The sequence below is a fragment of the Antedon mediterranea genome, chromosome 9 (assembly GCF_964355755.1).
Source record: "Antedon mediterranea chromosome 9, ecAntMedi1.1, whole genome shotgun sequence".
Lineage (NCBI taxonomy): Eukaryota > Metazoa > Echinodermata > Crinoidea > Comatulida > Antedonidae > Antedon > Antedon mediterranea.
The window spans coordinates 5530569-5586914 of record NC_092678.1 but is presented as its reverse complement, the minus strand read 5'-3'; the positions used below and the strand labels follow the sequence as shown (position 1 = coordinate 5586914).

Here is a 56346-nt window from a genome sequence, read left to right as displayed (position 1 = left end):
ACGTCTCAACAAGAATGACCCGTGACATCGGGTCAAATAAAAAATGTGACTGCTGCATGGAGCCTAGTCGAACTTGTCCAAGTACACGCGCGGGGCACATCGAATCCGAGCCAGATTGTTTCCAAAAAAAAAAAAAAAATGTTCAACCAATCAAACCAACTCAGGTGGTGGTGGATCGAAAGTACAGGTAAAAAGAATCCATTCTTTCTTTTCGTTAATTTTAGATAGGTATAATTGAACTGTGGGCATGTGTATAGTATTTTTCTAATTTAAACAAATGAGAAAAAACCGCTTTGAACGCCATTGATATTGTATGTGAACTATACATCAGTTTTTACGAAGATATATTGTCCGCCTGAAAACACATTTAAAAAAATGTTGTTGAATATGCCATTATTTTATTGTCACATAGTTATTAAATTTGACCAAAAGTTGGATCAAAAAAAAAATTATTTACCTGTAATTTAAGGCAAAATAATAGTCAAATTGGCAACAAGTTCATGTTTTGGGGGAGACAGTACATCTTTAAACAACCTTACGCAAAATTCCAGCCCAAGCCCAATATCAATACTGGTAAACAAGGTAATCTCTCATGCACAAAGTGGGCTACTATAAGTGTATATACCAACTATGGATTAGTAATGATAACAAAAAACTGGTTTCATAAAACCCCAGATTTTCACTTAGGTCGTGTTTCCGCAAACGATAACAAAATTATCGGTTAATTTTTTAACCAATCTGATAATTAATAAAATTTTTAAAAAATAAATAAATGCGCATGATCACACATTATCAAACAACCAAGTGTCCCATCACAACGCAAGTCAAAGGTTAAACATTATCGCATTTATCCAATAAGTTTTATCCGATTTGAATAAGATAATTATCGATAAATTTTCTCGAGTGGAATAGGTCAAACACCTTTCCGGAGGCAGTTTATCGGTTAATTTTTATCGGTTAATGTTTGGCTGCGGAAACACGGCCTATAACACACTATATTTTTTTGATCAAAAATATTGATAAATTGAAGATATCGGATGACATGGATGCGGAGAGTAAAGGTATTTGCTTTAAAATGTCAACGTTTGTAGAGACTTCTATTTAGAAATATTTTCGTGACAAAAAATCAACAATGGTCTTCCTGACTTCTCTGTCGGTTAAACTGTAACAAAGTGGGTTTAAGACGCACACCATGACGGTTATCCATCTTGCGCTAAAGGTCACTTCAACAGGAAATGGACATTCTGTTCCATTTGTATATAAACAAATAACATTAGCAATTGTTAAGGTGGTGTGTGGAATCAGCAGGATTACATAACAAGTTAAAATCTTCTTAAGAATTTTAGAAGTTTTTGGCGCAGATCTTGGACCACTTTTATTGGAGTCTGTACTATAAATAGCTCCGTTAACAAATGATTTATCTTCAGTTGCTTTGGGTTTAGGTGTAACCGGAATATCATTACTGTTCACTTTAGCTTGGCCTTTTGTTATATTCCCCACGTCCTCCTGAAGGTGTATGTGTACGACATCATGTCCTTGATTCTCACTAATTGTTAGGCTGGAACCTGGTGTACTTCCAGGCAAAGAACTACCTTTGTTTGCGTTATTACCTGTTGGCCGCGTACGCCTGAAGCACTTAGCCATCTTCGCGTACCAGTTCATAGTTGAGACATCCTCTGCAATAACACCTGCGAAGCTTGATACTTTCTGCTCTCGTCTGCGAACAGTTACATTAATTCTTAAATAAAGTGCAATAATAAATATTGAAGGAATTAAGACATAAGCACAAACAGTAAGCAATTGTACGAACGGTTCCCATTTAAAAGTATCCAGCGTGCAAGTTTCAGTATCTACTCTAATATCATCTAGCAAGACATATACCAGAATCAAACTAATTCCAAAAATCCATGAAGCGATTATAACTTTTCGTGAACGAGATTTAGTATTTTTCACAACACTTTTTAACGGATAACATATTCCTCTGTATCTCTCATAACAAATGATTAAAACAGTTAGTTTAGACATTTGAAATCCGATGGTTGAAATAACCTTCATGGCGTAGCAAAGCAGCCCGCGTTCCACATAAAATCCTCGCACAATATACACCAACCCAAATGGTATACCGATACTAGAGAGAATTAGGTCTGAACAAGCGAGGCTCAGAAAATAAGCATTCGCAAATGTTCTTAGATTTGGATTTATTATGAAGCATACAATAATTAATGTATTCATAAGGACACCAGATATCATAAGAATTGACAGAACAGACGACATAAAGTAAATGTACCCAGTTCCTACTTCGTCTTCTGTAGAGTTATCCATCACACAAAGAATAGACAAATGTAAGCTTTAATAATCACGCAGCAACAACAATTCAATATACTATCTTTTGTATCAATAAATAAATACATGGCAAACAACTAACAAATAACAGTGATTTTATCGTTTTCACTGGCGTATAATACTTTTAACAGTCTCTTGTAAGAGCAATCATTCTTGTTCTAAATAAATCACAAACTATGCTACGGTACATCAGGTTGCAGATAGACTGAATGTGTCACACGAACTGCTCTCACATGCACAAGAAGTAATCCTAAGTGGAAATACTGCAAGTTTGATCAATGTAATGAACTCTCGCAAAATGCAACAAACGATCATCAAACAATTCTCAAACTAGAAACGTAGGTGGTGTACGTCTCCGAGAGAAATACAACACAGGGAATTCCTGTAAACTTTACTTCATTAAACATTGCTATCAACTAACAAGTCAGCAAGTCATGATGCTTGCCATATAGAATATTTTGCCATAATCATTCTTTTAAAAAAAGTATGATAAATCAGCTACAACTGCAGCTAATCATTAACTAACGTTTTTATTAAATGTTGTGAGTAGCAAAGGCATTTTAGTCAACAATCAATTAACTCTCGGATTTGAGTAATATTCCTTTATAGAAATCACAAAGACAGGCCTCAACTGGGCGTAATTAAATGTTATTGTCATGGTTACAAATCATTGCCAATTATTCCATTCAATCAAATTATGATATCAAAAGCTAGTTCTAAATGTATAGGCAACAAATTAAAAATTGCATGCAACGTATATTCATTCTTCGAATCTATAGATTGATTATACCGCAGAATATAAACATGAGGTCACATATGTTTCTGCTAAATTGTATGTAAAAGACCTTTACTGTATTGCTGTGCAAATTTTTCAGTAAAAAATCCAATCGATCAACAATCATCGTAGCTAGCTTTCGAAATAGCGACGCGACAGTGTGCGACGCGCAAGTCGGAAACAGTCCCACGTTTTTCCTATTATGTTAAGGCATAGGCCTAAAGGGCGTGAATCTATACATGAATATTCATGTCATGTGACGGAAAACCCCGGAAATAGTTTTCACGCGGTAATTGAAAATGATCTCTTGTCACGTTGCTAGGGTAGCTGTTGCAAAAACTCACCAACCGTGTAGCCTAGCCGCACCCTACTAGTATTAAAAATTGAGTGTAAATGAAATTGATTAAGAATTTGACATTAAAATGATGCCTTAACCTAATTGAAAAAAAAAATAAAGCATTTCATCCGCCAACGTTAACAACAAAAGGCAACGCCAAATCGGCCAAATCACATTGTCTGTTCAACGGCAGTCGGCGGAGGTTTTCTTGAACGTATCCGCATACTCGAACCGGCGGGCGCGTTTTATTAGCATATTATTAGGTCATTTTAAAAATCAAACTTTATCCAATATGTGTCGATATCAAATAGTGCGTCCACCGCACATGTAACATAATGATAAAATTACATTAGGGTTGGTGAGCATGATCCCAAAATAGGAAGAATACGTGATGATTTTTCTTGATTTTTTTTTTCAAAAACTCAAGTAAACAGTTTAATTATTTTTATTATTTCTCTGCTCTCATCTCGCACAAGAATAACTTTAACGAAATAAGCTATCAATAAGGTTTTTTGGCACGAGATGCAATTGATCAAAGATGTTTTAATATTCGACAATTGTGCCGAAAATTAACCCAATCTTCTGAAGTAACGTTGTGACATTCAAATTCACCTTCCATACCACCACCACTGGGTCCTTTTCATACAAAACAAAGTAGCCTATTCTTTATCGTATTAAACCAAAATTATCTTTGCTGTGTCTGAATTAAACTATTATTGTAATAGTGGTAAAAAAAAGTTTCGGTTTCACTTAAGTTAGATATCTTGACTTAAGCAAAAATAATGATAAAATGGCAAATGTAAGGCTTGGTTCATTGATTTAAAGTTGTGGCAACATGATTACACAGAAAGATAATACTTGACTTTAAAATTACTGTACAACGTTTGTAAAGAATTGTTAGAAATATTTTCGTGACAAAAAATCAACGATAGTCTTTTTGATTTCTCTGTCGGTCAAACCGTAACAAAGTGGGTTTAAGATGCACACCATCATGGAAATCCACCTTGCGCTAAAGGTAACTTCAACCCGAAATGGACATTCTGTTTTATTTGTATATAAACAAATAATATTGATAATTGCTAAGGTGGTGTGTGGAATCAGTAGGATTAGATAACAAGTTAAAATCTTCTTAAGAATTTTAGAAGTTTTTGGCGCAGAGCTTGGACCACTTTTATTGGAGTCTGTACTATAAATAGCTCCGTTAACAAATGATTTATCTTCAGTTGCTTTGGGTTTAGGTGTAACTGGAATATCATTACTGTTCATTTTAGCTTGGCCTTTTGTTATATTCTTCACGTCCTCTTGAAGATGTATGTGAACGGCATCATGTTCTTTATTCTCACTAATTGTTAGGCTGGAACCTGGTGTACTTCCAGGCAAAGAACTACCTTTGTTTGCGTTATTACCTGTTGGCCGCGTACGCCTGAAGCACTTAGCCATCTTCGCGTACCAGTTCATAGTTGAGACATCCTCTGAAATGACACCTGCGAAGCTTGATCCTTTCTGCTCTCGTCTGCGAACAGTTACATTAATTCTTAAATAAAGTGCAATAATAAATATTGAAGGAATTAGGATATAAGCACAAACGGTAAGTAATTGCGTACGCGCGTTCCAACTAAAAATATCAAGTGCACAGCTTTTAGTCTCCATTCTAATGTCGTCTATAAAGATATACAACACTATAAAAACGACTCCAAAAATCCACGAGGCGGTTATAACTTTTCGTGAACGAGATTTAGTATTTTGTACAATGCTTTTTAACGGATAACATATTCCTCTGTGTCTCTCATAACAAATGATCAAAACAGTTAGTTTAGACATTTGAAATCCGAGGGATGTAATGAATTTAAACGTGTAGCATAGCAAACCGCGTTCCACATAAAATCGACGCACGATATATAACAACCCAAATGGTATACCGATACTGGAGAGAATAAGGTCTGAACAGGCGAGGCTCAGAAAATAAGCATTTGAAAAGGTTCTTAGATTCGGATTTAATATGAAGCATACAATAATTAAAGTATTCATAAGGACACCTGATATCATAAGAATGGACAGAACAGACGACATAAAGTAAATGTACACTATTCCTACTTCTTCTTCTGTAGAGTTATCCATTACAAAGTGAAATAATTCTGGACAAAATTCAAGCTATAATGATCTGTTAGCAAACATATACAGTATAATCCTTATACCAATATAAAGAAGTACGTATATATGAATCAATATATAACTAATACGGCCAATTCTCTTCTTAAATATCAATCTGTACAATAGGTTTAACATCAACCTGAACTTGAAGATACAACGCTTGTCTAAGAATTCCACCGTCAGCACAACACGCAGCAACCAAACGCCATCCGAAAACGAAGCTTGCAAGATTTCCGATGAAACTTCACAAAATGACCAGCAATTAGAGAAACTAGAAATGTAGGTCTAAGTCACTAAAAGATGTGATTTAAACAAATCCGAACTGTACTTATTTTCCGAAAGAAAGTAACTATTGTGACTGGTGGGAAAAAGTTAGAGCGAAGCAAACTTTCTTTAAAAATATACCACTCGGAAATTGTGATCAACTAAAAAAGTCAATGACTAATTGACATTTTGCGGTGATCCTTCTTGTGATTTTAAGATTAAATCAAGATGAACCAGCTTTTAAATGCGAAGAATATCCAATGCGTGGTAGTTATTACTTATACCAACAACAATAGGTTAATTCTTAGTAATATTCACGTTACACGATAAGAGTAGGCCTACAATATGGGCGTAATGATGTGATTGACATGATTGTGAAGCCTTGACAACTAACTAATTACGATATTGAAAACTAGTCCAAATGGAAACCATTTATAGCAATTAGGCCTATGGGTATTTTATTCAAGATCGGTTCTTCAAATTATTTCTAATGAGACTACTACTTAATAAAAAGTAGAATCTCTGAGACTGAAACTTCTATTCAGGAGACATTTTTCTCGTGAGACTTAAGGGCCTTTCACACCTGCTCCGGCACGGTTCCGGTCCGGCGACGGCAAATCCAATCGAACGTCAATGTTTCGTTTTTACGCGGCTACGCGCATATCGATTGGTGCTTGGCCGCGTGGAGCGTCGTGAAAACGAAACATTGGCGTTCGATTCGCCGGACGGGAACCGTGCCGGAACAGGTGTGAAAGGCCCTTTACGAAGGACATGGTTTACCGTACCCCAGCTAACCTTATTAAGAGGACACTTTGTTGGCCAGTTAGAAACAAAGAAAGATAATCATACAGGTGAGTTTTGAGAGACAAATTTAAACTGTCTCCACGTTAAGAATTGGTGAATATCATAAGGTACCAATAATGAGTTACAATTAAGGGCATGAGAAGTGGAATTTGCTTTTGAAACTTTTTGATAGATGGACGGACAGCATTAATATTAACTGGTTTCACACTTCTCATCATGCATAGGACATGAAATACCGTATTTCATGGTACATGTTTATCATGATTTCAGACGACGACCCGATGCCATATAAATTCCAATTCATATTTAAATCGTTATTTAAAGGAGGAAAATAAAAACAAAAGACACGGTAAATATGAGAAAAGAATGAATTCAAATTTGACTAGAACTGAAGTCACCTGCTTCTTTTAGACACCTTATCATTAAACCACTGCGACAGTTTTAGTTCAAATTGTGACATCAATTTATCTTGAAATAAATGCAACGTACTTTACATTGTTAAATAAAAACTACGATAACAATATTCATTAATAAAACCAATCAATATGCCCGAAAGCAGTAATATTATATGTACAATTACAATAATGAGCACTTTGTATCTTCAAGGTTTCCATTTTATTGTGCAACCTAATTAGTTTTATTTGCTGCACTATTAAAGATTGGAAGTTATTGAAATTTGATATAGATCATCTGTTATGAAATAAAAAAAAAGTATAGTACTCAGATAAATCATTATTACTTACTTTTTTTTTTTGAGTCATTTTTATGAAATTTAATGACTTTGTACTTAGTACATTTGCAACATGAAATCAAGTTGATGAGTTGTTTTCCCCAACTCTAAGTAATTTGTACTTAGTACATTAAATTGAGAACTTTCTGGTGAGAGATGTCAAACTTCAAGACGAGAGATAAAACTTTATGATGAGAGGTTAACTTCATAAAGAGAGGTTAACTAATTTCTGTTGCGAAGTCAACTATCCAGATGAGAGGTTAACTTCCCTGTGAGAATTCCAACTTCATGATGAAGGTTTCTTTCTGGTGAGAAGTCAATCTTCATGATGAAAGGTTACTTTCTTTTGAGAAGTCAAACTTCATAAGAAGATGTTACTTCAAACTTCATAAGATGATGTTACTTCAAACTTGATGATGCGAGGTTAACTTTTTGGTGAGAAGACTTCATGATGAGGGGTTAACTTTCTGGTGAGAAGCCAAACTTTATAAAGGAGAGGTTACCTTCTGGTGAGAGGTAAAACTTTATAATGAGAGGTTAACTTTCTGGTGAGAAGTCAGACTTCATGAAAAGAGGTTAACTAATTCATGTTGAGAAGTCAAGTATCTAGATGAGAGATTAACTTCTTGCAACTTCCTACTAATAACTATATTGACTTAAGCAACAATATTTACAACGAGCCAGCCTGATCTATAAATAGATGACAAAAAGGTTAATGTACAGTATACAAAAAATGTGAATACTTTACACAACATTTTAAAACAATGTTTAGAAACATTTTCGTGATAACAAATTATTGATTGTCCTCTTGACTTCTCTGTCGGTCAGACCATAACAAAGTGGGTTTAAGATGCACACCATCATGGTCATCAACCTTGCGCTAAAGGTAACTTCAACCCGAAACGGACATTCGGTTTCATTTGTATATATACAAATAACATTGATAATTATTAAAGCCGTATGTGGAATCAGCAGTACCAGATAACAAGTTAAAATCTTCTTAAGAATTTTCGAAGTTTTAGGCGCAGAGCTTGGACCATTTTTATTTGAGTCTGTACTGTAAATAGCTCCATTAACCAATGAGTTATCGTGAGTCATAGGCAGCTCACTGGTAACCGAAATATCATTACTTGTTATTTTCGCTTGACCTCTAGTTAGGCCAATGTTTTGTGTTATTACATCTTCCTGGAGGCATATGTGAATGGCATCAGGTCTATGGTTGTCACCAATTTTCTGATGTGAATTCTGAGAAAAATTTGCATCTGGGCCAGCACCCTTGTTTGCTGGGCTACTTGTTGGCCGCGTACGCCTGAAGCACTTAGCCATCTTCGAGTACCAGTTCATAGTTGAGGCATCCTCTGAAATAACCTCTGCGAAGCATGATCCTTTCTGCTCTCGTCTGCGAACAGTTACATTAATTCTTAAATAAAGTGCAATAATAAATATTGAAGGAATTACGACATAAGCACAAACGGTACATAATTGCATAAGCGGATCCCAGCTAAAATTGCTCAATGGGCATGTTTCAGTATCGATTGTATAAATGTTCTCTAAAACAGCATATCCTAGAATAAAACCGAATCCTAAAATCCACGAGGCGATTATTATTTTTCGTGACCGAGTTTTGGTATTTTGTACAAAGCTTTTTAACGGATAACATATTGCTCTATATCTCTCGTAACAAATTATTATAACAGTTACTTTTGACATTTGAAAGCCACCGGATATAACAAATTTCATGGAGTAGCAAAACAGACCCCGTTCCACATGAAATCGACGCAGGGTATACATCAACCCAAATGGTATACCAATGCTGGAGAGAATAAGGTCTGAGCAGGCGAGGCTCAGAAAATAAACATTCGCAAATGTTCTTAGATTCGGATTTACTATGAAGCATAAAATAATTAATGTATTCATAAGGACACCAGATATCATAAGAATGGACAGAACAAACGACATAACATATATGTATACTATTCCTACTTCGTCTTCTGTAGAGTTTCCCATCACGATGATTTATGACTCCATGCAAGAACAGAAGTCCGAATTATCGCTTAGCAAAAAAAAATCATCTTAACTTGTTATGAAAACTGGTTTGTTAAATAAAGCTTCAAATATTACTGCTGAACTTTGACAGCAAAAAGATTAATATATGCCAGACAAGGAGAACAGACTCCCGTTATCAATATTCTATAGTTGCGCTTTACCATGCAAACGGACGAAATGTTCCTTAGCACCAGAGACTTCAATTACTAATATCTTCCAACAATCACTTGTAAGTATTCATTCCATTCATGTTTTAAATTGCATAAAAAGTACGATACTTGGTTAAATAAAACGGCATATTTTCTTCAAATTGCAGTTGCACTGAGTGTCAAAGAAATTCAGTTTCAGCAAAACCCGCATCAACTAGAAGAACTTGCAAGTTTCAATGAAACCAATTTCTCGCAAAATTAAACGATTGACGGCATACAATTAGGCCTACCAACATGTAGGCCTACGTCATAAAAAGATGTAATTTAACCAAATTAGATCAGTGCTATATTTTAATCCTATATGCCGCTTAGATGAATAAAACAAACAAAAAATCTGCAAAATGTATAAAATGAACCAAACTTTCATGAAATTTTTCTCTCTGAAATTGCGATTAACTACAAAGTGATTGTAATTCATGTCATAAAAGAACATTTTGCTATAATCATTGTCCTAAAAATCAATGTGTGTTAAACCAACAGCTACTCGGACAATAATCAATAATTGTTGTCTCAGATACATAAACGTTTTGAAATGAGTTTAGTCACGACAGAGTAGTCAATAAATTTAGTACCATTAACAATTGTTAATATTACGCAATACAATGGAAGTAGGTCTAAACAAAGGTGAGATGTGATTTACATGATTGTGAGGTCTTTGAAATTATTAGACATCATCTAATTACAATTACTAATTACCATTTGTATTATATAATTCACAGGTATTATATTCAAATTGCATCGATTTATACAGTAAAGAAAAGGTCAGACATTCTCTGCTAAATTGCTATCTAATAATAAGCAGTAGATTGTCGGTACTGGTATAAATGTGCCTAGCATCATAGGCAAATTCCATGATACAGTATCTGATGTGTTGCACATGTGACGCCTGTACCATAGACCCTAGCCTAATATTTCATGATACATGCTGTATTATGGACAATTGTCATATGCGGGTTAAAAGTATTTAATACACCTAGTATTGTATCTAACTGACTGTTAATAGTCAGTTAGATATTATTTAGTGACAGATGTAGAATGTGAATTAATGCGCATACGTCAATTCAATTCAATTCAATAGACATTTATTTACAAAATCTGAATACATACAGTAGGAAAACAAGAAACAGGATTGTACAGATTTATAAAAGTATATCGGAAAATGAAGGCAAAAGCCCTGAAAGATATTTGTAACATCTTGTGTTTAATCTTATTTTTTAACACAAATAAAAAAGAAAAGAAATGCATTGAAGAAAATCATAATAAATTTCATAATCTAAACTATGAATAACAGAAAAAAAAAAATCTGTTGGTACTGCAGATCGAGACATGACCGATTAATAAATATTTAATAAGTAGAAAAGGTGTATTTTTAATTTTGAGAGAAGTATCTTAAGGGAAGCAGATTTTAAAATGGAGGGTGGTAGGTTGTTTCATAGGGTGGGTCCAGAGTATCGAATGTTATGTTGGAAAGAATTTGTTCTATGGGAGGGTATAGATAATTTATTTTTAGTACGTGTGTGATGGGAATGAAAGAAGGAATTGGAAGTAAATAGATAACAAAGATGGTGAGGAAGGATGTTGTTTAGCAGAGTAGACAAAAATGGTTTGTTGAATTAAATTGATATCATTAAGTTTGATGAGATTAAGATTTAAAAATAAATGAGAGAAATGAGAGGAATGGGAAAGCGGAGGCGCGCCAGATATAATTCTGATAGCCTTCTTTTGGAGGGTATGCAATTTATTAAGGTTTGTGGGGTATGTGTTGCACCAAACAATATTACAATAACCCAAATAGGGAAGAATCATAGAGCAATACAGAATGCGTAGGATATTAGAGGGTAAATATGAAGACAAACGAAAAATAATACCAAGGCTTTTGGAAATTTTGTTTTCAGTTACACTAATGTGTGTTTTCCACGTCAGGCCAGAGTCAAGATGGACACCTAAGAATTTTGCTGATTGAACAGAGGGGATGTTTATATTTTCAATGGTAATATTTTATAGAGATGGGTCAACATTTTTTAACTTCTGGGGAGTCCCAAACAGGATGAAGTTACATTTTTTATGGTTTATAGAAAGTTTATTAGCAGCAAAGTATTGGGACAACATCTCTAGGTGGGAGTTGGTAGTATTAAACAGAGTTTGAATTTCAGGGTGAGAATAAGTGACAGTTGTGTCGTCAGCGTATAGGTAAAAATCAGTCTTTCAGAAAAGGAATTTTTTCAATTAGATTTACAGCCCAACCTTCCATAATTGGGCAAACTTGCTATCTAATGATAGTAGCATTAGAAATGTGTATAAACGTCCTCTAGAATAGAAATAACGGACATAAATAAAACACAAGAAAAGAATGAAAATTCGATCTGAAAGAGCACAAAAACCTGGACTCAACTGGAGTTTATATATGATATGTACCATAACCGCTTTCCTGACAAGGTTGATTGGACAGTTTAAATATTCACAAAGTTATTGTGTTGTTGCATAATTAGTTTATTTGCTGCACTATTATTAGATATTGTTCCTTGAAGTCAACAGCCATGAAATATAATAATAAATTTAGTATTCTGATAATTAATACTTACGTAACAATTGATTTTTGCATCCAGAAAATCAATTTGATAAACGTTTTTTTTTCAAAATGTTAGTACTGTAGTACTGAAAACTTGGTACAATGAATTAAGAAAAAATCAGTTCTTGAACAGGACTATAAGCATCTACCGTACATTAATGATGAGGTCCAACTTCATAAGAGATTAACTTGCGAGGTCAAAGTTCAAGATGAGAGGTCAAATTACTTGAGAGGTCTAGCTTCAAGTCCAGAAGTTAATTTTTTGATGAGAGGTCAAATTACCTGACAGGTAAAGCTTCAAGGCCAGAGGTTAACTTTCTGATGAGAGGTCAAACATTGAGAGGAAAGGTTAACTTTCTGATGACAGTTCAATTTCATGATGGTCATTCTTCCCGATAGATGTCAAGCGTTATAAGAAGCGTCAAGTTTATAATTAGCATTGTAACTCTGATAATAATATTGTTCAATATTCAATAGTTTTTCCTTATAAATATAAAAGCATGAATCAATAATTTAAAGTCGTTAAAACATTATATACAATAAATTCAATCAATATTAGGGTGACTCTTATCTTCATTTTCAACTTGGACCGTCTCCTCTTCTGGTTTGTAGCGTTCATAAGCAGCAAGGCGCAGCATACAGTCTATGGTTGGCTTATAGAAATATTCCGTTTCCTGAGTACTCGTAAAATTCTTAAATAGACACGTTGATGGCAATTTCGGAATTTCATGCCTAGTTATACAACCAGCTTGCTGCAACATCTATAAAAAAAATTTTGTAATCAATAATGAAAAAAAAATTACCCTAAGCAGGACTTGAACCTCGGACTCAGCCATTGAAAGGTGAATGCAGACCCATTACACCACATTCATATTTTCTAGTTTGTAATGCAATCAATCATAATCATACACAGTATTAAGGCACAAAAAAAAATCAAAAAAATTGGGAAGGGGAGGGGTTTATGCACTCTCAGGTGTCCTCTAGTGTAACAGTATTATTTGGGAAATCATACACACTGTTTCCTTTTTTTTAAGGTAGTAAGACAATTGTAGTTACTGGAAGTACAATAGAGTATATCAACAGGAGAGGTTTGAAAGAGATTTTAATTTTTAGTTTCAAAGAGAGTTAATCTTATTATTTATTTAATTGTCTTAATGCATGGTTTTAGTCAAATTTCCATTTATGACGTAATCAAAATTGTATTAAGATTAATGTTCCAAATTTTTAATAATAATCTTTCATGGTTAAATCATGGAGCTATTTATAGCTCCATGTTTAAATCTTTTCATACTACATACTCGGAAAAAATAATTTTAAAAAACATTTTTGATGAATATTAGCCATTTTAATGTCACATAATAGTTATTCACCTGAAAAATTTAAAGAAAAAAAAATTCTAGGAGTAAATTAAGGTTGAAGTAGTGCTTTTTCAAGGCACTACCCTGGGCTTCAGGGCTAACCTCTGACCCATCTGAACGTCTTTAATCAATCTTTCGTACATATGGCTACATTTGATTAATAAATGATCAGTACCTGCAGGATTTCTCTACACTCCACAGGTGATAACACTAGATGCAATTGGTCAAAGATGTGCTTTTCTGGTATTCCTGGCTTTGAGATGACAATTAACCCAATCTTCTGAAGCAACCTTGTCAACTCTACATTTTCGACTTCTCCTCCCATACTATACCACTGCCGAGGAATAAACTGTATCTCACTATCCCTAAACAAACATTTTAAATCAGTCTTGTGAAAGATTGCAAAAAAAGATTACAGTGGTTTGACTATGTGGATAGAAAGGAAGACACAGCCATTGAAGGAGCCCATGTCAAGGAGATCCTGCCACAAGATATTCATTTTCTTGGGATTTTGCCTTTGTTCATTATTTTTTTTTTAATAATCTGACTTTATCTTTTGGACGAAAATAAATGTCTTTTGAATTGAATTGAGGACTGATGAGAAAATAACAGAGAAACACATGGAATTCAAAGATGTAAAATGGTTAGACTAAAGAAAGTTAAAATTGCATGAAATGTATTCAAGCCTACTATGGGTTGGAAATGCGATTCTGTAAGTTTAAACATTTGTAACCAGAAAAAAAAAATGAAAAAAAAAATGCATTATAGAATGTCAATGCTTATACATTGATAATGTTTGGATTCCGATGATCACTAAGATCTGTCATAACTTGGTACAGTATTGTATTTAGAGACCTTGTCAAAATTATCCTACTGCAGCTACTGCAGAAAACAATGTTTTGTTTTCCTCTTTAACCTGTTTATGCAATTATCTAAGTAAGGTTTTTGCCGGGTAATCATACACACTGTTATATTGCAGTGACTGCCTCAAAAACTTCTACATCGAAACTAAACTAAAAGCATACGTTATTGCATTAAACATATAGTTACTGCAGTAAACTGCAGTAGAATAATTTTGACATGAACACTTAGTTCATTATCTTGATCTTTAGTGTGTTTGTAATTTTTTTTTAAAGTTAGAAACTTACTTAGTTAAACACAAATCTGGATAAATTATTTTACTTTCTGCTTCATTTTTTCTTTTCCTCGTTTGTCTAGTGGACATCTTTGGTACGGGTTGTAATTCTGAATTATTGTCAATTGCTTTTGAAGAAGTGTTTTCAGATAAATTCATTAAAACAGTGTTACTGGCACATTTCTGGCCTATCGTGTCCTCTAAATTATGTTCAGAAGGTTCAATGATTGTAGATGAATTATCCTGTAATGATTGGTTTTGATTGGTTAATTTTGAATTATCCATCAATAATTGTTTTTGATTGGTTAATTTTGAAATGCCACATGCCTGTTCACACACATCATTAGTGTCTTGTACAGAGGTTTCCACAACTGAAGAGATAGAATCACTGATAACTACCTCTTCTCGGTCATCAGTAAAATTTGAACTGCCACATAATGTTTGGTCAAACACATCATTAGTGTTTTGTACAGAGGTTTCCACAACTGAAGAAACAGCATCACTGATAACTACTTCTTCCCTATCATTTATAAAGGCAAACTCCTTTTGAAATTCATTTTGAATATTTGTCTCCATGGTCTCTGCACTTGCATCTGCAGATACATCAATTTTCTGTGGCACTTCTATTTCTTTTGTGACATGCTCTTTGCTAATACCTCCCTCTTTTTGAACATTTGTTGATGTAGCAATCTCCACAGCCTCAACTTTTTCATCAGCACAAACAACCTCACTGTCTTTTACTATTTCTGGTTCTGCAAGTTGGTCTTCTTTGCTGCCCGTTACCTTTGTTATACTTTGTTCTAGTTTTGTACGAGGCTTATATTGAAAACCAATTTCAGAGGGTTTAGCAGATGTTATGCTCCAAAGATCACAATAATTCACAGCAACATAGCGGTGGACATCTAAACCAACTCTGAAAATCTATAGAAAAAATATTTTAGCAAAACATTAAAATAACTGTATGCATTAAATTGAACAACTACTCTATAATTGCAGTAGCATCATTTTGACATGGCAGGGATCTCCCTTAAAGTTTTTTTAACTAGAAAAGAAGTAAAATTACATTTTTACTGGTTCTACACTTTTACTGGTCACAGAATGTGGGCCTATAAGGGAGGCTTTTAATTAACTTATTGGCTAAGCAGACTTGTTATCTGACTATTTAACTGGTCCACCACGCATTTAACTGGTCCACCACGCATTTAACTGGCCCACCACGCATTTAACTGGCCATTGGCCGGCGGACCAGTGTTATTGAGAATGCTGCATGGTCTCTTATTTTACAGTCAGTTGTAACATACCAACTTCTTCTTTATGAGGTTATGCAGGTTTTCAATCAGAATATTAACTGATAGATGACTATTTGATGCCAGTATTTCAGATGCCATTAGTCCAAGATGTTGCTTGTCAGAAATCAAATTGAATAATATCAACTCCTCATCACCTAATGTAGGAATTCTATAAAAAAAAAAGGCTATTAATTACTACAGGTAACTGCAACAGTAACTACTACAATTTTTCTAGCATTATTGGCAAATTCTGTAAAACAGTGACACAGAATTTGCATAAGATTGAAGCATCTCGCCTAAACAAAACCAAGCCATATTCGTCAGACAGTCTTGAACCCAAGCCTCTCACATGACAGTCCCGATTCCCTACCGTTGTGCCATATTACTCTCTAAAAGTATGAAAATACTGTTTCCTTTTACTTTTAAATTATTGTTTTTAGTTAATTTTCCTAGAATCTGATAAATCAGACAAAATATTCCTAAAATGAATCGATAAACACCATTTTTTAGAAATATGCACAATATGGATATATAGAGTAAAATGTGTTTTTTTACTCACATATTATCCATAGATGTCTTCTTCATTAGTGGTATTGGGATAAACTTTGTGTCATCGAAATGTTCCAGAGGGCTCCATTCACTTTTGATATCACATTGGTTGGTGAAACCTAAAAAATCCTGCCTCAAAGTATGCAGAAGCAGATCATCAGACTTTTCAAACATCTGGTGGAGATCATATGGTGACAATGCTGTCTTACCATTGAAGCGGTGTATGTTCTCTTTCAGTGATTGGCATACCTTGATGTCAGTCTTGCAAGGCTTTAACATGATAGTGTCCAGCATTCCATTGGTCTCCTCCGTAAGTCCATCGTCTCCTAATCCTTGAAGAAGGAACCAATCTGTTCTGGTGGTGTAAACTTTAGAATCTTGTTGTTTTGCCATTCTAGCTTCCTTCTCTGTTGGCACAGGGTTATTTGGTGCTGTAACTGGTGTTTCTGCTGGCGGCACCTTCTCCTCAATGGATGGCATAAGTTGAGTGTAACTATGCTCATTGCTGACAAAATCTGCAGCCGCTTGGTAATTCTGTTGTACATCCGCTTCTGGCTCTTCTGCATCCATTTTTTCGTTTCCTTTCGCTTCCAGCGCATGACTGATTTTCTGTATACAGGTAATGCGCTTGTACAGTGGATATATCGAAGGGTCAGAGGTCGATTGGTTACCAGATTGCTGTGCCTCCTCATTCTCCTCATCTTCATCTTCTGAATCATGCACGTTTCTCATCAACTTTGCTGTTCTTTCAAGAATACTTTTGTTGATTAATGAATTATCTAGTAATATGACCTGATCTGGCATTTGAATATTATAATCAACCTACAATTTAAAAAATATGTATTAGCATCATTTTGAAATTCAGATCTATAAAATACAGCTTAAACTAAGCTATTTATTGTGCATCATTTCTCCCATTGAACACTTATTGTGTGTTCAGCTCTTTGTGCGGAGCACAAGACTGGTGAATGATGCACTTTTGAATACACTTTCATATAATAAATTATATATAAGTTTGACAAGTTCTGTGTTGATACTCAAATAAGCCAAAAGCGGCTTTAAGGCTGAGTCCCTGTGGTAATCTACATGACTTGACTTTGCCTCATCAAATAAACCAGTCAATCTTTCAATCCCACATTCAACTTATTTTTTGTTTATCATTTAACTTTTATTGAGAATCTCACTCTAGGCACCTTTCCCCGCTGCCACACCTCTACTTACCAAATCAGAGAACATCATGGAGAGAAAACATGCTACTTGCCCACACGTGGTGTTGACGGGTACTAAAGAAGATGCATTTGAATCTGTGGGTAAAATATAGTATTCAAAGTTAATTTATTTGTATGAGTATGGACAGGACAAAGACATGCATGCACCTAGAAGATGAAGGCAAGTGATAACAAATTTGAGAATGTCAACAGAGAGAGAAAATGCTTTTCACAGCAGTGGGTTAATTACAGTAGTGTATATAACATATACAGTATATCTCCTTGTTTGTTTTACCGGAAAGTGACCCCTTAATAGGAGTGTCCCCTCAATAGAGGTAGACTGTAGTGTTATACCATGAACAATTAAATAATAAAGGTATGTATGTTTACCATATTGCTCCTCGTCCAGACTTTGCATATATTCATACATCTCTTTAAAGATATCAGTTGATATAGTACTGTTGAATATTTTTCTACAGTTTGTAGAAACTTGAAGAGACATAGCCGTACACGGTAATGCTCTTCGGATTCTATGACGAAAACGCTGATGAAAAAAATTTAAAACGTTTTACAATGATAGTCTCAATAATCTGATCTTGAGTTTGAAGTTGATTTTAAAGATTGCCGACAGGTGACAATTTTATCCAAATCTTTTGTTTTTTTGGCATAGTTCAACTTTAAAGAGAAAGGGTCAACGATCAGGGTTGAAACCCCTCCAATTGCCCGACAACAGAAACACCTACCATATTAAAAAAAAAATCATTATATCTAATATATTAAAAAACAGAGAGTCATCAGGATTAGAAACAATAGGAAGCAACCAAATGCCTAATAGATAGGCACAATAATATACTATATATACACAATTTTTTATGTAGAAAATTTTAATATAGGCAGATATGCATTCTCAAAGTTCCCCTCTACGTACTGTTCTAATTTTCTCAAAAGGCAAATTGAAAGATCTTACATTTCTGGTAGTTAAGTAGGCATCTTTTAAAACGTCAACCACCCTTGCAAGGAGGTCGTCCGGAAACTGATTGAAAACAAAGAATGCTTGGCTGGGATTAAACAGTGTTGGTCTATCAATCAGGAAGAAGCTAGCCTATCAGAAAAGATAAATACATTTTTTTGATATATGTACATTTTGTGTTAATTTGTTTTAAAGAGTAAAGCTCTGTCTGCACTATCAAACTTTATGTAACAAAAAAAGTGTGATTTGCCCAAATATGGTAGTGATGCTTAAATATGGTAGTGATATGACATCATCATGGAAATATATGGGCACATCACATTTTTTTGTCAAATAGGTTTGATAGTGTAGACAGAGCTTTAAGTTTAATTGATATAAAATATTGTTAATGCAGTAACTGCAGTAGAATAATTTTGACATGGTCCGTAATTTACCATTACAGCTTGTCGTACAACCAGTTTTTTTATTTCTTTTTCGTCTGTTGTCTTCCACTGTGTTTGCTGGGGAATCTTGTATTTGGGAAGTTGATACAGAACGTCAGAAACGGTTAAAATCTCATTCTCTTCATGAAATTTGTCTGATGTAAATGAAATTTGTCCAATATCCTGTGAACACACTCTGTATATGAATATTTAAAAAGACTAGAATTAATTTACAAAGTTGGTACTTAAGCTCTGAAAAGTGTGATGTGCCCAAATATAGTAATGATATACCGAAATATGGTAGTGATATGACATCATCATGTCCATATATGGGCACATCACTTTTTTTTGGCACAACTTGGGTGCAGCAACTACAAATGATCGCTATAGACTTCAGGGAGAGGGGGGGAGGGTGGACAATAGAGAGCGGTAGTGTCAGGTGTAGATCTAATTACATAGATTCACATGTGACAAACATGTGAGCCTGTATCATGGAACTTGTCTATGTTACATTATCATTTCTTACCTTAATCTTTCTGTCACCAATTCCACCATATCATTATACTCATTCTCACAATCTTCTTGGATGTCACTGTTAACTTCCCTTTTTAAAGTTTCAAGAATAATCTGATAAAAATTTAAACTATTAAATCAACAAACAATTTTTATGTACAGTAGGAACATTAATGAGGTAACCAAATTCTATTTTCATAAAAAAAAACCATAAAATAAAGGGTAATGGGAACTAGAAATATCATGTAATTTCGTAGTCAACATTCATAAAAATATTTTACTAAATGTTGTGCACAAATTTTGCTAACCAAATGGATAACTCTTGTCAATTGTATGACTCACTATGCGACCCTCAGGAGCTCTCTGAATCATTTGTTTGATGTTCGTCATATATGAATACGATGACGCCATCCTTAAAAAACGTGACCTTTAGGTGACCATGATGCACCCATTTTGATACATTGTGACCATGTGTTTGTCATGATATGGTGGGTGGTAAAGTGATGGACATTTAAACACCATCAGACTTTGATGTGACATACCATTTAGGTTTTTTAATGCACCCCTGCATCAATGATTGTTTGTAAATGACGCATCCATGACGCACCTCTCCCGAGGGTCATATAGTGGGTCATACAATTGACAAGTGCATAACAGTATTGTTAATTTAAAAAGATAAATAAAAATGTCTAAATAAAAATACTGTGTCATACATGGTCCTTCTGTAGAATGGACAAGTGCATTGCGAGCTGTGTACGAAAAGGTGGACACTTTACAAGTGCTGCAGATCTCCTCATCAAAGCGTTCTTAGATTTACTTTTTGATTCCTGACAAAAAATAAATAGACATCATGAGTTAAGGTTATTAATTTATACAGTGTAAAATTGTCTTGAAACGCTGTGAAAATAAGTTCTAGGAAAAAAGGGAGAAAGTGGAAGTTTCCAAACAAGGAATATTAATTCTTAAACCAGGAATAGAAAATTCCAAACCAGAAATAGAAATTCCTAAATCATGAATAGAAATTTCAAAACCAGGAATAGAAATTCCTAAATCAGGAATAGAAATTTCCAAACCAGGAATAGAAATTCCCAAACCAGAAATAGAAATTCCCAAACCAGAAATAGAAATTCCCAAACAAGGAATAGAAATTTCCAAACCAGGAATAGAAATTCCTCAATCAGGAATAGAAATTCTTAATCCAGGAATAGAAATTCCCAAACCAGGAATGGTGATTCCCTGAAACACTTACCGGAAAGCTCTTCATTAATAAGTCATGGCGATGACCCCAAGAAATGAAGAAAAGACTTCTTCTTTTAGCGAGTAACAAATTTGCAATATTAAAAACCATCATCTACAACAAAAAAAGGGTTAAATATTACTTTTTGTAGCTTAATAATATAGAAAATAGTATTTTGCAATGTACAATAAATGGAGTACATAGTTAATAAAAAAATTATACAGTAAACATCAAATTATGTCATTTCAAATCATACTTAACTAGATTTGAACTCGTCACTTTGAGATACACAAGACACAATTTTTTGTCACATAAAGTTTGATAGTGTAGACAAGGCTTAATAACACATTCTTTGGCCAAAATTGAAGGGATAACCTTTTGCTTAGTGAAACTTTTATTAATTAACCTTATTTCTTGATTTAACATACCATATTATCCTCTTCCTCCGTCCAATCAAATCGAGATCTTTTTAAAATCATTCTTGTAGTCGGGCCAATGCTAACGGGTGGCTTTTCTGTTACACGAACCCTTTTAACTGGCTTCTTCTTGGGCATTATTTCTGATATTAGTCTCGGTCGTTTAAGACCACGCCCTCCTTTATATTTTTCGTTACGAGCTTTGTGGAGTTCACTAACGATACTTACTCCCTTCAAACTGGCTTTTTTTGCTATATGAAGATAGATTTAAACATTTTAAAACATTAGTAAAGTAAGGTTATTGTAATTCCTAAAAAGTAAAGTTGTGAATATATCCAAGTCGAAGACAGAAAATATTTTCCCATCTTCGCCGTCATGGGAGGACCTGTACAAACAAGACAAAATCACAATAACCAATTTGATAGTGATAAATGCAATCAATTGTATGCTGGTATTTTTACCTTGATGTTTTTTAATTGTTTTAATAATGTCTTTTTGTTTCCTTTGTCTATATTTATATTTACTACTTTGCCCCGGGGCTGGTCGATTCCAATTCATTCTAAGGTGTCTGAAAAACAAACAAAAACATAATTCATTAATTATTATATTACTGAACTGAAGTAACAGCAGAGACATTTAGGAATCATGTCAAAAATATTTCAATTTTTTGTACCATAGACAAATTCTGTAATACAGTATCACATATTTATCACATGTTTTGCTTGTATTATGGCGTATGATAAAGGCTGGAAGATGGCGTATGATACAGGCTGTATTATGGCGTATGATACAGGCTGTATTATGGCGTATGATACAGGCTGTATTATGGCGTATGATAAAGAATGTATTATGGCGTATGATAAAGGCTGTATTATGGCGTATGATAAAGGCTGTATTATGGCGTATAATACAGGCTGTATTATGGCGTATGATAAAGGCTGTATTACGGCGTATGATACAGGCTGTATTATGGCGTATGATACAGGCTGTATTATGGCGTATGATACAGGCTGTATTATTGGGTATGATACAGGCTGTATTATTGGGTATGATACAGGCTGTATATGGCGTATGATACATGCTGTATTATGGCGTATGATACAGGCTGTATTATGGCGTATGATAAAGGCTGTATTACGGCGTATGATACAGGCTGTATTATGGCGTATGATACAGGCTGTATTATGGCGTATGATACAGGCTGTATTATTGGGTATGATACAGGCTGTATTATTGGGTATGATAAAGGCTGTATATGGCGTATGATACATGCTGTATTATGGCGTATGATACAGGCTGTATTATAGCGTATGATACACAGGCACAACATATAATATATGATTCAATTTTTCATAAAACATATTTGACAGATAAAACATAAAAAATACATGCAACCAAACAAACAAAATGATATGATAGTGGACAAATTGTGTCATAATGTGGACATACAGTTGTACAGAGAATCAGGTAACCCATTGTACATACGTATATATACTTGAATCCAAGCCAGCCGCTCCCCTTCCATTACCAGGAATCCTGCCGATGTCCGCAGGCTTTACTGATATGTCTTTTACGGACACTATCTCTTTCATCATTTTATCCTCCGACTTGCCCCCAATTCGACGTGTTACCCCTAAAAAAGTGTTATCAACAACAAATTACTCAAGTTTTTTCTCATCACTCTTGCTGAGAAATATTATCTAAACATTTATCAAAATATACCATTAGGCGCTATATAAATATTGTTTATTATTATTATTATTATTGGTTGTGTGATAATATGATATCTGACTCAGTTTCTGGAAAACAAATTGGGAGAATGGTACTAACAGGTGTGTTCAGACAGATATTTTATTGTGACTTATGAGTTGTTGGAAGTACTTTCCTAAAGGTGTGTTCAGACAGATAACTTGGAGATGTTGAAACTGCTTTAAAACTCAATGGTGTGTTTCAAAAGATAAACTTTAATACCCAAAGGTATGTTCAGACAGATGACCAAGAAATGTTAGAACTACTTACCTAAAGGTGTGTTCAGACAGATGACTTGGAGATGTTGGAAGAACTGAACAACAGTTTGTTCATTGTCAAGTAAGTAATGATCAGTTTGGTAGGTGCCTGGGTTTACCTCATTATAGTGCTTTTCACACGTTGTGGTGTTTACTATTGATGCTTTTTGATGTAGATAACAAAAGACCTATTATATATCAATAGAGATAAATCAAGAAAGTTCAATTACCCATAAACCCCTGAGCTACCCTTTACGGGGACAATTTCATGCGAACCCGGAGCTACCCTTTAAGGGACAATTTCCTATGAACCCGAAGCTACCCTTTAAGGGACAATTTCATGCGAACCTGGAGCTACCCTTTAAGGGACAATTTCCTATGAACCCGAAGCTACCCTTTAAGGGACAATTTCATGCGAACCTGGAGCTACCCTTTAAGGGACAATTTCCTATGAACCCCGAAGCTACCCTTTAAGGGACAATTTCCTGCGAACCCGGAGCTACCCTTTATGGGGACAATTTCATGCGAACCTGAGTTACCCTTTAAGGGACAATTTCATGCGAACCCGGAGCTACGCTTTAAGGGACAATTTCATGCGAACCTGGAGCTACCCTTTAAGGGACAATTTCCTGCAAACCCGAAGCTACGCTTTAAGAAGTCAATTTCCTATGAACCCGAAGCTACCCTTTAAGGGACAATTTCATGCGAACCTGGAGTTACGCTTTAAGGTAACAATTTCCTATGAACCCCGAAGCTACCCTTTAAGGGACAATTTCCTGCGAACCCGGAGCTACCCTTTATGGGGACAATTTCATGCGAACCTGGAGTTATCCTTTAAGGTAACAATTTCCTATGAACCCGGAGCTACCCTTTAAGGGACAATTTCATGCGAACCTGGAGCTACCCTTTAAGGGACAATTTCCTGCAAACCCGAAGCTACGCTTTAAGAAGTCAATTTCCTATGAACCCGAAGCTACCCTTTAAGGGACAATTTCATGCGAACCTGGAGTTACGCTTTAAGGTAACAATTTCCTATGAACCCCGAAGCTACCCTTTAAGGGACAATTTCCTACGAACCCGGAGCTACCCTTTATGGGGACAATTTCATGCGAACCTGGAGTTACGCTTTAAGGTAACAATTTCCTCTGAACCCGAAGCTACGCTTTAAGGGACAATTTCCTGCGAACCCGGAGCTACGCTTTAAGGGACAATTTCCTGCGAACCCCGAAGCTACCAGTTAAGGGGACAATTTCCTGTGAACCCCAGAGCTACCCTTTAATGGGAAAATTTTCTTTGAACTCCGGAGCTACTCTTTAAGGGGAAAATTCCCTTGGAATCCGGAGCTACCCTTTAAGGGGACAATTTCCTACAAACCCGGAGCTACCCTTTAAGGGGACAATTTCCCTGAGGGTCAATAGAGAGGTTTCGCAATCTTACGAATACGATAACGAAAACGGATACGTCACGCACACGTATTCGTTTTCGTAAGCCAGTAAAAATCTGTATCGCATGGCAACGAAATATTGAGGTCGCCGTCCAAAATATGACTGCGGTAAATTTGAGCGAAGCGCAGGTACGTGTTGCTTAGTGCTTGGCTGCCTAGGCCTAGCGTAACATCAAAGCGAGTGAGGACTTTAAAAACTGCTATTTATCAAAATTGACCTGGCATTTTAGTAAATTACTTTAGTAAATTACTTTCAATAAATCTATAATTATATTATAATCATGAATCATTCCTGATTCAAATGCAAAATGTGCAAAATAGATCAAAAACTATACTCGTTTTGTAGTTACGAATATGACAGGTGATATTCGTCAACACGAATACGCTTTACGAATATGAAATGGGGATCAGCTCAAAAGTTTCACAAATGTGTGACGTATCCGTTTTCGTTATTGTATTCGTAAGGTTGCGAAACCTCCCTAATATATGTTTTTATACTTCAAGCAATCTTATTTAGAGGATACCCTATTAAGTGGATATTTTTGGGGTCCTAAAGGTGTCTCCTTTATACAGGTTCCACTGTATTTATTTTGCATACCTGATCCTTGTCAAAGAAACTATAAAAAGGGCCAAATGTCAGCAAACCCATCTGACACAATCTTTGAAGACCAGTGTGGATTGAGTGAATATACTTGCGACCGTAACACAACTGTTGTTGTAGAGTTTCTGGCAGAAACATCAATGGCATATGCTTTTTGATTGGATCATTCAGATATTCCTGAAGGTTAGGGATCTGAAAGACAGAAATAATTAAAAGGTAAGACCAGTACAATTCCAGGCGTTTTGATACCATCTACAATAATATTGATTGTAAATAATACACCATATTACAAGTGTGTAATATATATCATCCTTATTGAAGTAGATGGGAAACACAAACTGCCCTAACAATTGCAATAAAACATATAGGTACCTAGAATATAGTTTACATGTATACAATATAGTTATTATTACGAAGTATAATGTAATTTTCACCAAACATGGCAATATTCAAAGATAGTTCTTGACATCAATGGTAGCCTAGAAGTATGAACGCTAGGCTAATGATCTGGAGGTTTTGGGTCAAGTTCCAACTGAGCTCTACATCGTAAAGGTACTGAGAATACAGCACACAAGAAGATATACACAGATATACAGTATGCATGTAAAGATATCAAAAACGTGTACAGCTAAATGAATAACCTTGCTGTTTCTGTGCAGTAGATTTAATTTTAAAGCTTATTTCCCATTATGATGCAACACAAGCACGTACAAATATCATTTTATTTGACCAATTTAGGTAAAAGATAATCATTTAAATTGTGTGTATTATGACTATGTAGTCGACTCCGTTTCATAAAGTAATTAGTCAAATTTTGTTTACGTCCTTGCATTGTGTCACTAGTGGGAACCAGACATAAAAGAAATCATACCTTGACAGCGAGCATAATCAAGTTGCAGAATATACTAAGAGGCATAATCATAATCAAGTCAGTAACGTAGAACCAGCCTTCAGCACACTTGTTGTAACGTGGCAGCGGTGGAAGAAACTTTTTCCACATCGTCTCTTTTGAGGTCTCCTCATTGTACACTTTTGGTGCATCACCCCACAAACTACCAAGTATTTGTGAAGATGTTGTAATCTCTTCCAAGTCTTTAGAAGATTCTGTCACCATTGCCATAAGCTCACCGATCTCATTCGATTCTGGCGATACTTTATTAAAATTCTCAATTACATCACGGCAATGTTTTTCTCGTTTATTTTTTCTGGTCCAAGTGCGAGTATTCTTCAATCCGAGATCGTCAATGCTGAGGATGTTTGACTTTGATCGCAGCGGATGGGCGTACACCAAATACCAGATGTAATGATAAAGCATGCGTGCACGCGCCATCTTACGCATATATCCTTGCATTTGTTCATCACAAGCAGAAGGTGGTCCCGCACGCTGAAGGAGAATGAAAATAAATTGAAAAATGAACACAATTAATATTACATCACTTGACCAAGACAGGACTAAATTGACTGACATTCACGGCAGGGTTGCAAACCATAGCTATAAAATGGCACATGTTCAAGGCACTCCTCAACCATTGTTCTGATGGTAGAACAAGTCTTCTCGGATAAGGACTTCAGGTCCAGTGTATACATTCTGGCACGTCTGTACTTTAAAGAACCCAGTTTCTCTTTCGAGCAGGCAAAAGGATGTTGTTTGGTGGCAGGTGTATGACACAAAGGGAAGACAGTTGTATGAGCCTGGTAGTTCTCACTAAAAACACAAAGATGTTTTTGAAAAATGGCCAAACTTACAGTGGATACCTTAACTTCAACATTGCTTGTAGATGCTTTTGTATCTTTTATATCTTTGTCATTTTCATCATCAGTTTTATTACGCCTAAATGTCTTTAGTAATTTCCTTATCTGTTTTTTTTCAGTCTATAAAAGAAAAATGAGTAAAAAAATATATATAAAACTTTTTTTGTTCAAAATTTAATTATATATTATATATATTATATTATATATATTATTTTATATTATTATCACTATAACTTTTATAAAAGTAGTTTATTTGACCATTCACAATATTTTTCACGTTTGATTTTCTTGAAAGTAAACTTCCAAACTTGTAAAAGTGAAATATCGTTTTATGAAAACATATCCAAACTATTGAGAGTGCTATAAATAGTATAATAGTAGTATGTGAATATACCAAATGCTGAAAAAGCCTAGTAGTATCAGGAGAATTCGTATTTTAGTGGAAGAGCGGGAGATGACAAACTATCGGAAGGCTGCCATGATTATCAGACATTTGGGACATCTGCAGTAGGACATACTGTGATTTGTAAAATCATTTATACCACACGTCTGTTTCTTCTTTCATATTTTTTTCTTCCATGTAACAATCTAATTGTATTGTGTTCTAAATAAATCTTTTTATTAAATTACAAATGTTTACCTTTTTTCGTTGAGCATTATGGACTCGTACAAGGTTTTGATTGGACGTTTTAAACTGCAAAGTCTTCACAAAATTAACTACAAGATCGTCATTTTCTGGTATGTTTGGTAATGTGATCAGCATCAACTGTAAAACGAAAATTATAAAATACAGTATGTCTCTTTGGCGTATCAATTGAATCCCTGCTGGGCGTGTATACTATTATTACTATTGTTCTCAATTTAGTATTATTGCCAAGGATAGCCAAAGTGCTTGAAAGAACATACTTTCAACAATAGTAATAGGCTAAACATATTAACTTTCTGAGATAACTCAAAGGTTGTAACGCTGTGCCTCTGGCCCTTCCCCCGGGATTTACCCTTGATTCACCCCTGGATCCAATCCTGGATCCACCCCTAGATCTACTCCTGGATCCACCCCTGGATCTACTCCTGAATTCACCCCTGGATTCTCTTTTTTGAAACAAAATAAGTAATTGTTTTTTATACTGGTCGCATAAGTGTTTTACGCAACAAAATTAATTAATTAATTTCCAGACAAAAAAATTTGCCCTTAATAGAGGCGCCTTCTGAATTAAGGTTGGTTAGTAGTGATAAACATGTATTTCCCCTCATTTTTATCACAGGAAAGTGTTCCCTTAATAGGAGTGTCCCCTTAATAGGTGTGTCCCCTTAATAGGTGTGTCCCTGAATAGGTGTGTCCCCTGAATAGGTGTGTCCCCTGAATAGGTGTGTTCCCTGAATAGGTGTGTTCCCTGAATAGGTGTGTCCCCTGAACAGGTGTGTCCAAAGGAGGTGTTACTATTGTATATATATGGAACATTTTGGACAGCTTTTAAGAATTATTTTAACCTCTGTTGGTGAACAGCCTTCTGACAGAGGTACTACTCTGTGTATGATGTTAACAAGTCCTTGATCTTTCAGTCTTCTGAGCATTCTAGAAAAAAACACAAAATTGATTCAATAAATAACAAATAATTAAATAAATGTTTTTATGCAGTACATCTCCCTGTGTACCTACGTTGACTCGTTTCACTTTTTGTTTGTTTTTATTATTTGTACAAAGGCCTTTTGAAATATTCTAACCTAATCAAAGTCTTCCTATCACAGCTAGTTTTATACCCTTCTTCTTTCTCTTTTTTCATAATAATCTGCAAAAAAAAAATGGTTTTAATAAAACATTTTTGAAATATTATGTACGGTTTTAAGTAGAACTTCTATTTTAGGGGTGTCACACAAATAGGGGTTTCACCTAAATAGGGGTGTCACACAAATAGGGGTTTCTAGTATATTGAATTGTTTGATAATTTTTTGAATGTTAAATGTTACATCATTAACGAAAGTAAGTAGTCTGATTTGTGTTTTGTGCTATCAGATCATACATACAAAGCTCTGTAACTTTATGTGACAAAAATTGTGATGTACCCATATATGGACATGATGACATCATATCACAACTATATTTGGGCACATCACTACCATATTTAGGGACACCACACTTTTTTTGTCACATAAAGTTTGAGAGAGCTTTAGATGAAGAGATAATCCTCATGGATACCAAAGGATTCTTCTTAATAGGGGATCTACTGTACTTTATACAAATAGTATTGTAAAACTGAAAATTGCATATATATCGACTTTAGCCATATTCTGTACAAGTAATTTCTCGCGAATGTTCTGAAATCATATGTACATCCCAAATACGTTGTTTAAAATATGGTCCTTGGTCAAGTTGTCCTTTAAAACACCATTGAAACAAAAATCTTTGTGACCTTTACTAAAGGTGACCTGTGACCTGTACTGACCTTTTTTAGATAATGAGATCCATTAACAATTTTAACTCTCTCCAATTCCTTTAAGATTATATTTCTTCTCTTGTTCTGCTTAATGGATACTCTATTACTAGATGGAGTAATATTTTGAGGTACATTCTCTGTGGTTTTGCCGACTATTTGAGGCTGTTGAGATGTTGAAGGTTCTTCTACAAAAATAATTTGGATACTTATACAAGTGTAACAAAGTCAGTGTCTCCTGAAATCTCCCTTGGCTGGTCCTCCATTGGAACACCTCTATTGAGGGGCATTTCTATAAAACGAGACCCACCCCTATAAAGCGGGAAACACCCCTATAAAGCGAGAAACACCCCTGTAAAGCGGGAACATTTCCATAAAATTATTAAGGAGGTAACATTTTAAAATTACGGCCAACTCCTACTAAGGGACGTCGCTTTTCAAGAGACACCCCTATCAGCATTAAACAAGCATCATCACTACAAACCTTTAAATCAACACTGTGGACAAACTTAGATGATTGCACAATCACTATTGCACCACCAAACAGCATGTACTGCCAAGTCATGGGCTTCAATTTAATGCAGCAATCGATTTATGTATATTAAGATATGGATGTTGGTTTGTTTGTTTTTTCGTCATTGTTTGGTCAGTTTTGTGAAGTTAATAAATAAAAAAAAAATAAATAAATTAAATAAATTCAGTTAAGTATGATGTTTGCACACCGAGAGACGCACCCCCTGGCGCATATACCCATGTGGTCCTTCGCCAGTATTCATCCAGATCCAGATCCTGGGGACACATTCCCATTAAAAAAATGAGGGGTAACATATATTTTAAAAATATGGCCAAGCCCTACTCAGGGACACCCCTATTATTGGGACAATTTGTTGGGTATCTTAACCTTAATAGAGGTACTTGCAGTATTTACTTTTACTATGTACATACCACTGTTGTCCATGTTTCTGAACTTTAAATCCAATTCTGTAATTTTATTTAACTCCCTAACTTCCTGGATTCTAGCTTTCTCCGAGGTGCTTTGTTCTGGAAAGCCTATGGCAACATATCTTTGTGAAAAAAAAAAAACCTTCAGTCATTTATTTCTCTATTTTTTATTTTCAACATATGGTAACGCTCTGTCTACACAATCAAATTTAATGTGACATAAAAATGTGATGTGCATATATGTATGGACGTATGTATGATGTCATATCACTACCATATTTGGGCATATCACTACCATATTTGGGCATATCACTACCATATTTGGGCATATCACTACCATATTTGGGCATATAACTACCATATTTGGGCATATAACTACCATATTTAGGCAAATCACACTTTTCTTGATTAAAAACAAAAAGCACAAAATGATAACCTTCTATACTTCAACTTTCCCTCTGAATGAAAATAACTCTCAAGCTTCTTGTCTTTTAAAAGTTTGTTGATAAAACGTCGAATCTCAATTAAGGATAACTGTACGGTCTTGCTGATGTCCTGAAAACAAAAACTTATTTTTACAAATTATCAAAAAATGATGACAAAATTGATTTTTAAAAAAGGTAATGATTTATTTTATTTAAAGAATATTTTAAGAGGGTGGTCCATCCAGCCAAAGCTGATCATTAGATACCCTCACAAAAATACAATATGACCAGACATAAATATGTAATAATAAAAATTGAATTAAATAAAATAGACTTTATAAAGATAAACAGAATAAAATAAAGCACAAAAAAAAAAATAAATAAATAAATAAAAAAATAAAATTTTAAAAAATTCAGAAGATAATTATGATTAAAATAAAAATGATTTAAATAACAATGATAATAAGACTAATAACATAGGAAGCTGTTGACTGACAACCTAAAAACAAGTTAGCTCATGTCAATTGTGGTGCATGCGCGGACGTTCTTCCTCACACAATTCCTTGAAGTTGGTGGTTTCTAAATACGACCAACAACACAACAATGAGTTAGTTGTCGTAAACTGAAAGCTCTAAGATGCGGAAAATGATGCATTTTGACTTACAACTTTTGACATTCCACCCCGAAACAGCCTGTATATTTGCATTATCAAAGGCTCTTCTGCAATCACTTGGCTTTCCGTTATACCTGAAAAAATAATATTAAAATTATATAAATAATAATAATTAAAAAAACATATAATTTGAAAAAAAAATTAAAAATAGATATATTCTTGTAAAACTATGCCGTACTATGTGAACCTTTATGCCGTACTATGTGAACCTTTATGCTGTACTATGTGAACCTTTATGCTGTACTATGTGAACCTTTATGCTGTACTATGTGAACCTTTATGCCGTACTATGTGAACCTTTATGCTGTACTATGTGAACCTTTATGCTGTACTATGTGAACCTTTATGCTGTACTATGTGAACCTTTATGCCGTACTATGTGAACCTTTATGCCGTACTATGTGAACCTTTATGCCGTACTATGTGAACCTTTATGCTGTACTATGTGAACCTTTATGCTGTACTATGTGAACCTTTATGCTGTACTATGTGAACCTTTATGCTGTACTATGTGAACCTTTATGCTGTACAATGTGAACCTTTATGCCGTACAATGTGAACCTTTATGCTGTACTATGTGATCCTTTATGCTGTACTATGTGAACCTTTATGCTGTACTATGTGAACCTTTATGCTGTACAATGTGAACCTTTATGCCGTACTATGTGAACCTTTATGCTGTACTATGTGAACCTTTATACTGTACTATGTGAACCTTTATGCTGTACTATGTGAACCTTTATGCTGTACAATGTGAACCTTTATGCTGTACTATGTGAACCTTTATGCCGTACAATGTGAACCTTTATACTGTACTATGTGAACCTTTATGCTGTACTATGTGAACCTTTATGCCGTACTATGTGAACCTTTATGCCGTACTATGTGAACCTTTATGCCGAACTATGTGAACCTTTATGCCGTACTATGTGAACCTTTATGCCGTACTATGTGAACCTTTATGCCGTACTATGTGAACCTTTATGCCGTACTATGTGAACCTTTATGCCATACTATGTGAACCTTTATGCCGTACTATGTGAACCTTTATGCTGTACTATGTGAACCTTTATGCTGTACTATGTGAACCTTTATGCTGTACTATGTGAACCTTTATGCCGTACTATGTGAACCTTTATGCCGTACTATGTGAACCTTCATTATAGTTTTGGTGTGTAAATAAATGGGAATCGAACTAAATGGTTTGAGGCCGTTCTGTGCCATATTGATTGTATCAAGGCAAGATGCTTGTGATAAAGAGTAATACTCTTGTTGCTTCATCCTTTGGTTAGGACTTAAAGCAATTGACAGCACAATGCACATGTGATAAAGAACTTGGTGAACTAAAGAGGGCTCAAACAAAAAACTGACTAAAGCTCTATCAAGACTATTAAACTGTATGACAAAAAAATGTGATGTATCCATATACTGTATGGCCACGATGATGTCATGTCACTACCATATTTGATTGTGTAGTGGGTCCATAGACTAATCAAAATGTTGTCAACTGAGGACAAATATTTACTTACAAGCACTAGGTTCAGGCTTTTCTTGGTCATCAAGCTCTTGTGTATATTCTGCGTACGTTTTCAGCAACTTCACCATTCGTATTTGCCGGTCCTGTCGACCTCTGGCCTTGGTCTCGTCAAGTTTACCATACAACTCTGAACGAGAGCGCATGAAAAAGGTTGTCAATCCCGAGCTTTTTAACAACTCGTAAAATTTCTTTGCTTTTTGCTGACTAAAGCCCTGTATAAAAAAAAGGTAAAAAAAAGTTCAATCCAATAATTCAACAATAAACCAATTACATTTTTGGTCCTCTTGGTTAAGCCCACCACTCAGCCTTAACTCAGATTTAGCCCACTACTCAACCTCACCTCATTTTTAAAAGGTAACATATTTATAATCAGTACAGCAGGGGACCCTGTCAAACTGCACAGTCACATTCAGGAACTAACAAATAGAAATTGGTCATACAGTAGTATTACAAGATATATTACCCCTCATTCATTTCAGTGTAACCAAATGAGAGCTCTACAGATAATATTGGCCCTTTTGGCTGAAGAGAAAGATATACTGTAGGATAGGAAATTCAAAAATTATTAAGTGAACCTTCTTTGAAAAAGTCAGTAATACCTTATCTTAGAAAGTTGGCCAACAGACGAAAGGAATGGAGAAACCTGGTACAAAGAGTAAGCAAGGCAGCCCAGGCGGAGAAATCAGAAGATTACTCGGCGAAGAGGCACTAAATAAATAATAATACCTTATCTTTCATAATTGACAAAAGGAATTCTCGTATATTAAATAGTGATGTCTCCCTTCCTGGTTGCATTTCCAAGTAGTTTGAGACCTTTTCCATCAAAAATTGGTAAGTATTAAATAACTTGTTGTGAAACCGTGACAGCAATAAAATCCTACCAGCCTTCATTACACTTGTAGTGTTAACAAAGTAAGACAGATGCTGAAAAAAACAACATAATGTTAAGCTCTGTCTACACTACCAAACTAGTTTGAAAAAAAAGTGTGATGTGCTCAAATATTGTAGTGATGTGACATCATCGTGTCCATATATGGGTGTCACATAAAATGAATAGTGTAGATAGAGCTTTAGAAACCTCATGTTCAACTGCTTTGGGACCTGCCTATTAAAAGGACCCCCCCCCCCCCCCCCTCCACACCCCACCTCTTTAATACCAGTTTTACTGTTTATATTATAGATACAAATCACATACCTGTTTTGTGACTATTCCAGAACTTGTCAATATTCTCCTAACATAGTGAGCGCCTTTGGCATCGATTTTAAGGGCTGAAGCCAACTCTGTCTGTAGCCTGCCATTGTGACGACTCTTGCCAATATATTCTAAAGTACAGTAGGAAGTTAAAGACATCTCTGCCCTGGTATCTCCACTAAGGCCCATCAAAGCATCAAGCCTAGCTTCTGGCGATGCAACAATTACAAGTTTACCGCCATATCTAATAAAAATAAAATTTTAAAAACTGCAAGTATTCAGTATACTCTACTGCAGTTACTGCAGTATAATACATTTTGCTTATTCTTTAACCTGTTTATACAATTATTTCTCAAGCTTTCTGGGTAATAATACATAATAATGTTGTTTATTGCAGTGATTGATTCGTAAACTTCTAAAAATCATATATTATTGCAGTAAAAATTATTTCAGAAACTGAAGTAGAATAAGAATAATCCCTAAATTTTTTTTTTATAAAAATGGAATCTGTACATGAGTATGGTACGCGGAAGAAGAGTGATTTCCGTATTCCTCTAAAAAGAACAAATATAGGACAAAGAAGTATTGCCTATAGAGGGGCAAATATTTGGAACCGTTTACCTGAAAACATAAAGTGTGAAACTAAAATCGGAAAATTTAACAAGGAAATACAACAACTATTAATAAATAAATACTCACTCATGTAGAGTTCACTTTTGTTACTTTTACTTTTTATTTCTATTTGTACTTTTATTGTTTTATTTGCTAATTAGATATCTGTATTATAGGATAATGCGTTTAAGAGCTTCGGCTCATTGCATACCCGTTTTGTATCAAATAAGTTTATAGAAATATTCTTGTGAAAGAAATACTGTATAAATATATTTTTTGTTGATACAAATAAATGGTACGTATATAGTACCGCGAATGATGAAAAATAAATTAGAGATGTTCATATGTAGTAAAGAGGTTCTTAAAGATCACACTAAATCATAGGGTCAATTATAGTATACCAAAATAGAATAACTTTGGCAAATCATATTTAATTGTGCAGAAATGTTTGTAGACAAATAATCAAATAATGAATGGAATGGTTTGTTCCAAGAGGTTGTCAATGTTCACTCCATATATAGTAAAACAAATTTTGGACTTCAAAACCATACAAATACTCATTAAAATAGGTTTCAAAACTTTGCCATCCATGTAAGCATTTAGTCATAATACAGTGCACCACTCTCTACCTTAATTCCAAGTTTTGTGTGTTTTCAGAGTGGTTAACAGGCGAAAATGACTTCAACCAACAATTCATGTATAGTAATACTTTCAAGTTTCTTGGATTGGTTCTGTGATAAATCATGCAGGGTGGAATATAACTTGACCAATTTGATACACTACCTTTTCTCAGCCTCAGTAATAGACAGAATGTCTCCATTTTCAGGTCTGACTTCTGAAGTGATATCCTGACGGGTATGGTAAGTGCCAGAGCATCCTCTAATTCCTTTAGCTTCATCACTGATCATCTGTAAGGGTTCTGCCTTCTGTACAATTAATGATAATAATGTATTGTTTATATACAGCCATATTGCTGAAGCAACATTGGGTCCGATTGCGCTCTGGATGGGAGACTGTCTGGGAACAAATTATTAAGGGGATACAAAATTTAAGAGTGTTCACAAAAGTATGAACTAGGCTTCATCGTCTGATTCAGACAAGACAGGTTAAAGGTTATGCATGCTCCACAACGCATACCTGATCAAACCAAACATAGGTAGCCAGTTCTTCTGAAAACTCTTTTGCACCATCACCGGCCGTTATTGGAGGTCGGGCTGTGGGAAGCTCATAAAATTTCACCTGGTGCAATGATGTGATAAGCTCCCAGACAAACGGTTTTGAGTATTCATCAATAGGAAGCCTGAAAGGAGGTTTCCTATCCTGCAGTCGGAACCACAGGCTCTCTAAGGTGATACCTGAAAATTTAACATCAGAAATATTATTTAATAAATTTAAGATAAAAAATAAGGGGCCTAGGCCTACCTAGGCCTATATCCATTATAAATATATCAAATTATTTCTTCCTTCTTTTTTACGTACGAAAAATTTACATTATTATGTCTATAAACTCACCATCCAGTCCCTCAAGGGCTATCTCGTCCATACAAATTTGTTTATGTTCTTCCATCTCACAAAAGTCACACAGCTATTAGTATTATAAATACCTAGCTAGGCCCTCCAATATATAATTATCATAAACATTTCATTTCTGAAAAACAAATAAATAATTAAATTAGCCTCGGCCTAGGAGTTAGTTAGGCCTACCATAAATTTACTGTTATGTAGCCATATGCTAAAATAACTGTGTGCTGTATGCCACAGCTACAAATAAAATAGCTGTATTTTTTACTTTCTAAATTAATCTGTCACTGGGACGAATCGACTCAATGATAATCAACGTTCACCACATGGTGGCGACTGTGCCGTTCACTATAATGCTTAGCGATGGTCACTCACCTCACGGTGACTGGGCCTGGGAGTTTTTACATAAAAAGAAAAAAGAAAACCAATCTGTACTAAATTTGGCATCCATAAATCATGAACTAGTTACTAATATATATATATATAATATAATAAAACAAAAGGTGTTCAATTAAACATAAAATATGTTACTCTAACGTGTCCTCGAACCTGGTCCTCCAAAAAAAATGACTAAAATAATTTCGTCTGCTCTCATATTTAATTTGGTGGCGCAACATGAGCCAGAAAAAAAAAATATGGAACGTCGTCAGCGTTTTTGCCTGCGATAACATCTGATTTATGCCGTAACCGCCTGTCTCAAATCATGGAGTAAAGACCATGCTCAAATAATGCCAGATTGGGCCAAAATGCAAAAATCACCAAAATGTGTAACTAAATATCGACACCAATGTCGCCAACTGTAAATGCAAACGATCCTCACCCCCACTCCCCTCCCTCTACCACACAAACTGTATAGGCCTACAGCCATGTAATTTTTAAGAACCTTTTTATTTTTATAGAGCTGTCAGATGTTCGGAAATAAGTGTCTCCTGCCACCTCAGCCCCACCATGCAAAACGGGTATAGTAGGGCACAGTGCTAAACTAAATTCTATTTATTTTTGCTGTACGCAAGTAAAATCAAAATGTGTACAGTATAGTAGCGCACAGTGGTAAACTAAATCTTATTTAACACTCTGTGCTCAAATACAACCAAAATGGGTATAGTATAATAGCGCACAGTGGCAAACAAAGTCCTATTTATTATCACTGTGCTCAAGTACAACCGAAATTGGTATAGTTAGCGCACAGTGGTAAACTAAATCCTATTTAGTATCACTGTGCGCAAGTAAAACCAAATTAGGTATGTAGTGCTTACAGTGGTAAACTCAATTCTTTTTATTATCCATGTGCGCGCTAGTGATACCAAAATGGGTATAGTAGCGCACACTAGTGCTAAACTAAATCCTATTTATTATCACTGTGCTCAAGTAAGGCTTTTGCCTTCAATTTCTGAAACATTTAAAAAAAATGATAATACTGTACCACACTGTTTCTTTGTTTTCCTATGTTTTCAGATTTTGTAAATAAATGTTTATTTGAATTGAATTGAATTGAACAGTAGCGCAAAGAGGGGTTGAGGATGCCGTGGGCCTCCAGATAATGCCAGAAAGTATAATCATTCCAGAAATGGCATTTTATAAACATTTTTTATAGACATAGTACAATAAAAAGTTTTAGAATAGTTTATGATAACAATTAATATACTAATACTGTATAACTAAATTATATTAATCAAAACAGTTCCTAATAGAAACGTCTTCAAACCTTTCTGGTTCTCTTTTTTTTTTTTTGTCACAACATTATCAAAAACCGCCTCTATATTCTGTATACATAATTATAATATTGTACAAAAAATCTTGAAATTTTATTTGTGCGGCTCCATGAAAGAACAACAATGAGTTGTGGCTAATATTTAATACAAATAAAGTTGAATTATTAACAATGTGCTTTATTACATATAGAGTAGGCCTACTAGTGATCAACATGGTGGCGCTCTTTCTTGATTCTCAAATTTCATTAATCCTCAATTATTCGCACTGTACAATCAGTATAGAACATTAGTATTAGTAATTTCCTCAGTTTTGTAAATTTTGTATAGCAAACATCACATACGTATTCCTACGGTGATATGAACTGTGCTGAAAGATCAAAACAGGATTCAACGGGGTATTATATAGAGCATCGTTGATAACACAGCTCATCGGGGTCATACTAAGAAAATACAAGGTACTGTACTATAATGATTATTGCATTTTATTGTTCGTGTCAACATCTTTATTTTTTGTTCTTCAATTACGGGGCGCCGTTTGGGACATTTCTGTTGAAATAGATTCATTCTGTACTTTTAGATAATACAGTAATTGTAAATGTAAGTTATCCGCTGAATATGTACGTATGAGAAGTATAGTTAATTTTTATTTTATTATGTATATGTTACGTTACATACTTTACTTATGTCGTCATACCGTGTGAATGCGGTATACGGCGCCCCGTGACCTTCGACCAAGTGAACTTCATTATTGATTGGGTTTCATTGTTTACATCAGACCATGAAGGTATAAAATACCTCCATGATCAGACTCATCATCCGTGATGTATGCTCATTATACCCCCATGCCATAGGAGGGATTATTTTAGTTGAGTGATTTTGTAGGGATTTAGTCTACCGTATCGGTACCGTATGTATTCTCTTTTAGTCCAGTCATTTTAACTTTCAACTGATATTCATAAACATTCTAAACATGCTTGGATCACCTCTACAAAGAAGTCGTACTATTCCTTCTACTTGAAAAGGTATGAACAAATTTAGTCTATATTCATAAAACCAGCAGATAATAGGATTTATGTACTGTACTTATTTAAAAATATGCAAATAAATATGCAAATGAATATGCAAATTAACCAGTCCTAAATCATTGTACCCTTTTTCAAATGAAAGCCCATGGGCCAATGCCCTACTCTGCAACTTTAAAACATTCAAATAGGTCGTCTACAAGTCAAAATATTGAATTTTGGCGGCCATTTTGGATTTATGCAAATTAGACGTCTTTCCCCCATTGGGATATTTTGGGACTTTTAGTATGGTATTCTGGGGATTTCAAAGTAATGCATTGCGGTGAAAAAAATTCTGTTGCAATTTGTTCCAAGTTTGGCTAAATTTTGGACTAAAATGACTGAACTTATTTCCCACGTAATCTTATTCTCAGGAAAAAAGGAAAATGCCGATTTAAAGACTACTTACTGTAGGCTACATTCACACAAGGTCCAGTCCAGCCAGTCCAGTGCTTCCGGACGCAATATGATCACTTGTGTTTTATCATAGAAGAATCTGCATTGTAATTACTTTGAAGTGAGTATTTATCACGATTTTATTTGTATTTCTCTAAAAACTAAATCTTTTGAACCATGGAATACTCCCTTTAAAAAGGTACATGTCTCTAAAGACATTAGTAGATTCCTACAGATATAGAGACCATCGAAGCAGGTCAGATAGGTCTCTGTTTTAATGTTTATACTGTATAAACATATGCAATGCAATAAAAGGATTTTGAGTTGATAAATCCTCCTTCCTGCATGCATGCACTTTGACCCCAATGACACGTACAGTAATAAATCATATGTAAGCTAAATATATTATTACACAAACTGTCTATAAAAATAAATACGCGCGACTTTATAGAACCAGTGACTTTTCGGAAATGAATACTTATCGGTTAATGTCGGTTATGATGATATTGCAACGTTCATTCTTCCATGATTCAAACATACCTCCTGGTTCAAATGACCCCGCAACCTCATCTTCACACACTTGGCATCTTGAAGCTCATTTATTTATTTATTCGACAAGCTTATTAACATATTTACTATATAATACAATATAATATAACATTCTGCAGAGGCAGATAAGAGAAGGGTAACTGAGCGCTGTAACTCAACTGAGCCGGCCAGTTACGTACAGTAGGCCTACATCGTATAAGATCATAAATAAATAAATATTGGAAGTACAATTTAAAGACTGTACATTGAAATATATAGCTTCATTAAATAATTGGTATACATTCAATAACTAGAAAGCCACTTCGAGAGTGCATACCTCCGCCTACTGTAAAATTCTCCTACATAAGATTTCTCCGGTAAAAAAAAAAATATATATATTTGTGTGTGTCTTAATGCTGTTTGTGATTGAGGCTAATTTCACTACAAGCATGTGTATGCGAGTTTGGTGTAATGGTTATGTAACAAGCCTTTCAATTAACAATCGCTTTAATTGACTAACAATAGAAAATAGCAACGCGAAAATCAAACGAGTGAATTTGAAAAGAAATAGGTTTTTTAAACTACTCGCATCAAAAACGTGCACATTAAATCAAATTATGTTTTTAAAATTACAAATCACAAATTATAATTCTTGCCTCTTGTACAAAAATGAAGTTTTTTGGACAAGTAGTTCTCGAGAAAATGCAATTTCAGTTTACTTGTTACTTTAAGACTGCTCGCCGGCTAGCAGGTCTGAAAAGTATACTCAAAAAGTGGTCCATAATTAGGACCATGGTCCCAAATGGTCCCAAAATTTAATGGAATGGTCCTTGACCACATATCTATATGTATATTCATTTATATATCTTATTACCTTTTGAGTAATCCTGCTAACAAACAAACAAACAAACACACGCTACCGATTACATATACCTCCTTGGCGGAGGTAAATAAAACAATAATACAGCATCCACAGGGAAATCAATAAAATTTCATTATTCATTTCAGGACAAAGGTTTGCTTGGTCGAAGCAATCAACGTACAATTACCAAAGGGATTCAAAATAATACGCAATTATCGCACTATCAATGATACGTAAAGCCTGTTTCCACTAGGTGACTTTATTCAAGCGAATCGTATGCGTTAGTTTTGTTTACACGCATGCGTATTTATATTTCCATTAATTATTACAACGATTGGGAATTTATGCGCATATATAACACTATAAACTCGATTCTGAGATGTTACAATATTTGTATTCCAGCCTATAACAATGGTGTCGAATATGTGCAAAAGTGACAGCCGTCGCAAGCAGAAACTGACCAAGTTAATTGGTGTACCAACCGTGTATTTTCTCGCAGAAGGAATCGTTTTTCCAAGTGTTGGATTTTTCCTAGTTGATTTTATTGACGGACTAGACACGAACGCTCGTTCGATGGGATTCGTACACAGTCTTTATCTTGGGATTTTAATACTGTTAGGTAAGTATATTTCAGTTTCACCAAAGACAAAGTAATAGAGCATAACGGACAATTGTGTTGACTTGTGATAGTCTCCGTGTCAACAACAATTTCGAAATCGATGTAAAGTAAGTTTGGTTTCCCACTTGAACGCAACGCAAATAATTTGACCTCTATCACGACGCGATGGATCATCCAAACTGTCGCTTGCGTTGCGCATGCGTCGTTGCGATGTGGGAACCAAGCTTAATGACTACACAGATGCGCGTGACGTAATGTTGTGATATCTTGCGTGACTACATTCTCTAAATGAAGATAGTGATGATAAATACTTAGAATGTATGCTGTGTAAAAAATATTTTACCGTTTTCTGTCTTATTTATCGCATAAACAGGTCCAGTAGCTACACTAATAGCCAAGCGATTTGGGAATAGGGCAACGATTCTAGCCGGTTCGTCTATGGTTGTAGGAGGGCTGGTGGTGACGTCACAAGTAACCCATATTTGGCAGATATTGCTTTCTCATTCCCTTGTAACAGGTATGTTAATTTTGCAATGAAACCTTTAATTGCATACTACATCCCGGCGGATATAATGAAAATGTTTCACAAGAAGTCCGATATAGGCCTAGTGTACAGTGAATTCCTCCTTAACAGCCTAACCTAATCTACGTTCACATTGAACCCAGATTCTGGTCCGGTTGTTGAGTACAAAAATGGATATTAGTGTTCAAGGAACCATTCACACTAACATATTCCGGATTCTGTAAAAAACGTACGCATGTGATCGAAAAATGTAAAATAGTTTTTGATTGTGTGAACGAATTTTAATGCCGATACCCGATTCACATAGCCCAACAACGTCCAATGTTTATCCGGGCTATATTCAGCAATTATTTCTTGTTGATGCGGTATCAACAATAGACGTTTACCTAACTTATAATGTGTTGGGACGTGGTTACTCTTACTGCTGAATTTTTAATGTGTTTGTGTTTCTATAATAGTTGTTTTTTAATTTTTTAGGTTGTGGCCTATGCCTGCTGACGCAAGGAATGGTGTACGATTTAGCTAGCACATTTAACAAATCTGCTTCGATTTACATTGGATTTATGTATGCCGGCTCATCCGTAGGGTTTGTCGTGAACCCCCTTATATTTTCTCAATCCCGGCTATATTTTGGTTGGCGGGGAACGATTCTAATAGGTAGTGCTGTCTCCATGCATATGCTTCCGCTTGTTTTGATATTATTTCGTACAAGACGTCCGACTGAAAGCGATGACATGGTAACACGTGAAGTCTGCTGCAAAGAAAATGACGAGCACTCCACCGAAATGACCAGTAAACAATTAACTAATAGAAAAATATGTGTTGGTGAGAGTAGTTACGAAGACAATGATGGTGCTAATAACATTGTAGTTGAGAAAGGTAGTCGGAATATCCACCAGAGTGTTGACGAATTTGCGGGCGAGTTATCAGAGTTGACGGCTGAGGAGGTTAAGAAAGTTCTGAACGAACCGGACGGCCAACGGCAACTTGAAGCCTGCGAACCATCGCAGCAAGAAAATCCTCCGTCATTACTAATGTTTTGCAAGACGCCAAGTCTTTTACTGTTCTCCACGGTATATTTCTTCGGACGATTTGCGCATATAGGATTTTTTGTTCATTTTACCGCAAGTCTTATTCTAAAAGGATTTTCAGAACAAGAAGCTGCTTTAGTTTTTACCGCTTACGGAATCGGCGGTATGTTGGGGAAAAGTTGTTGCGGAATTCCGGGCCGATTCGGTATTATTAGTAACTACAATTTCTACATGATTTCTATGTTTATCATAGGATTTTGCTTTGTAACTTTTAGCTCAATTACCAATATGGCTACTCTGTTGACGAATGGATTTGTTGTAGGCGGTTTCATAGGCGTTTTTGTAGGTCTATTTCCCGCAATCACACAGAGTTGCGTGTCAAAAGAATGGTTTAATTTTGCCTACGGATATATAGGGATACCAACTGGCGTATCCAGTGCATTAGGCGGATATATTATGGGTAAGTATATAATAATGACCATGTTTAATCTAAATCAGACATTGTTAACTTTCACTTTCACAGTAACTGTAAACAAAATATACATTATTAAAACACTTCCTGAAATTGAGTTTAAATTATTCAAGCCTCTGGAGTTAGCTCTATGGCGTTTTGTTAAGTGGCTTTCGTACACACACAAAGACGTGACGTATTAAGTGACCGTAAATAACGTCACTACCTGTTAGCACGCAATGGCATACTAAAGCTTGGACGTAATGTAAGGATGTAAACGCAATGCAAGCGTGTTGACCAATGACTAGCGACTATTCGAATAATCGCTTATGATTGGTAAAATCACTTACGTTGTGCTTACGTCGTTGCGTTGCGTAGCTAGTGGGAACCAAGCTTTATACGCCAGTCTTATGCCGTACGTGTGAACACAGGATAACTAATTTATCTTGCTTATTCTCATCACAGGTGCAGTGTATGATACTAGTGGTGTGTATACTGTGTCTTTCTACATTGCTGGCATATGCTTCTTCTTCAACGGTTTTCTCATGTTTACCAAAATATGCATCGACAAATGTTCTTCTTTGCGTCGTTCTAATAGTAATATAGTATGTGACTAATACAAGAATGGACAACTGGACAGATATGATAATGTATAGCCTAGGCGATGGACAAACACCTAGTTATTTTAATTGAAAATCGTGTGCTATTAGTATGTGTAACTTTTAAAAGCGTTATTATATAGAACAATAACATCAATCTTATTCGTTTTACTAAAATAATCCTATATTAGGACATTTTAAATACATGAAATATTATGTATGTATATATGTATAGTGCTTTATGATATAGTGTTACAGTTTTATTTAACAACAATTTTAAATTACATTTTCAAATGTACATTGACTGTGTACTTAGTATTCATTACATCAAAAACATGTAAACTGTAAGTGGCTAAATTATGTTAAAGAAACATATTATATTCAACGTGTTCATTTATCAGATTTAAAGACGTAGACTGAAGGGGTGAGTGCACATGTAGGCCACCATCCCCCGACAAGCAGAATGGAGTTCAATGAGACATGGAGAGTAGGAAGATGTTACACCTCCTGTCTAGGTGTTCAAACTTGTAGGCCTATGAGAGAGGCAGAATTGGATACAATAGGCCTAGGCCTACCATGGAGGAATTCTCCATAGGCCAACTATCCATGTCTCTTTGACAGTTTACAGGAACTCCTCAGGAAAGTCCCCGGAAGTATTATTTACGGTACAGTAAGTCTTAATTGATTTTTGGTCAGTTAAGTACATTACACGGATCATACAAATATTACTCTATTGTTATTGTATGATCCGTGTAATGTACTTAACTGAATTCCTGAATTTGTTTTTTTTTATTATGTACCAGTCGTAGGCCCAGAGATTGATTCCCATTAGGACGCGTAGGCCTACGCAACGCAATGACGGAAGCCGCAACCAATTGACCAATTAAAAGCGATGGATTATTCAAACTGTCGTATGTGATTGGTAAATTCGCTTGCGTTGCGGCTTACGTCATTGCCTCCCAGCGTGGGAATCCAGCTTTAGTGATCGGTATTGTGAGTTTAGAAATTTGCAAATATTTTATATTAAAATATTTGTAATAAATTACATACTAAAAGTTGTAGTTATACAGTAATTGCCAAAATACGGCACAGTTAAGTTGTTCTAAAAATGTATAAATTATAATTCAAAATTATAAAACTATAATTATTAGTTCAAGGTCCAAAACGTGTTACATACGAGTGTCCCTTAGGAATTTACCCTATAGGCCTAATAATAATAATAATACTGTAATAATAATAATAATAAGATTTTTATAGCGCACACACCACTCAAGAGTGCTCAAGGCGCATTTTAAAATAAAAAGAAATAAATTATACAAATTCCTGACAAAAAAAAAATGCAATTTCTTTGGAGGGTCCCCATCCGTTGTCGTTCTGTCGCGGTCCCGGTACCTAGGTGACCAAACGAAGGAGCAGGATACACATTTGCCTTGCCACAGACGACCGGGTTCTCAGAGACAACAACCAAGACAGAGGCACCCCAAAGATAATGCTGGCCAGGAAAAAGTATACTAAACAATTCAAGTCTAAAAAACTTTAAGAAACCTCATGATTTCCATATGCCTTAATGAATAAATGTGTTTTTAATCATTTTTTAAAAGTATCAACAGTCCCTAGTTTGTTTCATAGCAAAGTGTCCCTTTTAATAGGGGTGTTCCAAAGAAGGGAAATATAATATTATAATAATATTAATATAATACGACCAATTCTTCCCCATAGGCGACCTGGGTAACAGTAAGCAGTATTCATAGCCGCCGTAGACTCTATTTCCGTGTATCAATTTCAGAATTTCCAGGTCATATTACGCAACACTATATGGTGTGACCTCGATCTTATCCAATCATATTATGATATGATATTATGTTGGTCTATATAGACAATGAAAGAACAAAATCTACTGTTTGTTACTATTGGGACTGACTATTGGTGGTACAGCAGTATGCACAGGAAAACAGGCAATGGAAAGTAATGGTATGCATATTGATTATTAAGGATGTATCAGTAGGCCTACACTTTATGTAATTACATTATCATATATTGACTCGAACGTACGATATAAACGTGTTTGGTATGCTTTTATTCATGAATAACTCTACTAGATAGCTAGGCACTAGGCTCAGTACAGTGCTATCAATATAAATGTTTTATTGTCTTGTTGGTTTACGACTAATCAATGACAAAGGAGGCTTAAATCCCTTTCTATTTAGCATGGTAGCCATGGCTTAAGGCTGAATACATTTAAATTGAATTGAGAGATCAACATCGTAGACCTAGACTATACCTACCGTATTAGCCTACACTCTTCCCGAAATATTCCTGTGACCTATAGTATATAAGAGGCCAAATTTGATCATTTTACGTTGTCAAATGTTATATAATTTAATATACTACTGTCGTTGAGAAATCTGGGCAATACTAATATTAAAGTGAGTTGGATTTTAATTTTATTTATAGCGATTCGACACCGGACGTGTTCAAATCATTTTCATCATTTACTGACATTGTCTGTAAATATAAACAAGCCCATAAAACTATAAAATTGAACTCTTTAGCTTTTGAACTCTGAGGTATGTTTCATCGTTTTGTAAAAATACATTTATGGGAATTTGGAATACGATATTATCAGGGGGCTGTATTTGATCATGGAGTAAAGAATATATTTCATCAAACAAGTTAGAATTACCGTCTTTGAGTAAAGGTAGGCCTATATACAATTTTGTTTTGTAAAGTAATAAAGGATAAATGTAAATTAATTACAATTTTTAAATAGTATATGTAAAAGGGGCTATGGCATGTATTGTACAGTAATATGTTTAGATGACATCTTTTAGACAAGGTGGTGGGAATAAGATGAAATAAATCGTTATTGTCATGACCACAACAAAGGCGAACATGAAATGTGTTTTCCTTAATGCTTAATTACACTCAAATAAGGGGAAATACCATCATGGGAGATTAAATGCGGTCATCAGATCAGGGTCTAGTTAAATAAGTTTATTGGAAGATATCTGGTTACTCGACTAGATAAATCGATTATTTAAAACCTCCTTCATGTCGGCCTAGGCCCCTGCGTATTTGATGCATTTTGATGCATTTTGGCCTATTTATTGATACCGAATTACAATAAAAGCACGTATGAAAAGCATTTTTTATTGATTGATTGCTTTATGACAGATGGTTTATGACCACCACATATACAGTATATAATATAATATTCACTTCTATTTTATTTCAGGAGTAACAAAATGATTAGTCAACTAAAGATGAAACGTTTAAAGTTATTTCTAACTCTCATGGGCTTGCCGATGATACTGATGTTCAACATTGGGTTAAGTCTATCTTTCGTTCCAGTTTTTCTGGTGGATTTTATAACGTACTTTCAGACTGGGTCTGCTGTTATTGGGGCAGTCAGTAGCCTGTCTTTGACAGTCATGTGTTTGTCAGGTACTGCAGTCTGTTGTTTGCCCATATATGGACATGATGATGTCATAATATTATGATGTCACCATTTGAGTATATCATTACCATATTTGGAAACATCACACTGTTTTGTCAAACTTTTACTATGATAGTGTAGACAGAGCTTTACCTGTACATATTCAGGAAAACATACTTAAGAAAACACTTTCTCATGAAACGAACTAGGGCCTAGGGCATTATACTGTATCTTTAACACTCAAACCAATCCCTATTCAGGGGGCAGATAACCCTACAAAGGGAAAACTATACATATAATTATTATTCAATCTCCACCCACTATGCAACACGCTGTTTCTATTGTTATATTTCTTTTATTCCTGTCCACCCAGGCAGTACTTGCCAACTCATATGTTATGACTTTATCCAAATTCCCTAAATTGCACTGATGAAGGGCTAGTGTTGCCCGAAAGCTCTGCTAACTTTTCTGGCTGTTTACTTTACCGTTTTGATTTAGCTTTTCGCTTTTTATTTTTGTATCTCCATTGAGATCCAGCCACTGATACCCACAGCATTGCCATTTTTTTTCAGTAATTTGCCTTTGGATTTATATATATATAATATATATTGGGCCCTTAATATTGTTCTACTGTATGTTGTTAATGTAATATAGTGTTATGTTGAGGTACTGACTTGTAATGAAGACTCTACTCGCTTGACTGTAGTAACACATATATTGTTTATTCAATAATACTTCAACTTGATGATACAATAATAATGATACAACTATACTAACTAACTAAGGAACAGAGGATACAGTGATGCTGTCGGTGAGGTGTGAGTGTAGGTGTTCTTCTGGAGAAGTGGCTGTGAGGTGTGTCTGGGCTCTTCTGATATAGGCCTACATTACATTGATTACATTCTTCAGCTGTCACTAAAAACATTCTAACTGACTATCGCAAGTTTAGTTGGATACAAATCTAGGTTTATTAAATATGCAGATTTGTAATTCATGATTTTCCACCAGGCGGATTGTTCACGTGAATCGAACGTGTCAGCTTATTCGTTATGCGTAGAGAGTACGATGGAAACATAAATAAACACGCCTAAATAAACAATCCAGCTGCCTAGCTAGCCTATTAATAAAATTCTATAGGCCTAGTCTATCTGGTAAGCCCATCATAGCTACCTATACCTGTAGCTAGCTTGTATTTTTAGAGAGGGGGGGGGGGGGGCCTAACTATAGTAATAATACTGGCCTGTCATACTAGCTTTCTCATATAAAGGCCTGGCTCCCAAAGATATTATAGTAATGTATCGATTATGAATGTTAACGACAAATTGATTTCTATAAATTGATGTAGATGTTTATAGTGTATGCATGGAACAATTCAGTTACGTTATAACATTATTATTTACTATTGCAGCACCAGTAACGTATTGTCAAAATGAAAAAAGTACTATTTAACGATCGTTACTGTGTATTATTGCACGCCATGTGACCCACAGTCGTCCAATCAAATGACAGGAATTGATTTAAGTTTTATTTACTTTATTTTAATTTTATTCAAACTCATTCAACAGCGGAAAACCCGCCCCTTACAGAATGGAATAAACTATACCATATAAAAAGTGTTATATAATATTCACTATTGCAGCACCAGTAACGAGTTTTCTAGGACAGCGTCTTGGATGTCGGCTGACAGTCTGCATAGGATGTTGCTTCACCTCCGTTGGATTCTTTTTCAGTTCGTTAGTTCAGAACCCCTGGCAATTACTTATATCCCATTCATTTATAACAGGTAGGCCTATGAAATACATTGTCTTTAATGGTAGCTTCTGTATCGGTGAAGATTTAAACAATCTCAGGGGAATAAGAAGGTTGAGCGATCATGTCAAACTTATTATACTACACATACTGACACCTTCTATTGCCACAACATATGATTTTAGATTATTTTAATGTAGAACATTTACGACGTAATCACTCACTGCAACTGTATATGATTACTGAACTGTATGATTACCGAACTGTATGATTACCGAAAAAAGCCTTTCTACTAAACAATTGCATCGGTTTAAAAGTATAAAAAGTGCAGTTACTCCAGTAACTGCAGTAGATGTCCATGGTTCCCAATTTATTCTTGTTTTCAATTGGTTTCAGGTCTAGGCTGCAGTTTAACTTTCACCAACATCATCCCACTGCTGGGTATTTTCCCCGAAAGACACCTACCGACGGCTAACGGCATTGTTTACTGCGGTAATGGTGTAGGGGTCATCTTGTTTCCAATTCTGTGCAAGGAACTCAGTTATTTGTATGGATTCCGCGGCGCTCTGATGATTGTGAGCGGCATATCGCTCAATGGTCTGGTAATAGCCTTGTTACTGAAGTTCGCTAATAAGGAATTAAATATAAAAACAGAAATGAATCGTAAACGGAAATCAAAACAATTGAAATTAGAGAACGAATGCTACTTGACGGATGATAAAAGTGAAGATGCGTTGGATGACCTCGAAACTCGACCACAACCAAAAGTTACAATCTTCGGTTCGCTAAAAGGGCAGTTACTTATATGTTACATGTTTCCACGGTTTGCTGGGCTGTTGATAGCGAACTTTTTTCTGTCTGTGGGCTATGTTGGGTTCATAGTGCACATGGTAGCTAACGCGACATATAACGGGTTTTCAGACTCGGAGGCTGCTCTGATAGCGTCTGTTTACGGAGTTGGTAGCATCACTGGTCGGCTTACACACGGTATACCGATAAGGTACAATTGGATATCAACGTATCATTTATTTTGGCTATCATGTTTATTAGACTGCTTTTTAATGCTAGGCTACCCGTTTTGTTCATCCAAAGTGCTGCTATATATTTTGACTGTTGTTATTGCATATAACGTCGGTGTTCATGTGCCGCTTATTCCAGTTATGGTTCGTGTATTCGTTGGAGATGAATACTTTCACCAAGCGTTTGGAATCGTACAAGTGCCTGGCGGAATAGGATGCGTCATAGGAGGATTCGCAGCAGGTAGGTCACAAGCCTTTATTCTCCTCCAATCAAAACAAGGATTTAAATGCGTGTCAATGACGTAAGCGCAACGCAAGTGTTTTGACCGTACCCATATATGGTAGTGATATGCTCAAATATGTAGTGATATGACATCATCATGTCCATATATGGGCAAATCACATTTGTTGTCACATAAAGTCTGATAGTGTAGACAGAGCTTTACGTTCTTGCGTTGCGTCCTAGTGCGAACCAAACATGAAGCCCGGAGTCTACCAATGTTTTGAAATTCGACCAATAAAGCTTTATAGCTCGTTATCCCGAAGTGCCAGAAAATCCCTCGACCTTTTTACTTTCATTTTGGAATCACAAATCGCATATTATAATAATAATAATAATAGTTCATTATTATATAGCGCTCTACAAGCAAGCTTCTCTAAGCGCTGAACATTATTACCCCAGATCAAACACGTATGGAAACATACTCCCATAATGCAGCTAGTAATCAGCGGCAAGCAAACCTTTCCACAATAATATTAACCTTTGTTTGTTTGTATTTCAGGTTGGTTATACGATTTGACAAACAGTTACAACGACGCGTTTTTTTTCATGTCTGCCAGTTACTTGATCGTGCCTTTAATTTTTATGGCTATTGAGCTTTTTCTAAAGCGAAGAGAAAAACAACGAACTTCGGAGAATTACAATGCTCTTGCCCAGCAGACGACTCCACTCTGAAGATTTTGATTTAACTACTAATCTCTGGAAACACGATTGCATTCTGCATGACTGGTTCTCGTCCAGACGGAGTTTTGACCTAAAATTAGTAAAACGATAAATATTTTGGCACATATGGCGTTTCATACGTACTACTTGAGCTTCCATGCAAACATCGAAACGAAGACTAATATAAAAAAGACAATAAATAAGTCTAAACTCTGGTTCATATGCATCAATTTTCGGTTAAATGCGGACACAAATTACTGGTTGATGCCAATTGATTTGTAGTTCCGTCTAATTACTGGTGCCTATTAGAGGCACAACTCTGAAGGGCTCTCATTTATATTAAATAAGACCAAAAGACTAAAACACACCAAAGAATTAGCTTCTATAACGTGCTGCTGTAATGTGTGTAAACAGTGGACCTACATGTTCATGGTGTAGGTTAAGCTCCAGTTTGAACTAACCGAGCGAATTTAATCATTTTGATTCTTTCTCATCCTTTTTTGTACAATATGATGTACCATTGACAACAGTATTTTAATTAACTTTATAATTATAATAATTATTATTATGTGGTCTAATGAGATGCATAAAATCTATCGTAGAGTCGACTTATTCCAGTAGATTTCCTTGACCTAACCGGTATATAATTTTATTAATCTCGGGTTTATCGCTGCAGTTTATTATAGTTTTTTTTTATACCGTTATAAATATATATTATATTATTTTAATATTACTTTAGTCTTTAATCATTTACTGACCTTTGACCTTGACCACTATTTTAAAAACGTTAAAAAGTATATTTATGTGTACATTGATATTATATAATGTTATATATGTAGGACAATTATTACATTAATAAATTAACTTTTATATAGGCCTAAAACACAGGTATTATATTTGTATATTTATGATTTGTTCTAAACGTATAGTATCCGATTATCAGTGCTGTATCGCCATAACGTGACAATATTCGCACAATATCATAGGAATTGTTACAGCATCACGTGGTGCCTGGAGATCTTCGTCGAGTTAAAAAAGGAGTCGTCGAATAGGCCAAAAGGGCGGAATTGAAAGCTGAATTTAGTGGAATGAAGCACAAACCAGGGGTGGCGCCAGGATCTTCCCGACGCGGGGGCTACATTCCCCGACGAGGGGGCTATGCGAGCGAAGCGAGCATTACTAGGCTGGGGGCCAGGGGGCCGCCAAGGGCCCCCGGTGGGGGTCCAGGGGGCGAAGCCCCCGAAAGCAACGCGTTCTAGCGTCATTTGAGGTCATTTTAATCAGATTTAGGGTAGCCATTTTTTCCATTTTTTATAATGCATAAATAAAATACTGCGTGCAAAAAAACGATGCGTGATGACTGTTTCAATCCATATTTTTCAATTTAAAAAATAAAAGTTCAAAGAAAATTTAGAAAAATAGAGTTGGAGGTCCCGGAAATTGGACTTATTATACTTCAAAACATGAAACAAAATATATAAGTCCCTATCAAGGTTGTGACTGAGCTAAGAAATGTTTGAAAAATAGAGATGTTAGGTCCCGGAAAATGCACTTTTTGTACTTCGAAATATAACCAGCTTTATTGTTGGGGCTGAGCTAAGAAACTGTTTAAAACTAGAGCTGCAGGTCTTCAAAAAATTGCATTTTATACTTCGGAAACATCAGGCATAGAGGCTTAAAAAACGCAAGCGTAGACCTTTTTCAGTCGGGGAAATAAGTTTATTCCTCCCAAGTGTATGCGTGCGTACCATCTGGACTTCCGAGTGGTGAGAAATTCATGACATACAGGACATTGAAAATGTAATAACTTAGCTATAATAAGATGTTGGCTAAGCGAAAATGGCATGTTTTTTTGTTTAGTAATGGATGAACAATTTATTTTAGGTGCCCCACGGTACAGAATGTTACTTGTAAATTAAAAAAATTGGTGAACATACGAACAATTAACATAATTCGTTTTTGCTGTAGTGTAGCGTACGTCGACGCAGTACACGACGTAACCGTCAGTAAACTTCGCCTGGAAAATAACTACAGTACACATTTTGGTCCCTGGATGGAACATGATATCACGCGTCTCGACCCAACGTTGAACGATTCGTACAAAGGGATACCGCCAGACAAGTGCGAACCTAGCTATTGTTTAGTAGTAAGTTAGATCGCTGGCAATAATGAGTGCATATAAAGTGCATAATATCACTCTGACGTACTCTCTCACGGTCAATGAAACGTCGCGGTTTTCTAGGCGCTGAAGCTAGCTACGAAGTGAACGCGAACGCTTTTTACTGTATATTATATTCCCCGACAAAAAGTACCCGTGTTTCCTTCGGTAACCGTCGGTAAACTTCGCCTGGAAAATAACTACATTACACATTTTGGTCCCTGGATGGAACTTGATATCACGCGTCGCGACCCAACGTTGAACGATTCGTACAAAGGGATACCGCCAGACAAGTGCGTACCTAGCTAATGTTTAGTAGTAAGTTAGATCGCTGGCAATAAATGAATGCATAAAAGTGCATAATAACCCTCTGACGTACTCTCACGGTCAATGGAACGTCGTGGTTTTCTAGGCGCTGAAGCTATATGAAGTGAACGCGAACGTGTTTTACTGTATATTATATTCCCCGACAAAAAGTACCCGTGTTCCCCGACGGGGGGGCTAGGCTCCCCGACGAGGGGGCTAGAGCCCCCGTAGCCCCCCCGCTGGCGCCACCACTGGCACAAACTTAAGAAATATAAGCTTAAGGTTGAACGTGAAGCTGCAGAACATAAGTTTAAGATGGAGGAGAAGATGTTAGAAATTGAGTTTGAGACTACGTTGATTGAGGAACAGAAGGAGTTAGCAAAGATGGAAGCTAGACTAGATGTCTTGCGTGAGGATGATGTAATGGTGACGATTCACAGCCATTGCTGAGTGGTGAGGACGATGATTACATTCCTCTTGGTTTGCTGAAATTCCTTGATGATATACCGAAAGCGGTTGGTGAACCATCGGCAGTTGTGGTAGGTCTGTTGCAGAATCAGCTCAATTTACTGTTTCATCCTAAAGTGTATCTACAACCACGAGTGTTGCTGTACATACCTCTGCGCTGCCACTTCTACTTACATTGCAAAGTCGGCAATAGACACTTCAACCCATACTATTTCCACTAACATTAACCAGTCATTATCATTTGCAAATGTACGCAACAGTACTGTTACCAGAGTGCCAAATATTAGTTCTTTCAATGCAACTAACTTTATGTATTTCTCAGATGGACATAATTCCTGCAAATTCAACTTATGTGAATGCACCTAGTGATCCATCCATGTGGATCGGCTTGTGTTCCTGCTAGGCCTACTGCGTCAAAATCTCTTAGTTATGTGAGGTCTGCAGCACTCCCAATGTTTTCAGTACCAGTTAGTACAACTAATAATTTACATACTGTTTCACACGATCTATTGCCTCTACAAGCTTTACTCCAATAACATATGCTAATTCTCCAGATTTTCCAATGTTTACAGCGCCAGTTGACACAGACAGTACTGTAGTTCCATTGCATTCTGATGTTAATACATTCAATGTGTATGATGTAATTCCTTCTACGACAGCTAATTTAAATAATCCTTAACAGAATCAATTACCTTATGTCGAAAAAAAATCAGGTGACATAGCCACAATATGGTGATATGCATCTTATACAACTTACTGATTCGTTGAGACTGCCTCCTGTGCTTGTAGAGAAGTTTGATGAAGATCCTCTAAAATGTCCTAAATGGGAAGCACCGTTTTAATCACGAATTAAAACAAAGTCAGTTACTTTTATTGAGAATTTTTTTTGTTACGTCAACACCTTGAAGGTAAACAAAAGAATTTAGTTAGTAATTACTTGTTACCAAGGAAATCGGTATGGTCACGGTTCTGTGGTAGCGAGGGCTTTCCTTAAAAAGATGGATGCTTGGCAAAAGATAAATGGAAAGGACTATGTTGGTCTTCGGGACTTCTCAGATTTTGTTAATGAAGTCGTGCTTAATTATACAGCAGAACATTGTAAGTTACCTACTTACATTGAGAGTAAATGGAGATCAATAGTGTCATAAAAAATGGTGGGAGTCCGTCATTCGCACAATTTGCATCCTTTTTAAAAGATAAAGCAGAAGAAGCAAATTTACCAATGTCTGAAGCTGCACGGCAAGAAATCTACTCGATCGTTCACAGATAAACCTAAAGGTCTGTCTTCACAGTCTTCACGTAGCCTACAAGTTTAAAAACAGAGAGAAAGAAGGAATTCAAGCAGAAAGTTGAGAAAAATGATGGAGAACCAAGTAAAACAGAAAAGTGCTCTTTTTGTAAATCATCTCATCCTTTCGACAATTGCGATTCCTTTAGTAAACAGCCTAGTCATGTAAAGAAGAGAAATATTTTTGTCATGAGGTTAGGTTTTAAATGTGGCAAAGGCAACCATATAGCATCTGAATGTAAGGCCGGCTAAGGTACTATGTCAGCATTGTGGTAAAGTCCACATTTCAAGTTTACATTGTGATGTACCAAAACCTAGTGATGGTAAATGTACCCTGGTATGTGGCAATGACGATAGTAGGATAATTCGGACACTAAGTATTTTGGACACTGCCCCCGCTCCTGAGGGGAGAATTTGTTAAATGACACTCCTAGATGGCCAGAAATGGTACTCTCGCACATAAAATTCATGATAAATGGCACCGCTAAATGGTCGCAAAATATACTCTCATGCAGCATGCTACCAATGAGCAAAACGATCGTATTCGTATTTTTTTTCTCCTCCTCACACACGTGAACTATTTATCATGAACCGCCGATTGTTTGATCATTCACTCGGTATTTTGTTTTGCGTTCAAGTTCAATGTGTACGTACGAACGCCTAGGGGAATTCCCGAAAAAAGCACACTTTGTGTGAGAAGGCAAATTCAATGCTTATTATAGCTCTACCTATATT

At 35.5% G+C, this 56346-nt stretch overlaps 3 protein-coding genes across 6 annotated transcripts; 2 read left to right on the top strand and 1 right to left on the bottom strand.

Annotated features, from left to right (window-relative positions):
• Window positions 1–10056: 10056 nt before the first annotated feature.
• LOC140058108 (general transcription factor 3C polypeptide 1-like) lies at window positions 10057–36549 on the bottom strand. The gene is made up of 32 exons (XM_072103662.1): window positions 36454–36549; window positions 36079–36296; window positions 35725–35867; window positions 34333–34573; window positions 33864–34061; window positions 33130–33349; window positions 31592–31674; window positions 30939–31057; window positions 30506–30624; window positions 29573–29748; window positions 28854–28918; window positions 28620–28704; window positions 27769–27894; window positions 27123–27248; window positions 26248–26760; window positions 25374–25568; window positions 23345–23519; window positions 22811–22958; window positions 21787–21893; window positions 21338–21576; window positions 20922–21023; window positions 20386–20499; window positions 19686–19786; window positions 19172–19355; window positions 18735–18869; window positions 18158–18311; window positions 17781–17863; window positions 16570–17381; window positions 16023–16179; window positions 14735–15642; window positions 13762–13951; window positions 10057–12989 (listed from the first exon to the last, which is right to left on the bottom strand). The coding sequence occupies exons 1-32, from the start codon at window positions 36506–36508 to the stop codon at window positions 12774–12776; spliced, it is 6507 nt and encodes a 2168-aa protein (XP_071959763.1). The 5' UTR covers window positions 36509–36549; the 3' UTR covers window positions 10057–12773.
• Window positions 36550–38450: 1901 nt separating this feature from the next.
• LOC140058559 (monocarboxylate transporter 9-like) lies at window positions 38451–45523 on the top strand. Of its 3 annotated transcripts, XM_072104225.1 has the most exons (7): window positions 38451–38629; window positions 39100–39196; window positions 39610–39752; window positions 41424–41640; window positions 42014–42157; window positions 42641–43654; window positions 44111–45522. In XM_072104225.1, the coding sequence occupies exons 4-7, from the start codon at window positions 41433–41435 to the stop codon at window positions 44260–44262; spliced, it is 1518 nt and encodes a 505-aa protein (XP_071960326.1). In that variant the 5' UTR covers window positions 38451–38629; window positions 39100–39196; window positions 39610–39752; window positions 41424–41432; the 3' UTR covers window positions 44263–45522. The 3 variants fall into 3 exon arrangements, with proteins under 3 accessions (XP_071960326.1, XP_071960327.1, XP_071960328.1); XM_072104226.1 differs by lacking the exon at window positions 39100–39196; XM_072104227.1 differs by lacking the exons at window positions 38451–38629; window positions 39100–39196; window positions 39610–39752 and adding an exon at window positions 41211–41274 and having other exon boundaries at window positions 44111–45523.
• A 100-nt stretch (window positions 45524–45623) lies between these two features.
• LOC140058561 (monocarboxylate transporter 12-like) lies at window positions 45624–52264 on the top strand. 2 transcript variants are annotated; one of them, XM_072104228.1, is made up of 6 exons: window positions 45624–46215; window positions 46699–46942; window positions 47480–47688; window positions 49320–49463; window positions 49826–50689; window positions 51231–52264. In XM_072104228.1, the coding sequence occupies exons 3-6, from the start codon at window positions 47490–47492 to the stop codon at window positions 51401–51403; spliced, it is 1380 nt and encodes a 459-aa protein (XP_071960329.1). In that variant the 5' UTR covers window positions 45624–46215; window positions 46699–46942; window positions 47480–47489; the 3' UTR covers window positions 51404–52264. The 2 variants fall into 2 exon arrangements, with proteins under 2 accessions (XP_071960329.1, XP_071960330.1); XM_072104229.1 differs by lacking the exon at window positions 46699–46942.
• Window positions 52265–56346: the final 4082 nt, after the last annotated feature.

Excerpts from the sequence above, each read along its gene's own strand:
- LOC140058559 (XM_072104227.1), top strand. The coding sequence starts at position 41,433 with ATGGTGTCGAATATGTGCAAAAGTGACAGCCGTCGCAAGCAGAAACTG. Across the intron at positions 41,641-42,013 it reads TGGGATTTTAATACTGTTAG|GTCCAGTAGCTACACTAATA; the intron begins GTAAGTATATTT and ends TCGCATAAACAG. Across the intron at positions 43,655-44,110 it reads ATTAGGCGGATATATTATGG|GTGCAGTGTATGATACTAGT; the intron begins GTAAGTATATAA and ends TTCTCATCACAG.
- LOC140058108 (XM_072103662.1), bottom strand. The coding sequence starts at position 36,508 with ATGGAAGAACATAAACAAATTTGTATGGACGAGATAGCCCTTGAGGGA. Across the intron at positions 30,625-30,938 it reads GGAAAGTTGAAGTATAGAAG|ATATGTTGCCATAGGCTTTC; the intron begins GTTATCATTTTG and ends TTTTTCACAAAG. Across the intron at positions 28,705-28,853 it reads GATAGGAAGACTTTGATTAG|AATGCTCAGAAGACTGAAAG; the intron begins GTTAGAATATTT and ends GTTTTTTTCTAG.
- LOC140058561 (XM_072104229.1), top strand. The coding sequence starts at position 47,490 with ATGATTAGTCAACTAAAGATGAAACGTTTAAAGTTATTTCTAACTCTC. Across the intron at positions 47,689-49,319 it reads GACAGTCATGTGTTTGTCAG|CACCAGTAACGAGTTTTCTA; the intron begins GTACTGCAGTCT and ends TCACTATTGCAG. Across the intron at positions 50,690-51,230 it reads CATAGGAGGATTCGCAGCAG|GTTGGTTATACGATTTGACA; the intron begins GTAGGTCACAAG and ends TTTGTATTTCAG.